General features: G+C 45.3%; 1 protein-coding gene across 1 annotated transcript; it reads right to left on the bottom strand.

Moving 5' to 3' along the window:
* Window positions 1–2,055: 2,055 nt before the first annotated feature.
* On the bottom strand, window positions 2,056–38,786 carry LOC146021207 (ectonucleotide pyrophosphatase/phosphodiesterase family member 7-like). The gene is made up of 7 exons (XM_083155003.1): window positions 38,745–38,786; window positions 37,466–37,646; window positions 29,750–29,895; window positions 27,984–28,616; window positions 23,432–23,678; window positions 8,146–8,251; window positions 2,056–2,131 (listed from the first exon to the last, which is right to left on the bottom strand). The coding sequence occupies exons 1-7, from the start codon at window positions 38,784–38,786 to the stop codon at window positions 2,056–2,058; spliced, it is 1,431 nt and encodes a 476-aa protein (XP_083011129.1).
* Between the last annotated feature and the right edge of the window lie 22,162 nt (window positions 38,787–60,948).

The following is a 60,948-nucleotide window of genomic DNA, read 5'->3' as shown; positions in this document are numbered from 1 at the left end:
AATGTATAGATACTGACAATACAGTGTTATACTAAATACTATACCTGGGAGATGATGAATTCATGTAGGTGGACATCCTCCCAGCAGATGTTCACAGAGCTTACAAGCACCTTTTGAAAAATTAATTCGACAGTGGAATTTTCATTTTTTTTAAAAAAAAATTTGATTAAGAAATACCAGTAAAAATATATTGCTTACGTCACAAGGATCCATTAAGTTAGTTCCTTTTTAAGATAATTCTAGAAAGCCTCCCCACCCACTCAGCGTGAGGCATCATTAATTGAGTGTCACACCACTAGGAAATTATGATCTGTTACTGCTCTTGTTATTTTTTTACGTTTTTTTTCACATATTGATTTACAGTGTCACATGTTGTAGTTGTTCCACACACAGTCTACAGAGTATGTTTGCATAATTGTATGCCTTAATGCCACTGTTTCTTGACCAGACAGAACGCTGCTACGTTTTGTTTATATTTTTCAGCTCACGCTCATGCATTGTATACACGTTGCCTAGCTACTGGGTACTGCCGAATGACATCACTTCCGGGCAACCCACGTCACTGGAGGGAAGCAGGAAGCTGATGGAGGCGGACACAGCACCAGCCCGGAGCTCCTATATATTTGGTAAGTTCACTTTGTATCACTTCATGCTGTTCTTGATAAAAGCGCGACAAGCGCTGAAACGTTGAACTTAACACAGCCTCCTGTTGTTATTGTTAAGAAGCCCTGAGTGCCGCCGTCACCGTGACATAGATATATATATATATATTCATGGGTGTCCCCAAGAAAACGCTGGGCATTCCCATTCCCGTGTTCCGAGGGCGCCGGCTGACAGCACATGACGTCCGTCTAAATGCTGGAAATGGATAAAAATGTTTGTTTGGATAAATCTATTAAATCAATCTACTTTATCCAATTTATCTGAGTGACTATACAGTAGATTGCTTTCTAGCTTTTATTAGCTAATGGTTGATTGCCCATTACTCCCATACTGTACATTACCAGATTTTTGTAGATTGGACAGATACAACTTTAGGTGTGTACTCAGCTTTAGAAAGATAAGGTTGATACATTGCTCATAGCAACACATCAGCTTCTACTCCTCATTTTTCTAGCATAGCCTGTAAAATGACAGAAGCTTACTCCTGGTACTTTCAACAAGATTTGATAAATTTTCCCCTAAAGCTTCTAAAACTTTGATAAACAGAATTGGTGGTTACAGCTAGGGATGCCAATCCCGGGGCATTTTTTTCAATCCCGGGCATCCTGGGATTCCTGGGATTGACATCTCTAATCAGTTTAGGCAGGTAGCATGTGAAAAAACTAGCCCTGCCCCTCCCATACTCTGGCCGCCCCACACAATCATTCACTTACAGTACATGGGCAGGTGGGCGGTTGGCTGGGTGCAGGGCAGACATCAGCGGGAGTAGGGCAGACAGAAGCGGGCGGGTGGTGGAGGCAACAGCAGCAGCAGGGCCACCCGGAGGGCGGGCAGCCGAAGCTGCAACAGGACTGGTGAGGGCTGAGGGATCACTCTGAGGCAGATATGGGCAGTGCGCCCTGCACAGCGTGACGGTCAGAGGTCACGCTGTGCAGGTTGGACTGCCTATACTCGCTTCAGACTACAGGCCGGGGATCGGGAACTCCTGGGCAGCGTCTGAGCACTCGCTCAGATGCTGCCCGGCATCAGATCTGCGCATGCGCATCTAATCCCGGAATCCCGGGACATTTTTAGGCCAAATCCCGGGATCCCACCGATCCCGGGGTTGGCCACCCTATTTACAGCCAAACATAAAGCCTTCATTAAGCCTAACATTCCAGATACATGGCTTCAGTTCTCTTTTACATTTTCTTACTGTGATTTATTTTGCAATGAAAACCTTTAAAATGAAATATAGCACTTCTTTTTGCAAGCTCTATGAATACAATTAATTGTGAAATGTACAAGCATGTAATTATGGATCACATCTGTTAAAAAATGTGTAACTCATGCAACTGATTTGAGGTATGTGTACTTCAGCTTTACATAGAAGAATGTCCAATTAATTAAACTTTAAAATGGTGTCTCTGGTTGCTTGTCTTTTATAATGGCATCTTGGTTATTTCCGTAACTTTGTTCTTTGTTCTCTCTGCAGCAAAATAAAGTATAAAAATGGTAAAAAAAATAGTATAAGACTATTGTCAGACAAGTATTTCTGCATTTTCTAACTCAAGTGAAATATTAGAATTAAGAGGGATATTCATTAAAATTCTGATAATGTTGTGACAAATAAAGCACTATCCAATCAGCTTTGATTAAGGGAAACTAATAGTTCACAAAATACACCTTTAACATGACAGCAGCATTTCCAATTATTAAATCTTGGTATTTATTTAATAACATTTACATATATAGCACCAGCATGTTCCTTTGCACTTTACAATAGAGAACAAAGCAATAATAAAACAAGACTGGTTAATAATAGATAGATTTTACCCATGGGCTGCAATACAATTACTATACAGTATATTTGGGGTACATTGTAGGCAGAGGACAAGTTAAATCTCAGCGTAGTATGGTAGAGGCAGTCCTCACTTGGTCTAAACCCAAATGTAAGTTACAACTTAGGACATTTCTTGCTCAAGTTCATACAAGATTTTCCCCAGGGCCGTCTTAACGTATGCACTGTAAGGGCAGTTGCCCAGGGGCCCCAAAATGCTAGGGCCCCAAAGCCCCTATATAATGTCCGCGCGAATGTTCTAACGCTGCCTGGCAGCCGCAACTTCCGCCCAGCCTGGCTGACTGACACCCTGCCACAGCACGCGCTTTGAGGAGGGATGTGCGTGACATAGTTACATAGTTACATAGTAGGTAAGGCTGAAAAAAGACTTGCGTCCATCTAGTTCAACCTGGTATAGATATCCATTGCTGATTTGGTAGGTTCTGGTATTTTACAGACAAATTATATTTCTTATTTGTACCCATGGATGTTTTTCTCCAGTAAATGTTTGTCCAACTTTGCCTTGAACGCATTTAATGAGCCAGCCATTACCACCTCTCTGGGAAGAGAGTTCCAGAGTTTGACTGTTCTGACCGTAAAGAAATTCTTTCTACTAGCTGAATGAAATCTTTTTTCTTCTAATCTATACTCATGCCCTCGCGTCCTAGATTCCTTTCTAGTAGAAAATAGGGTGTGTGACAGTTCCTTATATTGGCCCTTGATATACTTGTACATGTTGAGCATGTCTCCCCTTAAACGTCTCTTTTCTAATGTAAATAGTCCCAAATTGCTTAATCTCTCCCCGTAGCTTAAATTCTCCATTCCCCTAATAAGCTTTGTTGCTCGCCTTTGGACTTTTTCTAATTCAATGATGTCCTTTTTATAGTGTGGGGCCCAGAACTGTACTCCATACTCTAGGTGAGGTCTCACCAATGCTTTATATAGTGGCATAATTACCCTTGAGTCCCTAGTTTCCATTCCCCTCTTAATACATGCCAGAATTTTGTTGGCCTTTTTTGTAGCCACATTACAATGGGCACTACATCCTAGATTGCTGTCTATTTGGACTCCTAGATCCTTTTCAAGTATGGAATTACCCAGTTCCTCTCCGCTAAGGTTGTAACTTGCACACTGGTTGTGTCTCCCAAGATGCATAACCTTACATTTATCTACATTGAACCTCATCTTCCATTTTGTAGCCCACTCATCTAGAATTGCAAGATCATTTTGAAGCATGGTGACATCTTCTGGTGATTTGATGACTTTGCTAAGTTTTGTATCGTCCGCAAAGATGGATACATTGCTGAGTAACCCTATCCCAATATCGTTAATAAAAATGTTAAACAAAATGGGCCCCAAAACCGAGCCCTGGGGCACTCCACTTAGTACCGGTATCATATCTGATACGGCACCATTCACAACCACTCTTTGTTCTCTATTACATAGCCAATTCCCTACCCATCTGCAGATATTTTCACCCAATCCTAGGTTCTCCATTTTATTAATCAATCTCTTGTGTGGGACAGTATCAAATGCTTTAGCGAAATCTAGGAAAATCACATCTACAGCATTTCCATTATCGAGGTTTTTGCTAACCTCTTCATAGAACCCGATTTTTCACGAACCCATGTTGGTTAGTACTGAGTAGACGGTGATGATCTAAATATTCCTGGATACCATCCCTTAAAAATCCTTCAAATAGTTTACCCACAATTGATGTTAAACTAACGGGTCTGTAATTAGCGGGATCTTCCTTTTTTCCTTTTTTGAATATTGGCACTACCTCTGCTATTCTCCAATCTTTTGGTACTATACCTGACGATAGTGACTTGCTAAAGATATAATGTAGGGGGGTAGCTAGTTCATCCCTTAATTCCATTAATACCCTCGGATGAATCCCATCTGGCCCTGGTGATTTATTTGTTTTGAGTTTGCTTAGCCTCAGTATTATTTCCTTCGGCGTGAAATCCACAATGAGATCTGGCTTATTTGTCCCGTTTGTGGTAAATGTTCGTTCCACAGTCTGCTCTCCCTTAGTAAATACTGATGAGAAGAACTCATTTAACAGTTTTGCTTTTCCCTTGTCCTCAGTAACACTTTTTCCACTAGTATCAGTTAGTGGGCCTATGTTTTCCTTAATTAAACGTTTACTATTTATGTATTTAAAAAACTTCTTTGGGTTGGTTTTGCTTTCAGTGGCTATGCACTCTTCATATAATATTTTAGCTGCTTGATTACCCCTTTTCAAGTTTTGTTTGATTCTTTGTATTTTGCGAACGCCTCCTCATTCAAGTTATTTTTATAGAATTTAAAGGCTCTGGTTTTATTGTTGATAGCTGACCTTACTTCTTTGTCCAACCATGGTGGCTTTTTTTTGTTGAATTTACCTTTAATTACTTTAGGAATGTATTCAATAGTTAGTGAATCAAGCACCTTTTTTAGAGTATCCCACATTTCCTCTGCATTTTTTCCCTCCATAACCGTTTCCCACCCAATTCCTGTAAGGGCTTCCCTGAATAATTCAAAGTTCGCTTTTCTGAAGTTTAGTATTTTTGCAGATCCTTTTTGATGTAATTTACTGAAGTTGATTTCCAGTGAAACCATATTGTGATCACTATTCCCTAATTACAATTACTTTTGTGTTTGAAACTAAGTCTGTGTTATTTGTTAATACTAAGTCCAAGAGCGCCTCATCACGAGTTGGAGTTTCTACCGTTTGTGTAATAAACTGGTCTTTAAGTAAGCTTAAGAACCCATTGCTTCTTGCTGATTTACCTGTTTCGTTTTCCCAATCAATGTCGGGCAAATAAAAATCCCCCACAATTAATACCTGACCCTGATTTGATGCTTGTTTGATTTGGTTTAAAAGAAGAGACTCTTCCCCAGCAAGAGTGTTCCACTGACTCACTGAGATGACGGTTGAGCTACAATAAGCAGCTCTTCTCCACGGTGAAGGGCTCACAGAGCCAGGCTGCTGAGGTGACTGTCCCTCTGTGCAGGTCTGTGTTTTATTGTCGGGGCGGGAGCTGCCTGGCCGGGTGATTGTCCCGTCGTGTAAGTATATGGGTGTTGCATTGCGATTTTGTAGGTGTGGGTGTCTATAATAACTTACAGTTACTTATGTGCATGTTTGTGTCAGCAGTGCTTATGTATATGTACAGTATGTATGTGTTTAATTATGTATGCATACTGCATGCTATTTGTGTATGTATGCTGCGTGTATGCTGCATGTGTGTGCATGTATGATATGATCAATTCATGAACCAAATCTCCACTATTTATTATCAGTTAATTTAGTGTGTGCAGAGCCCCTACAATGTCTGTTTAAACAATGTGGTCACAAGCCATAGGGCACCCCAAAACTAGGAAAGGTGAGTGCCGATGTTAAGTGTATATATTGTTTATTATATTAATTTTTTAAATTAGTCTTATTGTGGTCACATTCTCTCATGCACCATGTTTTAACTAAGATTCCATAGCTTATGTTAACCATTTCGCTAGATGATTAGTGACAGGTGTGCTGGTAGCTGCTCACCTATAAAAGCAAAGTGTGCTGTGAGCTTCAGACCAGATAGCATGCCTGGAATCAAACATTGATGTGATAGCTATGTGTATTGTAGCCATTTTCAGCGATAGTGTTAGGACCTGCAGAACAGTGGGGTCCCGTGAAGGGGGCTGCAGGCTTAAATGCATTGATCAATTCATTTCTGTGCATTACTTCACAGGTATTACGTGTCCCCTCGCGGGGCTCGCTTCGCTCGCCACGCTTCAGGCTCGGTGGCTCGCTGCGTTCGCCACACTATATAAAATCAACTCCACGCCGACGTGGATAGTGGGGGTATGAAAAGGTCGGGGGATGCGTACCGCCGTTAATCGTGGGATGCCGTTAACAATGGGGGGGCATTTAACATACAAATTACCCATTACGGTGCCTATACAATCAAAAATTGGGGCCATTGGCCCATTTAACATTGTTCCCTATGTAAAATTGCGTCGGTCGCATCGCATGCCATTATAATGGCATGCGATGGACGCGATCAACGCGATTTTGTAATAGCCGGTTAATTTAACATTGATCCCTATGTAATATCGCGTTGATCGCGTCGGTCACATCGCGTGCCATTATAATGTCATGCGATGGACGCGATCAACGCGATTTTCTCAGTGCCGGCAATAAAGGCTAAAATAGCCAAATATCGCGTCCATCGCATCCATTGCATACCTTAAGTTACCTTAACTTAAGGTATGCGATCACCCACGACGGGCGCCGTGCTAGGAAACAAGTACACCCAAATTTAATTGCACATGCTACATTTGGCCCATTTGCAGTGCACCTAGTTTTTCCCATTAGAGAAAAATATTTGCTTTGCAATCAACTCTGAATCAGGCCCCAAAGCATCTATAGCAAAATTTCAGGTAGAGCCCTGTTATCCCAATCCACACTGCTTGCGATCAACTCCTAATCAGAGCCTTGGCCCAATCTCAGTCATCCCTTTTCTAGAGACAAGACTCAAGGTACCCATACATGGTGCGATTTGCGGGTGTGATGCGCGCTTCCGCGCACATCCCTTCACACAGTAGGTCCCGATCGCATCGCATGCAAATCACACTGTGATCACCATTATCCTTCACCCACAGCTTAAGGCATGGCTGTATCAAAGACTGCAATGTGACTTACTGTAGCTTCCAGTGGCGTGTCCACTAACCAGAAAATTATTGTGCCACCTTCCCAAGAAAACTTGTTGTCAAGCACCATGTCCTGCTCGTTAGGGGAACCGAGGGTCCCCCCCCCCACCCCACCCCAGCAGGCACTGACCCAGCTGCATCTATCGCTCCTGTATCCAAAAATGGCTGCTGCCTCCTCTAGCATCCATACTAATTGTCTTTTCTGAAGCAGCGCCATTTTAGGAGGATCATTTTCAGTGAAGGCAGGCAAAGCCAAGACTACAGAAAAGTATCTGCAGGTCGCAGCATGGCTGTAGCAATATCCCCCGCAGACCCCCAGTGCCCACAGCTACCCGGTGCCTCCAAGCCACCGCGGGGTCTGAAGGGGCTATTGTAAAGGCCCATACACGCTGGGCGACTTTGAGCTGAAAGCAGCTCAGTTTTGTTTGTTGAGCTCCTGCATCATCGCTGGCTCATCTGCTGATATTGCTAGCAGATGAGTGACGGGGTGGGCGGCTTTCCAAATCATCCTACTATGGAAAGTTGTCCACCCCTGGGGAAAATCTCTAAATCAGGGAAAATCACTCAGTGTGTATGCACTGAGCAATTTTCAGCCCAGTAATTTTCCCCATCATTGCTGTCCTTACACGCTGTCCAAAAACGCCCAGTGTGTATTCACCTTTACACCACTGATAGCTTCCGCAGTGATTTATCTCATCATGCAGCTAGTGTGTAGATAGAAGCTTAGGTGACTGATGTTGCACTATGCTTTCAAAGTAAGCTGACAAATGGATGAGCAACACGATGTGTGCTTAGAGTGGCCAAAAGAGGAACTAATCCCCACGAGCAGTCCCTTATATTGTAGTATGACTATGCTGTAATATGCAAACGTGAATAAATGTGTATAGTCTTACATCTAAAACATTGCTAACACTGTGGATATTACAATAGCTACATGAAACAACTGGTCAGTTTAGTAGTTATCTTCCAATACTCACCCTTTCTTTCTCTTCACAGCTGTGTATGGCACGTAGACAATGAAAGTTAGCACCAGTACTCCAGCTATAGCGGACATCACAATTACCACCACAAACACTACGTCTGCTGTAAGATGAAACAAAACAGAACCCTTACTTAGAATATATGACTATTGTGCTAGAGTTCAGTGTAAATGCAAATAAGAATGGTCTTAGATGAGAATATGCTTTAACTCTTCAACTAAACTACAGTAAACACTGGTTAAATGAAAAGGCAACAACCACACACAAAATTGGATCAAGGCACTGGGGCCCCTAAAGTGCATCATCTTGGAACATGGCGAACGTGTTCTCATGCAACAAGCCTTTTGTCATACCGGACCTCCCAACTTTTTAATACAATGAATAGGGACAAATAGGCGCACCTATTGAAATTGCATGTGTGTGGCATTGTAGTTAGGGGCATGGCCTACAATTGCATCAGTTCCGCTGCTCAGGTTGGGCATAGCCAGCACTCTATGAGCTGCTGGCCATGCCCCCTGTCCCTCTCTTCCAGTGAATAGACGCTGCATAGGAGAGAAGGTCTCCCAACTGCCCCCGCCACAGGACACTGCTGCTCGCTGGTGGGACACGGGATACTTATACATACACACATACATAGTCAGACATATACACATATACTGTACATAGTCAGACACACACATATATACATAAATACAGTCACGCACATAGGGCCTTATTTTAGTTCACTCTTTCTGACAAAATCCTTCTTAGATGGACAAAACCATGTGCACTGCAGGGGGGGCAGATGTAAAATGGGTTTTACTTCAAAATGAGATCTACATTGCAGTGTAAAAATAAAGCAGCCAGTATTTACCCTGCACAGAAACAAAATAACTCACCCAAATCTAATTCTCTGCACAAGTAACATCTGCCCCACCTGCAGTGCACATGGTTTTTTCCATTTTAGGATTATGTTAGAAAGAGTGAACTAGAATAAGGCCCATAGAGACAGACAATATAGCACTCCTTCCTTTATCTCACTTTACAGGATGCACTCACTGTTTGCAGTAGCTCCTCTTCCGAATGCTCCTGACTGACTTAGTGCTGTGTAGTTCTGCCTCCTGCTAAGACTCTACTTACCTTTCATGCCTTGCATTGAAATGCCGGGGACTGCCGCGCTGGACCCCCGTTCTCACTGCAAGGCAAATTCCCGGGTGAAGAAGTTCTACCCGGGAATTTGCCTTTAAAAGCGGGTTTTTCTGCAGTGTGAACGGGTCAACCCATGTCTGCATACCCGGATCTCAGACACGGGTAAAAAAGGGTTTTACCCGGGTATGTGACCCGTTCACACTGCCAAAATTCCCGGGTCGACATGCTAGACCTGGGAATTTGCCTGCAGTGAGAACGGGGTATCAGTCTCCATTCAGTTTCAGGCTCAGGATAGGGTGCATCATTTAGAAGAAAGCAGGTAAACCTCTGGAAATGCTGTTTTCTGAGGTATGGTCGCTTACTTCATATCCAAACCCGAATGCAATAAATTCCTGGACTTACTGCAACAGCTGTCTTGTGCTATAATCTTAATGAATATGGCGTTAACAAATGCCAATATTCAATGATTAAATTAAGCAAATTGTTTTTAATATGTCAGGTTCAAGTTCAGTTCAGTACTGAGGGACAGGATTTGCTTTTGTTTGTCCACATACAGTAGCTTATGACTGGAAGTCACAGGCACTGGTTTTGCCTCATACATTGACATTAAAAAATTAGCATCTTGACGGACGTGAGCGTGCATCCGCGATCACTCTTTTCGCCTGCTCATACACATTAGGAGAAGTTGGGCCTTAAAGCAATTATTTGTGGTGTTGTGCTGTGGGGGAAACCGCCATAAAAATGTAATTCACCCTGCTCTCCACCCCTCTGGGAACAGGAACGAATAAGGTAAGTATGCTCTAAGGACTGGAGAAAACTGTTTGATTCCCATGTTAAATGATATCACTAAATTAATATTGTGACGGTTTGAATATTTAGCACTGTGTAATACACAATGTACTGTACCACCATAAGTTAGCTGCACAAAGTGTAACAAACAATTACTGTACACTTATACAATTACAGACATCTACAGATGGTACACAATTGTGTGCCTGTATTCATGCTTGAATACAATGCTGTAATGGTAATGAACAAGGGCTTTGGAAATGCCTTTGATGAAAACTCATAATTATTATTGGTGTTGAGGAACACAGGGCACAAGGAGAAATATGCAATTAATCCGAATGAATGCAGATGTAAGCTTTTAGTAGTTGGCATTTTAATTCTTTGACTAAAGCTGGTCATTAATGCTTGACAGAGTTCATTTTGTGGTAATAATCAATAAGTTATACAGCTGGGTTTACACAGCGACAATGTGGACAGTTGGACCCATGTGGGGAGAAGGCATCAGCAAGTGCATACACACTTACCAATGCTGGCAACATTTGTGGACTGAGAGGGCTGACAGAGGATGTCTCTGACAATGCACTGGAGCATGCATAGTCAGCAACATAGTGCGCACACACTGGAGGATTTGAACACTACTGTTTCGATCCGTTGGAAATGAATCATGACAAATCATTGAAAAAGTAATTGAGGTATATTTAATGCTCTGGCGAGCATTGCACAGTGTTCTCCATTTTTTCATTAGCTGTGCATTCTCCATTTTTTCTACCCCTCGCCATGCCTCCTCACCCAATTCAATGTGTCAGCTACGCACCGCCCCTGATGGCAAGCATTGACCAATGCGATGTACGAGGAGTTAATGGCTCCATTTGGAGGCAGTGTACAAATATTGCAGATATGCCAAAAAATGCAAATTAGTCTAAAAAAAGGACTCCAAAGCAGCTGTGAAAAGCTGTGTATCTCCTCAAAGTCCAAATGAAGTCCAAATGAAGGAGTGAGGTAGAAGAGGTGAATCATGGATAATAACTGAGGTGAATCAGTGAGAAAAAAATGCATCATAGGGGGAAAAAATACCACAAAAAAACCCACAAAAATAAATAAATTCTCTTTTGCCCATCCTGGTGACGCAGCTCAACCATGGGATGTAGGAGGGTCCGCAGGAGCAAGGCACCTACTGTATGCTGACATAATTTGAGAGAAGGCTCCTCCCTCCTCCTCCATCGGAGTGGGTGCTGTGCTGACGGGCTGCAGGCTGCAGCCATTCTTGGAGTAGAGTAGCTATGGTTTTTTATTTTATTAATTCACTAGTTAGTGCAGGTTTTCCAGTGTGTTACTTCTACAAGAAGTTCACACACTCTGAGACCGCAGCAAAAGGCTGACAGAAGCGCGTCCTGTCAGCTCTCTGTGTGCAGAGTGATGCTGTCTCTTCCTCTGCACATCGCTTAACCTCCTTTACAGAGAGGTTTTCCTAGGCCCAGGGGGTGTCCTGAACCAGCTCCCTGCTTAGGGGGGATCATGGGGGACGGTTTATGGGCTGAAATCCTGAAAAGAATGTGAAGCCTTTCACGATGCTGGACGCTTACAAGTGGTCCCATAAAGGAGGGGAGGCACTGGAGGTGAGGAAAAACCCTTGTAGGAGCAGCTAAAGGGGGAAAAGGTGCCAATAGGCTTCCTTCCCCGCTGAAGCAGAGACTTGGTCTCTTCCTGCTCTCTGTTCTGGCACCATTTCTCTCCATGCTGCGGAGCTAAAGGAGGATTACATTGCAGTTCAGAGTGGAAGTTTCTCCTGGGCAGCGCTTTCCCTGGTGATCGCTGAGGATCCAATTGCTGCAGCGCAGACAGATAAGTACACTGTACATTATTCTGTGCAATCGCCTGACATTTGTGCACTGTTGGTATCATGACAGAAAGGTGTAGTGCTGCTGCTCTGGGGGATGGAGCACCTGCCATGTTAGTTAACTGCAGATTTGGTGGTGTTAAATTAACCATTGAACAGATGGATCAGGGGGACTTGTGCCCCTCATGTGAGTCTGTGCCAAGTGGCGCTCAAGCCCAGAGGTCTGAGCAGTCTGAACTTGCATGGGCAGCTGCATTGGGGAGGTCTATGAATGCTTTGGTTAAAGCTCTAAATAGGCAGAGAGATGATCTTGTGAAATCTCCTGACCCCCTGTCCCCCTCTCAACCGTCTCTGGGCTCCATTACCCCATCTTGAGTGTTCAAAAAATGAATGTGTTTTTGGAACAACTTGTTAAAACCCCTGAGGTTACTTCTCCTATACACCCCTTATCTACACCTCCCCTGTTGAATTTGGATTCTGATGAGGAGGGTGTGTGCGTGGAGGATGTTTTTTTGGGACCAGAAGGAGAAAGTTGAATCCTCTGTCCCGGGGATTGAGGATTTGATCCTGGCAGTTAAGCAGACTTTAAACCTTTCAGAGGAAGATAAATTACCTGCGCATTGTGTGTCTAAGAAAGTACGCAGAGATTCTGTGACGTTTTCCCTCGGATGAGGGCATGATTTCTTTACTAGGAGAAGCATGGAAAACTCCTGACAAGACGCTTCTTATGCCTAAAAGGTTTGCTAGCATGTACCCAATGCCAGAAGAACATGTTAAATTATGGAAGAAAATCCCTTTATGGAATCCCTTTATTTCTTTATTAAAATCCCTGTGTGGCCAGGTTGTCAAAAGCCACCGCTTTACCTGTTCAAGGGGGTGCGGCATTTAAAGACCCGGTAGACAAGAAAATTGAAGGATGCGTTAAGGCGGTATTTGAAGGGGTGGGCTTTACCCTACACTCTATAATTGCCTCTGCTTGGGTATTCAAGGCTATGATTAAATGGTCTGAAGCCTTAGGAAATTAACTCCAGCCTGAATCTGAGGCTTTTGAGTATGTATGTGAGGCTGGGGAAGAAGGTGCAAAGATGGCGTCTAAAATTTCGACCACATCTGTGTCAGCGAGGAAGAGCACTTTTCTTCCCATCACGCCAAAACATTCAGGGTCCAAGTTTGGGGCCTTTAAGCCGTCCTTTCGTTCCCCCTTTCGTGGGGGGCGTCTATCAGATGACAAGCAGGAAGAGGAAAGTTTCCAGCCAATAAGGGGAGGTCACCCCGATCCCGTTTCGGGGCCTTTGCCAAGAAACACCCATCCAAAAACGAGGACAAGTTTTCATGGGGCAGAGGCTCCCCATTCTGGGTTCAGAGTGAGGGGTCACCTCCTGAAGTTTCGTGACCAGTGGAACACCTCTATCACGGACCCTTGGGTTCTTTCCATCATTTCATAGTGTTACAGAATGAATCTCAGGGACCCCCCCACAGAGGTTTCTTCCAACACCCTTACCGAGGGAGGGTCGCCTGCGGCAAGCTCTCTTGCGGGAGGCAACGTCCCTTCTCGAGAAGGGGGTGGTGGTTCCGGTGCCTCAGGAAGAAAGAGAGGTTTTTATTCCATTCTCTTTTTGGTCCCCAAACCAGACTGTCCTTCAGACCCATTCTAAATTTGAAATCTTTAAATCTGCATCTATGGGTGGATGACTTTCGCATGGAGTCTCTTCGATCTGTGCTGTTAAGCATAGAGTCGGGGGAATGTCTAGCATCAGTTGACATCCAGGATGCTTATCTACATGTGCCTATCTTAAAGGAACATCAGTCCTTACTGAGGTTTGCGATAGGAGAGACTCATTTACAGTTCCAGGCTCTTCGGTTTGGCCTGGCCACAGCGCCATGGGTCTTCACAAAAGTGATGGCTGTCATGGCAGCGGCTCTCCCACTAAAAGGGATAGTAATTATCCCATACTTGAACGACCTCTTGTTCAAGGTGGAGTCGGTGGAGAAATTACAGGAACATCTGGTCATTGCGACATGGTTCTTCCAAGACCATGGGTGGTTGTTGAATCTCCCAAAGTCACATTTGACACGCACACAGAGACTTCAGTTTCTGGGGTGATTTTGGACACACACCTACACTGTGTGTTTCTTCCAGAATCCAAAGCAGTGGACATTCGGTGCCTTATTCTAGTTCACTCTTTCTGACAAAATCCTTCTGAGATGGAAAAAAACCATGTGCACTGCAGGGGGCAGCTGTAAAATGTGCAGAGAGAATTAGATTTGGGTGGGGTTTTACTTCAAAGTGGGATCTATATTACAGTGTAAAAATAAAGCAGACAGTATTTACCATGCACAGAAACAAAATAACTCACCCAAATCTAATTCTCTCTGCACATTTTACATCTGCCCCCTACAGTGCACATGGTTTTGTCCATCTAAGAAAGATTTTGTCAGAAAGAGTGAACTAGAATAAGGCCCTTGGTTCTGTTTATCTTACAGTCCCCAAATCCAACTGTTTGGCAGGGAGTAAAACTGCTAGGTAAGATGGTGGAAACCTTCAAGACACTGCAGTTTGCAAGGTTTCACTCCAGAACATTTCAGTGAAACATGTTGGTCAGGAAATTCAAATGCCATGAAGCAGGAACGGCTGTCACTGTCTCAAGAGACAAGGGAGTCCTTACTCTGGTGGACGGATCTGGAGTCTCTGCAACTGGGGCGTTCCCTCCGCTTCTGGGAGTGGTTGGTTGTCACGGCAGATGCCAGTCTCAGGGGCTGGGGGCGGTAGTTCTGCATCTGAGGTTGCAGGGTCTGTGGTCCAGGGAAGAATCCAGACTGCCGATCAACATCTTGGAGCTCCGGGCGGTTTGGAACACCCTTTTGCAGGCAGAGAATCTCCTGAGGGGATCACCTGTCTGCATTCAGTCAGACAATGCCATGGCTGTGGCTTACCTGAATCATCAGGGCGGGACTCACAGCAGTATGGCAATGCAGGAAGTCTCACAGATTTTCCAGTGGGCAGAGGTGAACATTTTTGCTCTGTCGGCTGTGTTCATTCTGGGGATCCGGAATGTATAAGCAGATTTCCTCAGCAGGGAAATGTTGCTGGAGGAAGAGTGGGCGCTTCATCGGGAAGTCTTTCAGGAGATAGTGGCTCTCTGGGGTCTCCCAGAGGTGGACTTGATGACGTCCAAGAACAACTTTCAGGTTCCAAGGTTCTGCTCTCAGATCAGGGGTTCGACCGCGTGGGCAGTGGATGCCATGACAGTTCCTTGGTGTTTCCACCTAGCCTACGTGTTCCCTCCGTTCCCTATGATTCCACGGGTCCTGAAGAGAGTGAGGATGCAGGAGGTACAAGTCATACTGATTGCACCAGACTGGCCCAGGAGATCATGGTATTCCAACATACTGAGGTTGTCGACGGACTCTTGGTGTCTACCTCTTCGGCCAGACTTGCTAAAACAAGGACCGTTTTTGCACCTGGACCTACAGTAGTTCATCTAAATCTGACAGCCTGGCTTTTGCAACCTCCCTACTAGGGAAGAAGGGGTTTTCGGGAGAGCGGTTATCCAGATCATGCTCAGGGCTCGCAAGCCTGTTTCAGTTGCAAATTACCATTGTGTCTGAAAAATCTATATCAGGTGTCAGGAACCAGTTTCTGTCTGTTTGGCATTTTTGCTCACTGGTGGCCTCCAGTGGCAGGTCTGTTGCCATTACAGCTTGGTGTTCTGGGAGCTTAATTTATTCACTAGGGTGTGAGACATTAAGCTAATCAAGCACTTGCTGGAATCACCTGAGGCCTTTATAAGCCATGCTCTCCTGGGGATCTGTGCCAGTGATAGCTCATTTCCTGTCAGCTTCAGTTCCTGTCAGCTTCCTGGTTAAAGTTCCTGCTGCATGTGCAGGGAACTTCTGTCTGGTCCTTTGTTTCGGTCTCCTGTCTGGATCCCAGGATATCCTCTGCAGCTCAGCTTCTTGCAGCCCTGCATTTAGCGTTCTATATGCTACCTTGGTCCCTGGAGTGTTTGGGTTTCTCCCTGTGGCTCCAGTTGTCTCCTGCGTCAGCATCTTCCGTGTCAGCGCCTCCTGTGTCTCCTGCGTCAGTGTCTTCAGTGTCAGCGCCTCCTGTATCTCCTGCGTCAGTGTCTTCAGTGTCAGCATCTTCTGTGTTCCCTGTGTCGACGTCTTCTGTGTCGGCGTCTCCTCACTCCTGCGTTCAGTGTTCCTGTCCCGGGACGAAGTCCACGTGAATTCCACCTTCTCCCTCTCTTCGTGGGTCACGTAAGTGCTCCTGTGGAGCCCCGGTTCTTCTTTCATCTCTGTTGTGGCCCGCCGTGGCCGTTCCCCTCCGCGGGACTGTTTTCTCTTGTTGTCAGGTTACGGTTTATTCTTGTCTTCTATTTTTCCCCCTATCTTGTTCCTTAGTCTCCGTCAGGTAGGGGTTTTCCCTTTCCTCTCTGCATCCGGTTTTGGGGAATATCCGTTTTCTGTTTTCTTGGTTCTGAGGATTCCCTATCTCCTGTTGGGTTTGCGACTCGGTCGAGTTGTCCCATCCTTGGCCTGGTGCCGGTTAGATAGGGGTTCTTTTTCAGTTAGGCCCGTTAGTTAGAGCTGCCTCTTGAGATACCCCCTGGCGATCGCTTACCCCTTGTCTCCACGTAACACCTGGCTGCATCGGGGTCAGAGCCGGCGTAACTGGCTCTTTCGAATGCGGCGGCTACAGGCGAAGCCTAGCACTACCGCAGGGGTATTCCATCTGCCCGGGGGACTCAACAGAGTTAGTGTAGGTTTCGCTGTGGCCGTCCTAAACAGCGGTCCCAGCTACGGGCTCACGCCTGATCTCCAGCTCCCTGCCTCCTGCAGCACCACACCAGCATCCTCACGTCCCTGTCTCCGGACTTCAACCGTGGGTAACACCCAAATCCGTAACATTATCACTGGCCATACCGATATATGCATGTGTTCACGGTAGTCATAGGGGTACATGCATATATAAAATCTTGTTTCAAGGTGATTTGGGTGTTTTTTGATTGGTTGCGGGACCTATAGAGTTGTCCATATTAAGATTTTTTTTTTCTTTTCCTTCTTTCCCTTCCAGTATTTTGCCCGGTACAGGGTTTTGCTTTATTCAGCATACTCAGGTGGTCTGGTCTGTTTGTTTCATTTCTGTACTTAATTATGCAGGCCTTGCAAGCTTCCTTGATGGCCTTAAATACGGCCTTTACAGCCTTAAAACCTGAGCGGGTTAAGGATCTGCAGCAGTCATTTCTGCGATTGCAAGATCTGTTAACCCAAATTTTCCTGGACCTGTCTGAGGTTTTTGGGGCTCAACCAGCTCCTAGGGAGACCCTGGCTAAGGGGTTAATCAGTCAAACTTCAGATCAGGAGATTCAGAAGAGACATAGAAGTTTTTTACGGCCAAGGCTCACACCAGAAGAGCGGCAACGGCGTAAAGACTTTAACCTATGTCTGTATTGTGGGGAATCAGGCCGCTTTCTCCAGTATTGCGCAGAATTGCGCAGACCTGGTGGTGGTACTGGGAAGGATTTTCCTCAATCCAAGTGGTATCAGGAGGTTCCATCTATGCCTGTCTCCTCTAAGCAGGAGGAGCCTGACCACACACCCCACATACGTAGCGCTCCGACTTACAACTGGGGTCCTAAGACTAGAGCGCCCCATTTTGAGGTACGGAATCAGACGGGAATGTGGAATTCATCCACAAAGATTCCAGACAGAAAGACGTTGGATGCTAATCTTCCAGTCAGGGAGATCAACGTTCTTTCAACATTGGAACTGTTATGTCCCGTAGAGGAGTCTCAGGTTTTTCCCTCAAAAGGGGCTTCAAGTGGCATAATCCCAGAGGGGGTCCTTGAAGCCGTCACCCCTAAGAGGGTCTTGGGGAACTTAACCCCACATGGAGTTATGGAGGTCATTGCTCCTGATGAGGCCTTGGGAGGCATAACTCCGGAGAAAGAATCCCTGACATCAGTCTCAGCCGGGATTTCTAGTGACATCTTCCCTGATCTTGGGGTTCACGGAGTTGCCTCTGAGGTTGTGGATCCAGGAGTGGCACTCAAAGTCCTGGTCTCCATAGGCGAGTCCGATGCCGTGGGCTCATCTAGCGGCAAGGGCGCTTGGGGCTCATTGAACGTTTTGGGTGCTCGAGGTCAGTCGAGCCAATTTGATGCCCAAGGCCCGCCGGGCGTGTCTGATGATACTTCTAACACGCCATACTTCGATGGCGATTTGGCCCAGCTCCGACCAATTGCTCAGCAATTCCTCGCTAAAATGGACTTCTCACATAATGTGAAGATAACTCCTACTTCTGCTGTCCGTTATCTCTTATCATGCTTTAGAGGAAGAGCTTTGGAGTGGGTTAAACCTCTCATAGAGGCTGACGATCCCATCCTAAGGGATCTTCCGGGTTTTCTAAAAACCATGCGGAAAGTGTTCAGCCCAAAGGCCGCAGCCCCGAGTGGGGGCCCAAAGGCCGCAGCCCCGAGTGGGGGCCCAAAGGCCGCAGCCCCGAGTGGGGGCCCAAAGACCGCAGCCCCGAGTGGGGGCCGAAAGGCCGCAGCCCCGAGTGGGGGCCCAAAAGTCTGTTTCGCCCCAGAAGGTGGGCAAGTCTGTTTTGCCCCAGAAGGTGGGCAAGTCTGTTTCGCCCCAGAAGGTGGGCAAGTCTGTTTCGCCCCAGAAGGTGGGCAAGTCTGTTTCGCCCCAGAAGGTGGGCAAGTCTGTTTGGTCCCAGAAGGTGGGCAAGTCTGTTTGGTCCCGGAAGGGGACTCTGCCTGTCCGGCCCCGGAAGGGGACTCTGCCTGTCCGGCCCCGGAAGGGGACTCTGCCTGTCCGGCCCCGGAAGGGGACTCTGCCTGTCCGGCCCCGGAAGGGGACTCTGCCTGTCCCATCCCAGAGGGGGGCTTAGTCCATTTTGCCCCAAGAGGTACCTTTAAGGCTGAATCCCTGGAAAGGGCGGCCATCTCCTTGGCTGAGGTCCCAAAGACCACAGCCTCAGCAAAGGACTTGAGAGCCATAAACCCAGTTGGGGTCTCGGTCATGCTAGCTTCCAAGGAGACTTCTGAAGTTTTAACTTCTAGTGGGGTCGTTCACACAGAGAATTCTAGCTCTGAGGTCCTAGAGGTGGACGTTTCCACGTCCATTGTATTTGATGGAGACCTTGCCCATTTTATTGCCCTGGTCAAACACTATACTTCCCTTTTTGAATCGGGACCATCTTCAGGGGTCACTTGGGCTAACATTGTAGACCTCATCATTTCTGCCTTTAGGGGTAGACCTCAGACATGGGCCTACAAGCTGATCAGGTGTAGTGACCCTTGCCTTAAGGATCTTTCCTCTTTTTGTGATGCCGTTATTAAAAAGTTCAGTCCCAAGAGGAAGGTTGAGGCTTCATCAGCTCCTGGAGATATGGTCTCCAACATTAGCCAGAGGTATGAGGTCCCGGCTCTGAGAAATTCACAATCTATCCATTGCACTTTCGCCTCACCTTGTATACCCACAGGCAAGAGTCCAGCAGTTGCTCCTGCCTTAATGATGGCAGACAAGAGAGTGCTGGCTGAGTTGTCCAGTCAAAAGTCTGAGATTAAAGACTTTCACAAAGATTCCATCTACGGCCAAGGCGTTCATTCTTCTTCGTTACCCATCCCGTCTGTAAAAAAGACGTTCAGGATCTCTTCAGTTCAGGATTCCAACCCTGAATCTGATTTGATACCCCATAGCTGTAGCTTGGGGGAGGGTACCATCAGATCTGATAATGTGTGGGGCCTTAAGTTATTTTTCCCTTCAAAATCCAGGAAAAAGAGAAGAAAGAAACATTAATCTTTTCTCCTGGATCATCTTTTAGTTTTGGTTGTGCCCTGTGGTCACCCTTAGGGGGGGCACTGTCACAAGCTGTGGTTGTAGCTTGTGTTTTCATTTTTGTTGCCTTTGCCCCGTCATCCAGAGTCCAGATGCATTTAATTTTTGGAGGTCTGGATTTTGGGGTCTGTTGACCCCTCCTCAAGGGGGGGGTACTGTCAGGAACCAGTTTCTGTCTGTTTGGCATTTTTGCTCACTGGTGGCCTCCAGTGGCAGGTCTGTTGCCATTACAGCTTGGTGTTCTGGGAGCTTAATTTATTCACTAGGGTGTGAGACATTAAGCTAATCAAGCACTTGCTGGAATCACCTGAGGCCTTTATAAGCCATGCTCTCCTGGGGATCTGTGCCAGTGATAGCTCATTTCCTGTCAGCTTCAGTTCCTGTCAGCTTCCTGGTTAAAGTTCCTGCTGCATGTGCAGGGAACTTCTGTCTGGTCCTTTGTTTCGGTCTCTTGTCTGGATCCCAGGATATCCTCTGCAGCTCAGCTTCTTGCAGCCCTGCATTTAGCGTTCTATATGCTACCTTGGTCCCTGGAGTGTTTGGGTTTCTCCCTGTGGCTCCAGTTGTCTCCTGCGTCAGCATCTTCCGTGTCAGCGCCTCCTGTGTCTCCTGCGTCAGTGTCTTCAGTGTCAGCGCCTCCTGTATCTCCTGCGTCAGTGTCTTCAGTGTCAGCATCTTCTGTGTTCCCTGTGTCGACGTCTTCTGTGTCGGCGTCTCCTCACTCCTGCGTTCAGTGTTCCTGTCCCGGGACGGAGTCCACGTGAATTCCACCTTCTCCCTCTCTTCGTGGGTCACGTAAGTGCTCCTGTGGAGCCCCGGTTCTTCTTTCATCTCTGTTGTGGCCCGCCGTGGCCGTTCCCCTCCGCGGGACTGTTTTCTCTTGTTGTCAGGTTACGGTTTATTCTTGTCTTCTATTTTTCCCCCTATCTTGTTCCTTAGTCTCCGTCAGGTAGGGGTTTTCCCTTTCCTCTCTGCATCCGGTTTTGGGGAATATCCGTTTTCTGTTTTCTTGGTTCTGAGGATTCCCTATCTCCTGTTGGGTTTGCGACTCGGTCGCGTTGTCCCATCCTTGGCCTGGTGCCGGTTAGATAGGGGTTCTTTTTCAGTTAGGCCCGTTAGTTAGAGCTGCCTCTTGAGATACCCCCTGGCGATCGCTCACCCCTTGTCTCCACGTAACACCTGGCTGCATCGGGGTCAGAGCCGGCAAAACTGGCTCTTTCGAACGCGGCGGCTACAGGCGAAGCCTAGCACTACCGCAGGGGTATTCCATCTGCCCGGGGGACTCAACAGAGTTAGTGTAGGTTTCGCTGTGGCCGTCCTAAACAGCGGTCCCAGCTACGGGCTCACGCCTGATCTCCAGCTCCCTACCTCCTGCAGCACCACACCAGCATCCTCACGTCCCTGTCTCCGGACTTCAACCGTGGGTAACACCCAAATCCGTAACATCAGGTGGTGTGAGTGTCAGGGGGTACCTCTAGGTTCAAGATATCTAGATTGTTAGAATTTCTCCAGGACAGATTCTCTGCAGGGGTTAGTCTGCAGTCTATAAAGGGACAGTTGTTGGCATTACCATTTTCTTTCAGAAAAGAGTAGCCCTGTTACTTGAAGTTCAGACCTTTTTACAGGGAGTCATGAGACTAAAACCCCCATATAGGCAGCCGGTGGCACCTTGGGACCTGTCTTTGGTTTTGTCAGTGTTGCAGAATCCTCCTTTTGAGCCTTTAAGGTCGGTTGATCTTAAATTTCTATCTTGGAAACTTACTTTTTTGTTGGCTATAGCTTTGGCTAGGCGAGTTTCAGAATTGGGGGCCTTGTCTTGCAAGTATCCATTTTTGATTTTTCATGAAGACAGGGCTGTGATTTGAACAGTGCCTAAGTTTCTACCTAAGATAGTGTCTTCTTTTCATTTAAACCAGGAAATTGTGCCACCTGGTCCTCTGTTCTTTACCTTTACCAAATTCTATAGGTTCCATGGGTTCACGTCGGAGGATACTTCATTTAGGCAAGCAGTGATGAGAACTGTAAGCCTGAGCGTGCTTACATGGTCGAGCTGTGTCACCAGGATGGACAAAAGAGAAAAGGGGGTACTTGTGTATTATCATGGCGCCCACTACTCCATTTGCGTAGAGGGCTATTCACGGTAGTGAAATCGCATCGCATTGCATGCCATATTGTATGGATATGCGATTTTCCTATCTAATGTATTCACTGCTCTGTGTCAGTGAATCCATTATATGGCATGCGATGCGATGAGATATCGGTTCTGATGGAACCTACAATAATGCCATTTAATGGTAAAATTACATATAATGTCATTTATTTTGCCCCCCCCACTATCCACTTCATCCCGAAGGGTGGCGAGCGGCGGCCTTTTCATACCCCCACTATACACGTAGGCGTGGAGTTGTCGTTATATAGTGTGGCGAGCGCAGAAAGCCACCGAGCCCGAAGCGTGGCGAGCACAGCAAGCCCCACGGGGAGACGCGTAATACATGTAACATAATACACGTCCGCTCGCCACACTTCGGGCTCGGTGGCTCGCCGCACTCACCACACTATATAAAATCAACTCCACGCCAACGTGGATAGTGGGGGTATGAAAATGTCAGTACCGCCGCCCATCGCGGGGCTCGCTGTGCTTGCCACACTTCGGGATCACGTCAATACTGGGGGGGGGGGGGGGCCTTAATAAATGACGTTATATGTAATTTAATGCTATAGTACATTAAATGCCATTATATACATCAAAATCGCATTGAATGCCATACCATAACAGCATGCGATGCGAATTCACTACGTTTGCGTACGTAGTAAAATCGAGCGCCATGCTAATACACAAGTACCAAAAAGGGGATTTTACCCTTCGAACTTTCGAACTTTTCAAACTTACCGTTCGAATCCCTTTCTATGAGTCCATCCTGGTGACACAGCGATCCCTCCCTTACACTCATTAAGTTATACCGTTCATGTCTTGCCATGTTATTGGTTATGTTGATTGTGCATATTAAAATGTTTAGGCGTTGTACTGAGTAATGTATCCTAGTGTGCTTTAGAAGTTGAACTGGGGAACTCTGGGATGCAGAAGGGAGGAGTCTGCTCTCAAAAGAAGTCAGCATAGGTGCCTTGCTCCTGCGGACCCTCCTACATCCCATGGTTGAGCTGTGTAACCAGGATGGACTCAGAGAAAGGGATTCGAAAGGTAAGTTCTTACAAAAATCCCTGTATATATTATATGGCGCTTCTAAAGAAAACAAAAAATATAGATCCTTCAAATAATAAAAAAAATAGACTTGTAGACACTTAAAAAACAATAAAAACATTTATTTTATAAGTACGTAAGTTCAGTTGACCTAAAAAAGATGCCAAGAGCAAAACGGAGAGCCATACCCCAAAAAAAGGTGATCAGCATTTTCAATTCTTACATTGAAAACACAACAGCGAGGTACGCAAAATTTCCCTTAAGAAAGCAACGGCGATGGCCAAGCGACAAACAGGGCAAAGCTCTCTGTTTATTTTTGGCAAACCAGGAGCGTTGAACGGGGCGAGGTACATTTTTGGAGAGAGGACTGCCCTTCTCGCCAAAAAAAAAAGCAAAATGGGAGCATTGAATACTGCCCATCATGTGAGTACTTAGCTTTCATAATGTTGTTCAATAAAATAAAATTAATTACTTACTTGTTTCATTGTCTGGTTCTTCAGAGTTAGTTTCAATCAAATCTTGAGTAAATGTGAGAGAGCCGTTGTTGGGCTCAGGATTGACATCCAGAAGTTTACACATGAGAGAGTATATATTTATACTATCAAATGGTTCAGAAATATAATTGCTTTTAAAATCTGGCCCAAAGGCTCGAAATATCATCTTCATGTCCATTTCATTATTATCAAATCCATGATCTCCCTTATTAATGTAAAAAATGAATCTCTGAAAAAAAGAGAATTGTGTAAACTGTGCAGCCACAGCAAAGTGTATATAATAAATGGGGTGAAATTTAATAGGATGAGAGATTCAGAAAGTGAGAGAAATCTCCAGTTTTTTTAAAGCAGCAATCATTTACACTGCAAAACCAGTTTGCTCTTGCAGTGTAAATGATTGCCGCATTTAAAAAAGTGGAGATTTCTTACCAAAGCTTTCACTTTCTGAATCATTCATCCTATTAAATTTCAAACTAACAAGTAATCTCAACTCAGGACAACCCAATCCTGCGCAGAAAAATGGTGGTCTAGATGGTAAAACCAGCTGCTAGTGTCAAGACGACCTGACAAACCCCTTTCGCCTCTTCCCAATGGCGACCAAAAGACGTAGCAAGGAGGTCGGTACCTAGGTACCTATTGGGGGTCGGTCCTTGTTATTAAATTTCACCCGTGAAATGAGCACAGGGAAAGGGATAAAACAGTGCACGTTCCACCACATTTACATTTTACAAAGTTTCTCAATTAAAAACTCCACCATTATACAGTAGTCCAGGTTTTACGGATATTCATGTTTTTGCACAGGTGACTTAATTAGTTAATTTGATTTAACAATCTGCACTCACACATGGATATACACTAAAATGGGTGTGGATTAACAGTTTGACAATTTCTAGGTAGACAGTCTTTAGGTCAACACCATAGGATTGGCATGCATTATGTCATCAGGTCGACCTTCTGTACCTGAGGACCTAATACATATCAACCATTTGGTGTCCACCTAATGACTGTCAAGGACATTGTTGATCTGTTTTCTGGACAACGGAACTATAATGGCGGATATTGGGAAACTCTGGCTTACAGTATTAATGACATTAGAGACATCTTGCCGGAATTGGATTGTTTTACAGAGACATGGACATGGACATTTTATGTTTAAGTGATAGTTGGCCAGATGCACTCAGCTTCCAAGGTGATAAAATGGAGATTGATAAAAAGCCAGCCAATCTGCTTCTACCTGCCATGTCACAGACTGTGTTTGAAAAATGTCAAGCAGGAGCTGATTGGTTGGTTGTTTATCACTCTCCATTTTATAATGTTTGAAGCTTGGTGCTTCTGACCCAGTCTCTCTGCCGATAAAAATGTAGCAGAGGGAAATACAATTTTTACAAAATGTAATTGTTTGCCCAGATATATTGTAGTTCATAAATGTGGAATGTGACATAAGGATACCTGCTATTAGCAACAATTCATTGGTATGAATGTGCTAGACTGGCACGATTCTTTAGCTAAACAGCGCTGGACAATAATTTATCCAAACAGAAAATAAGGAATTATGCATTACCCCCAGAGTGGAGAACTGCAAACAAAACATACGTTTTGTCATGTAAAACAGCACACCATGATGTTAACAAAATAGGACTGACTAGAGGACCGTATGCAAAAGGCATTCATGGATGACTCAAATAGGATGTGGTTTGATACTGTGTAATTTGTGCCTGTACCACAAGGGAGACCTGTGGTCAGGGCAGTATACGGCCTGGCCAGGCCCAGGTACTTTTTAGGGGGCATGGTCTAATAATCATGGGAGGCATGGCCATGCTATATTTGCTGATCCAAGTACCACCACTAAACCATTAAGGTGTAGATTCTAAATTTACTTTGTACTGGGACCACTGAGCTGGACTGGTTAGAATTGAAGTGTATGAAGCTAGGATAAATAATGCTTCGCACTTCACACTTCTTCACATTCATTACCACCCTCAGAAATCTGAGCATAACTGAGAAAAGAGTAATACAAGGCAGAGGATAAAGTATGCTATGTACCTTGCACTGGTAGCACTGCAGCAGAGGCTTAGAACACATGAGTGTCTTATATGTGTGACACACTGTGTAGAATTAGTCTATAATACACACTGTGGACGTGTGCATCTCCTATGCAGTATGAATAATTGGAAACTTTTATCCATTCAGCACACAGATAAATGCAAATAGTGTTTAGGTGCCCATACACAGTGCAATGCTATGCATAGCTCCCAACTTTTGGAGATGTGGAGGAGGGACAGGGTGCGTACCAATTTTTTTTGGGCGTGGCATATCGGAAAGGGGGCGTGGCCTATAATTGCGGCGCTGCCCCGAGGTCATGCCCCATTTTTCGCCGCTGTGGGGGCATGCCCAGCAGCTCTACGAGCTGCTGGCCAGCCCCCAGCCCCTCTGCCTGCAAGAATAGACGCTGTGCACATGCGCACAACGTCTATTCACGGACAACAGGGGTCTATTCACAGACAACTGCCCCCCCCCCACCGCGGGACACTGCCAGCGGCGGGAGGGACGCGGGAATGTCCCAAAATACCGGGACATTCCCGCGATAAGCGGGACAATTGGGAGGTATGCTATGCACGCTCCCGCGCACATCGCATCGCACAGCACAAAAAGTATGTGCTAAATGTACTATTTAAACTAAATTACATCCCATCCAGTTCAAAACACACGGTGCTTCAGCACATTGCCTGCATTTTTAACTAGTTCAAAACTCAGGGAGCACGTCACACCGTGGGTGTATGGCAACAGAGATTGATTCAGCAAGTAGATAGCAGCCTGTAGCTGGCAACACAGTTAACTTAAGTTAGTGCAGGTACAGGCAGTCAGCACACTGGCATAATGAATGGGGGATTGACTGCAGACTGCAGAAGGAACCCTCCTGCTAATATGGTAGGGCGCTGGACACTGGACTGATTGCTGGCAATATTGGAGTAGAAACTCTCTGCAGAAAACTAGAGAATTTAAACAATATAGCAGGAAGCACAGGAGTCAGAGATCTAACTTCTGAAACAAAAACTAGGAACTCCTTGATGATAAGTGGTACTGGCAATGAGCAGGTGCCCGGGAAAGGTTTAAATAGATAGCCCTGGACCGGGACTAGATACTGAAGTCATATGAGAAGTAAAACCACTGTGAATGGCTACATTGGAGTCAGCTGATCTCAGGCAACCCCTGGCGACCCTCATGCAGCATAGCACTGCATGAACACTATGGATGAAATTTACTAAGATGCGGAATACACTTCACAGGTCATGTTGCTATGGGCAACCAATCAGAAGCTACTTCTTATTTATTCACTACCCTCTAGAACAGAGCTGGGCAGTAGCGGCCCTCCAGATGTTGATGAACTACACATCCCAGCATGCCTTGCATCAGTTTAATCATGGCCACATAGCAAAACTAATGCAAAGCATCCTGGGATGTGTAGTTCATCAACAGCTGGAGGGCCACTATTGCCCAGCCCTGCTCTAGAAGATAGTAGACAGGATGTGATTGGTTGCCCATAGCAACATAACCTGTGAAGTGTATTTCACATCTTAGTGAATTTCATCCTATACCTTTTATGTTGAAACAATAGTAGCATACTGTGATGAATGGCTAGTGGAGACATGTCATCCAGTAAATGGGCTGCATCAGCAATGATAAGAGACTCAGAGTAATACAGTGAGATATTTATAGTTACTGTACACTATTATTGCTGCCAGAATATTGTTGGTGCAATTACTAAATGTACAGTATATTATCATCCATTTTTTGTCCTATATAAGTATATTATTCTGAAGTCAACATTCCAAAATGGTTTATTGTTCTATAGTAGTTATCTTTTAGATTTAGAATTCCCACACTGCTATTTCATCATTTCTATTGGGAGAAATTAGACTTTTCTTTTTTTTTCTTTAAATTGAAAAAAAAAATATTTCATCACATTTTAAGTGAATACTGATACCATTGTTGCTGCTTAATAAATGTATTTGCATAAGGATTAACATCTGGTGTAATTGTTCTCTGTGTAATTTATTTTTAAATAGATTTTTATTGTTTTATATGTTTTAATAAATTATTGTGTATCACACATAATCACAATTTTTAAAGTCTGATTTCTTTTTCATGTGATGCGTTATATCGGGTGTTAAGTGAAGTATACAAAATCGTATCTTATACACAGCCGTATCACCACAATGTACGGTCAGTAAAATAGTGCTACTGGTTTTGCCTCCCTATCCAGCAGTGACCTTTATTGAAGAGGGTGCACTGCGTTGTTGCCTGAATGAACTATCTGCATCTGTACTTCAGCTGCTTACTGTCTGCATGTTCTAGTAACTGTCATATGGTTATTGGACAGAATGGGAGCTATGGATGGTCATGAAAGTGATGGGGTGACCAATGAGCCACCCTACAGCATTCTTACTGTGCATTGAGCCTGTGCATGCATAAGAAAACAAATTGAAATGTAAAGTTCTACATGCACAATAATAATTATACTAATTATACTTACGCCATTTACACTGTAGCCAAGATCTCCATAAAGCAGAATTGGTAATATCCTGTTGTGTTTGGAATAATGGAGACGTTCAGGTAACTCTTCTTTCTTGTACACATTTAAATGAGGATGTGCACCTTTAAGTTTCTGATATAATTCCTCTTCCTTTCCCTCTTTTGGTAAAATCATTCCAAAACCCCCATAGTCCAACATTTCAAACTTAACCAACTCTGAAAAAGTAATATAATCGGACAGTCTAATCTCTTCTACAGAGTGTAACTCTTTCTTCTGAACCGTGGTCATACCATGATCAGATGTAATGATTACATTCAATTTATCTTTCAGGTTATTGTTTTTTATTGAATCCACGAGATATCCAATGGTTCTATCTATTTGCTTGATTATAGTTTTTCTCGCTTCAGTTTCTGGACCTTGAAGGTGTCCTGTACTATCAGGCTCTCCATAATAAAGGGTTACAAAGTCCAAATTGTCTTCGGTGAACCAGTTCATGACTTTATCTATCTTATCTCTCCACTCCTGCTCATCACTTTTAGGGTGGTCATCTGTCTCTGCAAGAGCTCTATACACTATTTTCCCACTGTAGTTCGCATTTCCTCCCGGGAAGTGTAAAGAACCAGCCTTTAAACCCTGGAAGTACAAAGATGTCAGTAAAATACAATGGGTCCAAATCTCTCTTTTTCTCTAAAGTAGGTATTGAAAATAATAGCCAACATTATTATGAGTTGGCAGCAAATTCTGCTAAAATAGTGCAAATATCCCATATTGCAATACAAGGATCATACTATCGGTGGTATTCAGGCATTGCCATTTTTTTGCCAGGCGATTCGCCAATTAGTATTCAATCAAGGGCGTTTTCGCTGGTTTTCGTCCCTGCTGTTTCACTTTTTGTGTGTAATCTTCATGGGCGAAGATGGATGGAGATGAATTAGGGTGAAGATGGCAGAATTTTTACCTGCCCACAAATCCTAAAAGGATTGAATACCCCCTACTGTACTGTATATGATGTTTTTTTTCTGTGTTGTACAAAATACTTTTACATTACTATTTACAGTAGAGGTAGGATGTGCCCATCCAAACTGTCAATTGAAAGGCACTCAGTTTGGAGGATCCACTTGGTGCTAAAAAAAAATGTGCCTCTTAGGGGGGTATTCAATCCCAGGTCACGACTGTCGGGACATCCCAGCAGTCATTACCCTGGCCTGTTCTCGGCTCGTTCGACTGTTTATCGGCAGGCGGGATTCAATGTCCTGCCTTCCGATTTGCGAAATGCCCTGCAATTATTTCACAATTGGGGTATGCTAAAACTTTTACAGGGCATGCTGGGATGTGTAGTTTTACAACAGCTGGAGGGCCACAGGTTTGCCAGGCCTGTTCTAGAAGATAATAGCTAGTATGGAATTGATTGCTCATTGCAACATCCCATGTTATATAGAACTTCTTGACTTCTCTACAGTTAGAATTTAAATTTAAGTGTGTAAATACCATTTTACTTTTATTTTACTTATTCCACTTAATAAGACTGTGCATAAGCAACACTAATGCACTTTACTGTACGTGTTATATATTTAAATCATTATGCCAGAAAAAAGTGCCGGGAGTTTTACTTTTCAGAAACCCATTGTACAAATCCTGTTTGTCCCATCCTGGTAGCTGAAGAAGTTTAGAGTTTCTCATACAGCGAGCACAGTTTCTGATTTAGGTACTGTATATTTAAATTTTTGTATTTGAGGGTATATTTAATAGTATTGAGTTTATTTCACCTGATTTTGAGCAGTGATCCACAAGGGTAATGGCCCATTGTCCCACCACTCTGACATATTTTGTGTTCTCTTAAACGAAAGCTTCATCTGAGTTTCTGTATCAAACATGAGATTATGGATGACACCATGATCTTCAACCCAGCGACCTATAATTCACAAACAAAACTCATATGAAGATGCAGAGGGCAACTTTTGAAAGTAATAAAAAATCCAGCTAAGCAAGTTGGTTGCTAAACAGATTTACAGCCATAGAATATAATTAAATAGTATTATATTTTTAAGGCTTGGAAATTACATTGCAATAGAATTTAATGTAATGGAAATGTGTAATTTGCTTTGAGGGAATTACCAATTATGAATCTCTTGAATAACAAATTCAACAAAAGAAATTATCTACAGTCTGATCTACAGATTTAATGTGGAAAAGAAACTGTATGCCTCTGCCTGAAGTTATTTGGTAGCAGCAGGAAACTGAAATGAAATGCAAAGAGACAGATATGGGTATGAAATGTGCTCTGATTTGTTTTGATAGGGAAGCAATGTTTTTTCAGATGTTCTTCATCTATGCTCGGCACACTATTTTATTCTCCCACCATGTCGACCGTCGACCTTCCCCATGTCAACCCAATGCATGTCGACATAATGACCCTGTTGACCTAACCCATGTTGACCTTCAGTCATGTCAACCTTCCTGCATGTCGACCTACAGCCATGTCTACCTTCATGCATTTCGACCTAATGCTTGTCGACCCAATGCTTGTAGACTTAGTGACCATATCCCTACAGAAGCATTTGCTGTAAATTTGACCAAATATGCAAAATTGACCAAAGTGCAGTTGTCGTCTGGATTTGTATCGAGATGCCCACTGCTGCTGCATACAAAGTTCTGTGTAGCACGCATGGCTGCAGGAAGCCTGGCTATGGTTGCATAGTATGGCTGCAGGAAGCCTGGCTATGGTTGCATAGTATGGCTGCAGGAAGCCTGGCTATGGTTGCATAGTATGGCTGCAGGAAGCCTGGCTATGGTTGCATAGTATGGCTGCAGGAAGCCTGGCTATGGTTGCATAGTATGGTTGCAGGAAGCATAGCTATTGTAGCACAGCATGGCTACAGGAAGCATGGTTATGGTCACACAAATTTTCAGCAGGAAGCTTGGCTATGGTAGTGCAGCACAACTGCAGGAATCATGGCTATATTACTGAAGCACAACTGCAGGAAGCATGTCTATGCTAGCTCAGCATAGCTGCAGGAAGCATGGCTATGGTAGCGCAGCATGGCTCCAGTTGTACAAAATGGCTGCAGGAAGCATGGCTATGCTAGCACAGCACAACTGCAGTATGCATGGCTATTATAGCACAGCACAACTGCAGTATGCATGGCTATGGTAGAGCAGCAAAACTGCAGGAAGAATGACTATGGTAGCAGAGCACAACTACAGGAAGCATGGCTATGGTTGCGCAGTATGGCTGCAGGAAGAATGGCTATAGTCCCGCAGCATAACTGCAGGAAGTATGGTTATGGCTGCAAGATGCATTGTAGCTGCCTACGGGATCACAGTTGCAGCCATAAACACATCCTGAAAATGATCGTGGCATGCCCACATTTTTGCCACTAATCCCCCTTACCTCTGCCAAATGGCCTATGACTGTCAATCTCTTTTTGAAAAAGTCCTCTCTGCGACAGCTGTCACTACAATCACAGCACATGCGCATTGCAACATAAACCATGGCTTCCAGTGTGTAAAGATCTCTTCTGTGTCCAGCTTCTGTGAGTACCAGTAGCTTCCCCACATACGTATTTTCACAGTACAAGCTGCAGCCATAGCTATTGTTCTGAGACAGAGTTATGGATGCGGTTGGGGTACAGGTTGGGGTGCAGGTTAGGGTGCAAGGTTGTAAACTCTTTGAATGAATGTATATGGGCAAGAGCCTAGTTATCTTTTGTTATTTAGACAGTTTATCCTCTTACTAGCTCCCTGACTCAATTGGGACTTTGTGTCACTGCAAAAGACCAGGTGGCATCTGAGTAGAGGGAGGCTATTAGTGGCGAAGTCTAAGACCAGTGCAGGTGCCAGCCGACTCAGGGTATTGTGAGAGAGGCAGGGTCAGGCTCATGTACTGCTGTGGCTTCACCACTTTGGCTACAGAAGTACAAATCAGGCTGTAATCAATATCTTGCAGACCTGCCAGCAGGGCTGCCACTAGAAATTGTTGGGCCCGGGACTGATTTCTAGTGTCTCCCCCCCCCCCCCCCATGTATTGCCCCTGCTGGCTCTAAATATACAGACTATATATAAAACACACTCTGAATACAGAAATACAGTATTCACTCTCACACACACAGAACCTACATAGACACAAACACTACATACATAATAGATACATACACAGCATACATAACACACACACAAAGCACACTGCATAGATATATACAAAACACACACAGCATACATTCACACACACACACACACACACACACACACACACACACACTACACACAGCATAAAGCATCCAAACACAGACTTACAGAACATGTAGATACACACACCACACTTACTGGCCACCTCCTCCTCTTGGTCCCAATGCCGGGTCTCCTCCCTGACGGGCACCCTCCTCCCGGTCCCTCAGCTGGGTCTCCCATCGGCAATTTATCGCAGGGGCACACTCCCATCACTGGCAATATGGTCGCCAGCGACCATAATCCCAGCGATTTCAGCCCCTATCGCCCCCGTGTGTACACAGCTTTACACATTGGACAGACATACCTCCCAACATTGCCCTCTCCAGGAGGGACACATCGCTCTACTCCTGGATTTCCCTCTCTTGAATGATTACCATCACCTGTGTTGAACAGGTTAATTGATGAGCTAGGTGCTTCAACACAGGTGATGGCAACCATACATTAAGAGGGAAGTGCAGGAGCAGAGCATTGTGTCCCTCCTGGAGAGGGTCATGTTGGGAGGTTTGTACAGATACACACAACACAAACACACATAACACACCACTCAAAGTACAACACACACCCACATTCACTACAACACACACCCCAAAACAGTACAACACATACTCCAAAACAGTACAACACACAGAACACACACACACTTAAACATTGCACAGATACACAAATACACAACACACACATACTGTATATATGTAGCGCACCTCACACACTTACGCATTGGACATATGCACACATCACAAAACACACACCCACATACACTACAACACACACACAAAAACAGTACAACACACACAAACACACACAGAACACATCAAAAATAATTGCATCATAGCATACCCTCCAACTGTACAGAATTTTCTGTTTTTTAAATGTCTGTACTGGCAAATAACTGTACCGAATGTACCATTCCCCCCCCACCCCCCCACCCCCCCATATCCGTCTCTCCAGTCCTCCAGGCTGTCACTGTGCTCCCTGGACGGTGGCACTAAGAAATCTTTGTCTTGGCCAATGCACCCATTGATCAATACAAAGTGAGTACACCTTTTGTTTCATAGATAATGTTTGGTCGATGGGCTTTGAATGTTATGAGTGTAAGAAGTTGAATAATGGTGTGTACACACAGTAAGATTCCCTTGCTATTCAACTTAAGATTCGAGTGCTATGCAATCTTTGCTATCTCTGTACTTTTTACATACAATTCATACAATCTGCATTAGATTTGCACTATATAGTCATTCCTGCCCTGTTTATCTGGGTTTTTGTATGTTTATGTAGGGTGATTCCCAATTGGGGTTCAGGTGGTCTTTTAGGACCCTTTTACAATCCCGTAGTCTCTTCTCCTGGAGCCTATGGTCTCCCTCAGTGATTGACTATCACTGAGGGAGACCGTAGGCTCCAGGAGAAGAGACCTACAGATGGAGCTGGCATTGTTTTTGCAGGGGATGGCGGCAGAATCGCCAGCCGCCATCCCCCGCCAGCCGCCATCCCCCGCCAGCCGCCATCTGCTCTGCGAAAGGGGACACGCGACCACTAGATGCGCGCGCTTCCCCTTCCGATGGTGCTTCCCCCGGGTCCCCGCCGGCTTGCCGGTGGTCACCCAGGGTCCTCACCGCCTCCCCGCTCCCCCCCACCACCTGCCCTAACCCTGTCCGTCTCCCTGAAGCGGAGACGGACAGGGTTCCCGCCGCCCCGCCGCCCGGAAACTGAGACGCGCGTGCGCGTGAGACGCAAACGCGTCTCAGTCATATGGACGCCGGGCTGCTGGCGGATCGCCAGCGGAGACAGTCTGGCGATTCGCCAGCAAGAGGGAGCCCGGCTCCATCTGTATGGGATTGTAAAAGGGTCCCTAAAAGACCACCTGGACCCCAATTGGGAATCCCCCTATGGTGAAACTGTAGTGAAAATTTCCCATCAATTGGGGACCCCCTGTAGGTGTACCAAACACCAATTAAGCCCATAATATTCACACACCCCCATCTAGAGATTTGTTTCACAACCCACCCCATCCAAACAATTATCAATTTGAATCTGAATTTATTTTTTAATCCTAATTTCATTTTTTTATTGTATTTCTATGCACACCTATATTTTTTTCACGATTTATTGAGGAAATTGTACACTTTAACGTGACAAATCTTCATCTCTTCAACTTCTTACACTCATAACATTCAAACAAATACAGGCAGCGCTCATGCCCACTGAGCAAACATTATCAATGCACCCATTGATGCTTGCAATGCCTGGATCGGTGGATTGGCCCAGTAGGTGTAGGGAAGAATTTGGCCCATTGCACCCGTTCCCAGTGGTGCATTGTGGTCCGGGTAGCAGGTGTCACGTCATAACGTCACGTGGCCGGGCCCGCGAACCTGCTCCCGCACTCAGGGGATGCCCCAGTGTTTGGTAGAGACGCCCGGTACATGCACTTTACAGATCTCCAGGAGCAGCAGTGGCAGGGAGCTGTGAATTTTTAATTAGTTATGGCGTGGTAAGTAACGTCCACCCCGTTCTCCATGCACACCGCGCCTTTAATTACATACCCTAGAAATGGTACCATTGAAAGTATAGAAATGGAGGTGTGGCCACGACCCCCCCGTGGTCACGTCCCTTTCTGATTTTGTAGCGATTTCTGACCCTCAGATGTTGGAGGGTATGTCATACACAACAACACCACACCTGATTTCATTGCTGTCATTGAGTATCAATGCAAACACATTATGGTGGAGGCTTTAATAAATTACAATCTTAGGTCTTTGGCACAGCATAAGATGAAATTTTACAGCATTTTTAGAAATAAAAAACCCCAAGGTTTTCCTGTGCAATGTCGAGCGGTTCAGTATCAAATAAATACCCTATAGGTTTATTTCAGTACAACTGTTCTGTATTTGAGTTACTGAAGTTTTGGCACTAGTAATTTGTCAAAGAGCAATGGATCAAGTGTTACTGGATATTCTTGGTACTCATTCACATTATTATTATTACAACAGAAATGAATTTGAAATATTATATATACAATCCTAAAAGCATACTGAGATTTAGAATTTGAGCTCAGAGCCAATCAAAATAAGAAATTTGTTACTTCAGATATGTACTGTACGGTAATAAACAAAATACTATTCACAAGGCTGAGGACACAAGGACACGTACTGTGCTCCCCCCCAACTGTAATTTCTGTATTTATTCATCAATGGAGACCAGCAGTGCTGCTGTCTCCTGCACTATTACTAGAGGCCACTAGCATACGCTCCAACATGACCCATTCCATTGGGTACAAAACTCTGTTCCTGGACTTCCTTCTTAATGTATAATTGCCGTCTCCTGTGGCATTGCTCAGCCACAGGTGATGTCACAGCAATGCCGTCACAGAGGCATTGCTCAGCCTCACATTGACAGGAAATTAATTTACTTTCACTCTCTACCTAATAGGGCTTAGCACTTTAAGAAGCTCAGCAGAGGAAGCCAGGCAGAGCCTGCAGAGCTACAGGACCCTGCCCCAGCAACCACACAGGATAACGGTAAGATACAGTATGGATGGGGGGAAAGGGTCCTAATGTCACTGCTATTGGGGATGAGGAGACCTATGAGTAATTGGCAGAATGGGGCCAATGACAGTGCTCTTGGGGGGGGTAATGACTGCTAAGGGGGAGGGGGATAAAGACGTTGCTATGGGGGAAAGGGGTATACCTTTGGAGAATGGGGGGGGGGATAGATAATGACACTGCTATGGGGAAAACCTTCGGAAAGTGGTGTTCCAGGGGGATATGACACTTATTGGGGGAGACATGGGGGTGCAGGAGCTGATAATTCTGCTATTAGGAGAGGAGGGCAGGAGGCTGTAAATATGTTAGTAGGCTGGAAAGACAGGGAGGAGAGCAAAAGGCAGATGGGGGAAGGATGCAGCAGAGAGAAGGGGGGCATGAGACTGGAAAGATGGGGGGCAGGAAGCAGCAAAGAGAAGGTGGCTGGAAAGATAGGGGGAAATGATTTAGCAAAGAGAAGGGGATGGGAGGCTGGAAAGATGAGGGAGGGGAAGGAGGCTGCATAGACTGTTGGTTGAGGCTGCAATGACTCCAGGCAGAAAGCTGCATAGACTGAGGGCAGAAGGATACAAAAAAGGGAGTGGCATGAGGGTACAATGACAACAGGAACATAAGGTTACAATGAGAAGGGTGGCAGGAGGCAGCAAAGAGAAGGGGGCAGGATCCTAGAAAGATGGCGACCGGAATCAGCAAAAGAGAAGGGGCAGGATTCTGGAGTGAGGCAGTAAGCTCAAGTGACATGGGGCAACAGGTGACACAGGGAGCAGGAGGCTGGATTGATACAGGAATTTGAGTTGGTCTTGGACCACCAACCCAGGGAACCCCTGCATGTGTCCCGAGGCCCCCCAGGGAGCCACGGCACACAGTTTGGGAACCACTGGTTTAAGCACATAACATTTATTTATAATTCTGTCTGTCTGTCTGTCTCTCTAATTCTTGTTTCTTTAAGAGTTGCATGTCATTGTGGGGACAGAACATGAGATTTTTATCACTGCACACATGCTCCTTAGCCAAACTGGCGTTTTAGAATTTTGTGCATCCCAGTTGTACCCAGAAGGTGTGAATGTATCTATGATAGATTGGCTTAAGTTGAATGAGGGAATGATGAATTGCAGGATATTTTTCTTATACTAAGTATATGCTGGTCCAAATGTAAGCTGATAATTATAAAAGCTATGTCCACAAGCAGATAAATGATGGAAGTGGTGTGGTTACAAGGTTAAATTTGGAGTGAATGGGATGGGACCGAGTTCAACCACCTGTAATGGTGAGGTGGAACTAATTCAAGCTCCACTTCGGCCCTGTACAGAAAAGCACTTGCGTGGGGGTGGTTGCAACTTATAATATTTGCAAATCCGCATTGAGTGTACTTGTAGTCGAGGTGTAAGCAACTATGTGATTCTATAAGGTGTATTCAATGTGTGCCTATATTTCCGACCGTCGTAAATATCGGCACACATCTATTCAATGCAGCTGTTTTGGACCGCATTGAAGCCTGTGCAGATTCTACTTTTTTTTTATTAAGTCAAAGCTGCTTTTTCGAAACAGCCTCTGTAATTTTTTGTTCACATATAAAAAAAAAAAATCATATTTCAAATAATAATTTACCATTTCTGTTATATAATTGTTTGGATTGTAGCAATTACATTGTTACCTGTTTGCAGCCTTTTTGTCAAAACAATCAAAGTGTAATTCCCTTGTTTTGCTGATGAGACTTACCAGTGATGGTAGTGAAGTGAGAAGGGGATGTCATTGTTATGAATGGTGGAGTAACATACTTTGCTTTCACCCCAATCTCTGACAGGTAGTCCAGTTGTGGAGTATCAACATCTTGGTCATAATTCCAACGAAATCCATCAAAGGAGATAAGAAGCAGTTTATTAGCTGGTTCTTTTCCATTCTTAAGAAGTGGTTTGCAGAAAATAATTGTGAAAAAAAAGAAAAATAATATGACAGAACTATTGGTTTTCATGATGATGTGTGGAAGGTGAGCAAATGTTCCGATCTGGTGACTGTGTCACGGAAAAATCTGTATGTCTGTGTCTTATCAATTACTTATCAGGCCAAAGCTCACTCCAGATAGCAATTTCCATGGTACTATATTTTATTGTGTTGCTTATCTTATTGGGACTGAAGCAAGAAGAGAACATAATTATTTGAAACATTATAAATTATTTGGATTTGTGAATAAACATATATTGTAGAAGAGAGATGCTAAGTGAAATTAGAATCACTAAATAAAAGTCCATATTCTCTGATACACTATCAGAGAATATGGACTTTTATTGAATCCACCAGTATAGCATATATTTCTCTATACACCTTGCTTTGGATTCCTCTCCCTCACACCACCCTACTCCCTCTAAGCTTCTCCCCCCCCCCACACCCTACGTGTTTGGGATCTCAGCGTCAAAACCTACAACTTACAATCATCTCACTCCTTACTGACTCCTTTGTGGAATAACCCCGCTTTTACACCTGGGATGGATCACAAATCCTTTAGACTCTGGACCCGACACAATATCCAATTACCATTAGGCATTCCTCCCTTGTTTGCAAGAAAAATGGGGGAGGGGAAAGCAGCGCTTTGTGAAATAGCGTTTAAAAATGATGAGAATTGGATGATCTGTACAATAAATTTAATAAAGGGTAAGACATGCATAAACACATCCGTTCCTAGTATGCCCAAATGGACTATGCACTGCGAATAGTTACCACTCCTGATTGGTTGAATGGGAGTATTCAAAGACACCGTCCGTGAGTCTAAGTGGCCGGGCCAGAATTGGCACAAATAACCGGAGTCCACTGGCTGGCTTTATAGCTTAGTGGGTCTTATAAGGCCAAACACAACAGAGCTGGTCATCACTACGTCAGTCACACACGGGGAGGATGCTCTTGTCACTGACTGTGCACAGACAATAGCAACGCATTGCAGCGGTCACACTGCAGTGTCCCCACACATCCACCCGTTACATCACACACCCCACTTCACGCTCACCACTTGGTATCGGTTGGCAGCCTGAAGGTACTGTTGATCCATGACCCACGTGGAAGCACCCAGAACCTGTGCCTCGCTCCCTAAACACAGTGTAAGGCTGGAGCTGGCGGGCTGTGTTTGGTGCCCGTTGCTGTCTCCCTGCTGCCTCCCGCCCCGATCTCACTTCTGCCTGTCGCTGCCGTTACCTTCCCTGGCCCCCTGATTGGGCAGCAAAAATACAAAGAATCTACAAAATAAATCTTATTTTTATTATTCTAATAATTTTTATAGTCAAAACTCTGGAGTAAAAAGTCTATGGCAGGTGAGGCAGTGCCTCACCTGGCTACCTTTTTTGCACCTCTCCCAAAACCGAGGGAATCTCCAGCAGTATATACTGCTGCACATGTGTATAATGCTGGCATGTACCCCAGGGCTCATATATTGTGTGCAAATCTGGCTCTGGTACTTGCCAGGGACACCTCATCCATTTACCTCACCGCACGTCCCTGCTCCGGCCTCTACCCAGGTCCTGCCCGTATTCCACCCTGGTCAGGACTTGGGTAGGAGTCCTTTGTAAATGGACACGGGTTGACCCCTTTTACACCACCGATGACCTGGGTTCAAAAAGGGTATTAGTTATGACTAAAGTCTAAACAGAAATGCATTAATGTTTCATATACACCTTATACATATAAGGGGTTATTCAGACCTGACCACTACTGGGGTATAGCACATAACTGCCGCCCCACTACAGTGAAATACCACCCTGTTCAAGGCTGCTATAGACTTGTATAAATCACGCTATAAATCTAATGATTTTTCCAGTGTGTGATTTAGGTGCATGATCCAGAACCTACACAGCCTGTGTGATAGAAACAGTCTGATCGAGGCCGGAGCTGATGTCACATGTTCTCCCTGAAAATGACACTCCCAGATAATGACTGGTTACCACTCCCAAATGCCATCTTCTCATCAATTCTCTTTTTCACTGACTGGCCTTGCGAATGTGCGCAATGATCTGTACACATACGAGGTCGATCCATAGTCAGCCACCCAGTGAAATCGCAGGGCTATGATCATTTGGGGCACTCGGATCACAGGAAGCTACCGCTCCCCAGGCAATACCATAATTGGGAGATCAAGGATACAATATTCCATCATCCTGCTGACATTCTTCAAACACCTCATCCAGTGGGACCGGTGATTTTTGCCAACATTTGGACCGACCACTTGGACTCTGTTTGGATCTATTTCATAGCCTGCACAACCAGAGGCGGTAACTATTACTCTCACAAATATCTACTGTTGGACATTAATAGGAACGGACTCTCCTACATTGCTGCTAAAATGTGGAAGTAGGCTTCGTTATTATCATTGTTTTTATCATTATTCTATATTTTTTATTTTCCTTACCCTGGTCTTTTACCCAATTGTGTAATTTTTAATTATTGTCTGTAACTCTATGGGCCTTATTCTGGTCTGTGCGGCCGGAGCCGAATATGCGGCCAGGACCGTGCGTCCTAAACCCCGCCTTACGTACGGATCGCTCACTCCGTCCGAATGCGGTAAGCCGCTGACCGCACGGAGCACGAGTGGATTTCTCATGTATACACCTCCTCCATCTCTGGGAACCTCCCCCATCATTCAATGGTCGCATACCATCGAATGCAGGACCGTGTGGTCAGGCAGCTCCCGCGAGCTCAGACCACTCGGGCATTTCTCTGTGCAAAAGCAGGGATCTGGGCGGGCAGCTGACATCCGGCAATGTCATATGTCCGCCCCTACACGTGTGTCACGGCCGCATTACCATACGTACGCCAAGCATTTTCATGGGAACGCCCATGAAACGCGGGGCGTATGCATATGTTAATGTGGCCAAACAGCCCTTCACGCCCCTCTCTTCTCCCTGTTCGTAGTGTAAACAATTCATGCGGAATTTGGACCTATGTCCCTTTCGCACATGCGCAGATATGCCTCTGCACATGCGCAGACACAAAACATCGGTGGAATGAACGCACGCGGACATATCCGCACCAACCAGAATAAGGGCCTATATGTAAAGATCATTAAATTTACTTAGGAAATAGTTTTTCTTTATCCATGAGCCCTGCATTTCTGTTTTTTTTTCTACCATCAGGTATGAATAACCCCCATAGTCTGAAGGTCATTTTATGCAAACTTTTAATAATTTTTTGCATGAAAGAAAGTTTGTGTACATGTAACCATCAGTAAGCAAATATGTCACTTTCTCAGTTACACAAAAACATTTTTTTTTTTTATATTTTGAATATCAGATATGGAAAGCTCAACCTGTGACTTTGGGGGTTATTCTGATTCACTCGGAAAGGCACAATCGCCTCTAATGGACAAAACCATGTGCACTTCAGGTGGGGCTGATGTAACATGTGCAGAGGGAGTTAGATTTGGGTATTTTATTGTTTCTATAGAGGGTAAATACTGGCTGCTTTATTTTTACACTGCAATATAGATATCCATTTGAAGTACACCCCCCATCAAATCTAACTCTCTCTGCACATGTTAAATCAGCCCCACCTGCAGTGCACATTGTTTTGTCCATTAGAGAGTGATTGTGCCTTTCCGAGTGAATCAGAATAACCCCCTTTGTACTTGGCACAAATCATGTTGCTGTGCAATGGATGTAAATAAAAGTCCATTAAATATTTTTTGCTTGGACCAATGCATTCATATAGCTTGAGATAGCTTTACTGAGATAGATTTTGTAAATTGTATTTGTTATTTTATTATTACCGGTAGCAGTTTATTATATAGCGCAGCAAGATCTGTTTTACAATTGGAAACAAGGATAAAATAAAACTGTGTAATAACCGACAGACATAGAGGCAGGAAGGCCCTGCTCACAAGCTTACAATCCACAGGGAACTAGGCATTGATACGCAAGGATATATCTGTTGGATAATAGTCAATGAGATTGCAAAATTTCTTGGTGGGCTGCATGATATGGTCACACAGCAATGTTGGCGTATTGTCATGAGGATAGGGAAGTGAAGGAAGAGAAAATGTGTGAGGATACAGTATGTGTGGACTGTATAGTGGGGATATAATTGGGTAGGAAAGATTTATGACAGTTATGTAGACAGATCCGGAATAAGCTTACCTGTAGAGGTGAGTTTTCAGGGAATGCTTGAAGGTGCAGACTATAGGAGAGAACAATTGTGCGTGGTAGGGCATTCACAGAGTGGGTGCAGCCCAAAGAAGTCCTGCAATCGTGAATGGGAGCAAATAATGCACGTGGATGAGAGACGTCAATGTTTTGAAGAGCAATAGATATTTGGGAGATAAGCAGAGATATAAATGTTGGCATTTGGTTAATGACCTTGTGTGTGAGTAAAAGTATTTTAGATTTAATACAGTAAAATACAGGTAACCAATGGGGGGACAAACAGAGCTGATCAACAGACAATGAACATCTAGTAAGGAAGATTAGCCTAACAGCCAGAGGCATAGGGAGGGCAGAGCCAGTGGAGCACACGCTCCGACCGCCGAATGGGCACAGGGTGCCACCCCCCCCTCCACAAATGAGCCGTGAGTCCGGCACTCGCTAAGTGGTCACTCTCAGCCCAGCCGCTGTGCGCCTGCATGCTCACCCAGTCCCTGGTGCCTCCGCCACGAAACCAATGACATCACGCACGTCACGTTCCTCTTCCCCACTCAACTGCAGCCTGGTGGAGGAGGCTGACTGCTTTCTGCTGCCGCCTTGCTGTGCTGTCTCTCTCAAGGTGGATTTTAAGGTGGCCATCCATCAGAAAGATATTGTACCCAATCATACAATCTCAATTGATTGTAAGATGTATTGTATGCAGATTGTGTGTACATCTTGTGTACACAATCATACAATCAATCAGCAGATGGATTGTATGACTGATTGTATGATGGATTGTATGCAGATTGTGTGCACATCTTGTGTACACAATCATGCAGCAGATGGATTGTATGACTGATTGTACGATGGATTGTGAGTAGATTGTTTGTCCAAAAACCACCAAGGACTGCCGGGGATTTCAAGGGAAATTGTACACAATCATGAGCGCGATTGATCTTAAGATCGATCTTTCTGATGTATGGCCAGCTTTAGTTTTTAAATTAAGGGGGAAATTTACTAAGATGTTTATTCTTCTTCACATGTGATGTTGCTATGGGCAACCAATCAGAATCTACTTATTATTTATTTAGCACCCTCTAGAAGATAGTAGACAGGATCTGATTGGTTGCCCATAGCAACATCACATGTGAAGTGAAATACACATCTTTGTAAATTTCCCCCATATAATCATGGGTATAATCATGGATCATGGGGTTTGGGGGAATGTTGGGGGGGGGGGGGGGGGAGGGGTGTGTGTGTGTGGGGGGTAATAAATATGTAATAATGGGAAACTGGGTGTGGGGAGAGGGTGTTGAGGGCTTATTTATTATATTAATAATATTATTAATATTGTAATATGCGATCCTATCTCGGGGATCATGCGGATGCATCATCCTGGACCTGCACATGCAGGACAGGGTGCTCCAAAAGGACCCCATCCATGTGATGCGCTCAGCCATATGCTGGGGGGTTTGCGCATGTATGGTCAGTGCTGATCCCCCCTGACCGACTGCCCCGGTGCTGTCCAATGTTGATACATCGGACAGCTTTGCATACCCCATAGTAACCTATGGGGGAGGCGGTGCAGGAGGAATTGCAGCAGGGATCTTCGATTCCTGCTGCGGTCCCTACTGATATATTCCGGCTTTACTTCATATTTGCGACTATCACCCGAAATTTTGTGTTTTGGGGGATTTAGCCCCAGATATTGAAAGATAAATGGGCCCCTGAAGGTCATGTGTGTGTGTATATATATATAATGTTTAAACTGACAGGTGTTGCCACATTCATCATGACTCTTGTGTGTATATACAGTTGTTGAACTGCACATCTCAGCATGTCCTGCTATAGTTTTGCTATTGGGTCATGCTTAAACTGTTGCAGGGCATGCTGAGATGTATAGTTCAACAACAGCTGGAGGCCCAGAGGTTCCCCATCCCTGATCTCTCTCTGATCTCTCTCTCTCTCTCTCTCTATATCAGGGCTGGGCAACATCGGCCCTCCAGATGTTGATGAACTACACATCCCAGCATGCCTTGCATCAGTTTCAGCATGGCCACATAGCAAAACTAATGCAAAGCATCCTGGGATGTGTAGTTCACTAACATCTGGAGGGCCGGTGTTGCCCAGCCCTGCTCTCTCTCTCTCTCTCTCTATATATAGTGTACACAGCTTTTCATGGGGGCACCTGTGCAAGTTATTCTCAAGGTTGTTTGAAAACCGGATATATGGGGTATATGGGGTGACATTCTATGGGATGAGATAATCTGACTTTGGCGAATTTTATCGCAAAAACGTCCGTTTTCGCACTTTTTCCCGAATTCGCATATTTAATGAGATGCGAAAATCGGCAAAAAGTGCGGTTTTGCCGCGAAATCGCACTTTTTAGAAGTGCGATTTTTAGTTTTCGCCAGAACTCGCATCCAGATGTTTTCACATTAAAAAGTATACAATTCGCATATTTAATGAGATGCGAATTTGAAAAATATGTCTAAAAATCTCAAAAAAATCAGACCAGGTTCTGATATGCGATTTGGCCAGAACCCTGCACAGATCATAGAGATCTGTGCATGGCCCTGTGTTAAAAAATGTGGAAAAGTGTTTTTTGACAAAAAAAATTGCGTGGGGTCCCCCCTCCTGAGCATAACCAGCCCCGGGCGCATTGAGCCGGGGCTGGTTCCAAAAATATGGGGGACAAAAAGCATAGGGGTCCCCCGTATTTCTGAAACCAGCCCCGGACTCTTGGACCGGTCCTGGTTCCAAAAATACGGGGGACAAAAAATCTGGGGGTCCCCCGTATTTTGAAACCAGCACCGGGCTCCAACAGCCCTCTGTGTCATGCCACAGCCGGGGGACACTTTTTATATAAGGTCCCCCGTCCGAAACATGAGCACCGTGGCTGGTCAGCCTTGGACGGGGTACCTGGAGGAGTGGGGACCCCCCCATAAAGGGATCCCCCCCCCTCCAGGCTTCACCCGTCCAGGGCTGAAGCCCGGGGCTATCACCGGGGTCCGTGGCCAGTGGACGCCGGCCTGATAGTGTTAAATCTTCCATACATAACATTGCTTGATACAGAAGAACTACAAGTGCCAGCAGACCTCCCCCGCATGCTGGGACTTGGAGAACCACAAGTCCCAGCATGCGGGGCATTAATGGGCCCGCTGGGACTTGTAGTCCACCTGTAAAAAGAATGTTAAAAAAAACACACACACACAGAGCAGTAAAACTTTATTACATACACACACACACCTCACTTTTACACCGCTATACATACCGATCCAGGATCCAGCGCTGGTCTCTCTGCAGCAGAGCCGGACAGCCCGCACTGACAGCGGGCTGAACCGGCTTCCTCCGATGCAGCTAACAGCTTCTGTCGCGCTGTCCCAGCGCTACAGAGGCTGAGAGCGTGATTGGCCGATGCGTCTCCATGGAGACGCATAGCTCAGCCCTGATTGGCTGAGCTATGCGTCTCCATGGAGAAGCATAAGCCAAAGACGCTCTCCGCCTCTGTAGCGCTGGGACAGCGCTACAGAGGCTGTTAGTGGCATCGGAGAGAGCCGGTTGTCCCCGCTGTCAGTGCGGGGGTAGCCGGCTCTGCAGCAGAAGGGAGACCAGCGCTGGATCCTGGATCGGTGAGTATGTGGGTGTAAAAGTGAGGTGTGTGTTTGTGTAATAAAGTTTTACTTCTCTGTGTGTGTGTTTTTTTTAACATTCTTTTTACAGGTGGACTACAAGTCCCAGCGGGCCCATTAATGCCCCGCATGCTGGGACTTGTGGTTCTCCAAGTCCCAGCATGCGGGGGAGGTCTGCTGGCACTTGTAGTTCTTCTGTATCAAGCAATGTTATGTATGGAAGATTTAACACTATCAGGCCGGCGTCCACTGGCTACGGACGCCGGTGACAGCCCCGGGCTTCAGCCCTGGACGGGTGAAGCCTGGGGGGGGGGACCCCTTTATGGGGGGGTCCCCACTCCTCCAGGTACCCCGTCCAAGGCTGACCAGCCACGGTGCTCATGTTTCGGCCGGGGGACCTTATATAAAAAGTGTCCCCCGGCTGTGGCATGACACCGAGTGCTGTTGGAGCCCGGTGCTGGTTTCAAAATACGGGGGACCCCCAGATTTTTTGTCCCCCGTATTTTTGGAACCAGGACCGGTCCAAGAGTCCGGTGCTGGTTTCAGAAATACGGGGGACCCCTATGCTTTTTGTCCCCCCGTATTTTTGGAACCAGCCCCACGCCATTTTTTATTTTGATGAACAAAAAATCGCACATTTCCTTAAATTCGCACATTTTCATGCCTAAAATTCGCACATTTTCATGCCTAAAATTCGCACATTGTCGCACCTAATCGCACTTTTCATTCCAGAATTCGCACCTCATTAAATATGCGAATTTGCGGCAAAAATGTGATATTAAAAAAGTGCGATAATGGGCGATTTTGAAAGTGCGAAAAAATCTCATCCCATAGAATGTCACCCAAAGTGTTTCTAGATACAGTAGATAGATAGATAGATAGATAGATAGACAGGTAGGCAATACTTATTTTGCACTAGGCAAAAAAGAGACGGCGCGCCACGTTTAGTAATTCTTTTTCTAAGTGATACATTACATGAGACTAAGGGCCTTATGCTAGTTCACCCTTTCTGACAAATTCCTTCTTAGATGGACAAAACCATGTGCACTGCAGGTGGGGCAGATATAAAATGTGCAGAGAGAATTAGATTTGGGTGAGTTATTTTGTTTCTGTGCAGGGTAAATACTGGCTGCATTATTTTTACACTGCAATATAGAGCTCACTTTGAAGTAAAACCCCACCCAAATCTAATTCTCTCTGCACAAGTTACATCTGCTCCACCTGCAGTGCACATGGTTTTGTCCATCTAAGAAGGATTTGGTCAGAAAGAGTGAACTAGAATAAGGCTCTAAGTTTCCATAAACGTTTCATGGCCCAGCGGCCATTTCATCAGGATGAGGTCCGTCAAAGGGATATGTGCAAGTGCAGGGAGAGTATTAAATTTTTTTAAGTTTGCCACGCCCCCAATTCATTACCGGTGTGTGTGCGTGTGTGTGTCAAGGAAACATGCCCTTGCTCCGGGCACCATGGCACCTAGCTACACCACTGCTAACAGCTGAATTCAGAATTTATTTTACGGGTGAAAGTATATTTTTGGTAAGACCAATAAGAAGACTATTGCAAAAAATGAATGTGGGAGAAAACGTGAGAATGAATTATAGTTTTTGCAATGTCTTGTCATATTTTGGATATATTTTTTAGATGCATGTAACATGATTTTGAGATAGACTGAGTATGGACACCAAAGGACAGTTCAGAGTGGATGACACCTAGGCAGCAAGCTTGTGAGGTTTATTGATTGTCAAGTTCTTTACATCGGGTAGATGTAAAATGTGCAGATAATTAGATTAGGGTGAGTTATTTTGTTTCTGTGCAGGGAATATACGGACTGCTTTATTTATACATATAGATCTCACTTTGAAGTCAAACCCCACCCAAATCTAACTCTCTCTGCACAAGTAACATCTACCCCACCTGCAGTGCACATGGTTTTGTCCATCTAAGAAGGAATTTGCCAGAAGAGTGAACCAAAATAACCCCCACTGCAGTACAGAGAGTACAGCTCTTATCAGAAGAACTGTCCTTTGTGCTTATATTTACTATTATTTACTATTATTCATGTCTATGGAGTTAATAAGTGCTGCTATGTGGAGGGCAGTAAGTGGAGGGCTGTATTGTACACATTATGCAATGTATAATATATCCCGCCCAGAATTGCTGGTAAACAGGTGGGCAATAGGTATCAACAGTGCTATTTTTGTAGGAAAATAGGTTCAGGAACTGTGGGCGGGAACATAATTCCTCACTCCGTCACGCTTATTATACATATGCCACACACAGAGATTCCCATTATACATATGCCCCACACGTGATGCTCCATTATACATATGCCACACACCGTGATGCCCATTATACATATGCCACACACCGTGATGGCCATTATACATATGCCACACACAGATGCCCATTATACATATGGCCCACACCGAGATGCCCATTATACATATGCCACACACCGTGATGACCATTATACATATGCCACACACCGTGATGGCCATTATACATATGCCACACACCGTGATGGCCATTATACATATGCCACACACCGTGATGGCCATTATACATATGCCACACACTGTGATGGCCATTATACATATGCCACACACAGAGATGCCCGTTATACATATGTCACACACAGAGATGCCCATTATACATATGCCACACACAGAGATGCCCGTTATACATATGCCACACACAGAGATGCCCATTATACATATGCCACACTGTGATGGCCATTATACATATGCCACACACCGTGATGGCCATTATACATATGCCACACACCGTGATGGCCATTATACATATGCATGGAGGGAGTAGAGAGGTTCAGGGTGGCACAGGGGGTAGAGAGACGCAGGGCAGAACAGAGGGGGTAGAGAAATGGGTAATGGCATGGAGGGGGTAGAGAGGTGCAGGGTGGCACAGAGGAGTTAGAGAGATGGGTAATGGCACAGAGGGGGTAGAGAGGCGCAGGGTGGCACAGAGGGGGTAGAGAGCTGTGGAATGGCACGGAGGGGGTAGAGACACACAGGGTGGTAGGGAGGGGACACAGACTTAGGGAGGGGGTAGAGAGATGCAGGGCGGCACAGAGGGGGTAGAGAGATGGGGGTGGCACAGAGGGGGTATAGAGAGATGGGTAATGGCATGGAGGGGGTAGAGAGATGCAGGGCGGAACAGAGGGGTTAGAGAGATGGGTAATGGCACAGATAGGGTAGAGAGGCGCAGGGTGGCACAGAGGGGGTAGAGAGCAGTGGAATGGCATAGAGGGGGTAGAGAGACACACAGGGTAGTAGGGAGGGGACACAGACGTAGGGAGGGGGCACAGAGGGAGTAGAGAGCTGTGGAATGGCACGGAGGGGGTAGAGAGACACAGGGTGGTAGGGAGGGGACAAAGTCTTAGGGAGGGGGTAGAGAGATGCAAACGCAGGGTCTGACAAAGCAGACATCACCCTCTGCAGCCAATACTCCCACCAAAAGAATAAAAAATAAAGAAGAGCTCACCAGTGGCCCACTTGGCGCTCCTGCTCCCTCCTGGGCTGCTGATGCTGGGCTGAAGGCTGTAATAGACAGGCATCATTGTTCATTGGTTGCCGGGCGCTGTCTGCGGCGGCGCTCAGTGCTCCATCTGACCCTTCGTCTCCCGGAAGCTCAAGCTTCTCCGCCAGAGCCACTCTCCCTGTCTCTGCCGCCTGACAGGCGCTGCACTGCCTGTCACATCTGCAGCAGTGCCGAGAGAGCTGAGCAGCGCCTACAAGGGGGGTGGAGCGGATCAAGGGGTCTGCTCTTAGATCAGATGGGGGGGGGAGCGGCGTTTGCAGGGTGGAGGGGGGTCACGGACCTGCTCCGAGGACAGCCGGGCTCTGTGCCCGGCTGTCACTTCTCCCTGGCTGGCGGCGAATAGGCGGGGGAGAGATCGGGGGAGCGGGCTTCACGGCACCACCCTCCCTACGCCTCTGGCCACAGAGAGGGGTGCGGGACCCGGCCCAGCTACCCGCACCCCGACCAGGACTCCAGGAGAGAGACGTGCTGCTAAAATTCATATCTCCCGCTGGACCGCTAGCCAATAGGCGCTCGCGGTCCAGCAGCCACCAGTTGATTGGTTGCTGGACCACAAGCGCCCATTGGCTAGCGGTCCAGCGTGAGACGTGAATGTTACTGCTGCACGTCTCTCTCCTGGACTCCATAAACAGCGGGCATGGGAGCGGGGAGAGGGGTGCGGGGAGCGGGCAGGCGATGCGGGTGCTGGGCGGCCTGGAGCAGGTTCCGGAATGCCGTTGCTGATGACGTCATTTTTAATTTGAGCTTCAGGAACGGCGTTCCGGACCGTTCCAGCTGAAAAATAGCCCTGGGTATCAGTAATAAGTTGATAACCATGAGATGCCACCTGTAACCACACCTTTTGTTTCTCATCATGGTTCCACTGCTTGAAAGATTGCGTCCCTTTTTCTAAAGAAGGCTAGAGTATTAGAGTGGCTACACCTTGTCAATGACTAGGTCAGCTGTTGTGTAATGTTTCTGATATTACCTACAAACATGCATCCTCTTTACGGTATTGCTGCTTCCATTTTAATAGCCGGATTTTGGGTTCAGTAACTTATAAAAGTACTTCTTTATTTCTGATCCACTCAGAAGTACAATAAGTGGATCAGTGTGAATTGTGGTGGATGTAATTTATGTAATGGTTTATGTTGTAGAGCAGTGGTTCTCAAACTCGGTCCTCAGGACCCCGCACAGTTCACGTTTTCCAGGTCACCCGGCAGGTGCACAGGTGCATTCAATACTCATCAACACATTTTAAAAGATCCACAAGTGGAGCTTGCGATTCTGTGAGGAGACCTGCAAAACATGCACTGTGTGAGGTCCTGAGGACTGAGTTTGAGAACCTGTGTTGTAGAGCATACTACACAGAGTGTGTATTCATCTGGGATCCTAATAGGTTTTTGAACTGAATGACCTTATCAAGCCTTTGGAGCCAATCACAAGAGACCTGCATAGAAAGCTCATTTATGATTGACTTCCAGTATCAGCAAAGGTTTTCTGGCCTTATTATGTTCAATGGCATCTTGCTATAAGATACAGTAGGTACGAAGAATGCATCAATAATAAAATTACATGTAGGTAGATAACATGCTGTAATACTTCTTTGTAATATAGGCAGTGCTATTTTTCAGCAGGAACCAGCAGGAACTCCGTTCCTGAACCTCTAATTAAATATGACATCATCAGGAACTGAAAATTTACTTTTCATAAGATAAGTTTTATTTTAAAGTCACCTGTGAGTGCCTTTGTTTCTAAATACAATATATACATCTATCTCTCCCTCCCTCTCTCTATTATATATACCGTATATACTCGAGTATAAGTCGACCCGAATATAAGCCGAGGCACCTAATTTTACAACAAAAAAATGGGAAAACGTATTGACTCAAGTGGGAACCTCACTCGAGTATAAGCCGAGGGGGGCTTTTTCAGCATAAAAAATGTTCTGAAAAAGTAGGCTTATACTCGAGTATATATGGTATTTTTTTATTTAATTGATCCACCCCCAGACCTGGAGTTCCTGAACCTATTTTTCCAGAAAAATAGTACTGAATATAGGTGACGTTTTATTGATATGTCTAAAGCAAAGGTGTGTCTTTTGTTAAACATAAACCTTTAGATAACATAATCTATAAATGTATGTGGGCTCACAGTATGTGCCCTGTACTGCAAATCAATATAACAGAAGTCACACAAACCAGGATAAGAATTAACCAGTGTATCTTACAGTATATTACACCATTTAAGAAAAACAATGACTCTAACTAAATCATATTAATACTGTATACTCTAATTTGTTAATATAAATGAACAACTAAATAAAGAAATGCTTCTATTAGCTGGTGGCATTTATCTTAATCCAGGCCCCAGCTGCTTGCCCCACTCGCAGACATCTAACTCTCAGGAATATATTAACCCAGCTAACCTCATAAACATCAAATCCCTCCCTTCACCCCCCAAATCACTCAAATGTGCATTATGGAATGCACGCTCTGTTGGCAACAAATTAAGATTCATCCATGACCTTTTCATTTCAAACAACTTAACCTGCTGGCTCACACAGTCAGACACAGCCTAACCTGTAGCCCTGTCACACGGTGGTCTCCACTTCACATACACCTCCAGGCTTGGTGACAGTAGAGAAGGTGGGGTTGTATTGGGGCAGATGTATCATAGCAGCGCTTATCGCGCCGCTATGATACTTCCTGCTTCGCCTCAATAGCGAGGCGAAGCAGGAAGGGACATCGACAAGATGTATTAACATCTTGTCTGCCGAAGCGGGGGAGCGTTAACTCCCCCCTTCGGCGATGTCCCTTTCTGGAGATAGCGCATCAGTTAATACTGATGCGCTATCTCCTGTCCCCCGGCCGGCCGCACTGGGCATGCGCGAGATCTCGCAAAAACCGCGAGATCTCCAGCGCAGCCCAAGCCAGACGCAGGGCTAGCGTTGTCCCCATAGTGGGGGATAGGACAACGCTAGCCCTGAGCTGGCGAAGCGGCCGGGGCGAATTAACGCCTTGAAGGCTGTTAATACATCGCCCTGGCCGTTAATCCCTGGGGGGGATTGCAGGGACAGCCCCGCCGAGCGTAACTCGGCGGGCTGTCACTAGCGCACGTTAGGTGCGCTAGTAATACATTAGGGACAGACGTAATCCCCCCCAGTTAACCAGCGTTAAGTGCATTTTTGCACTTAACGCTGGTTAATACATCTGCCCCAATATTACTATCCCAGTCCTTCACATACACAGCTCTTCCAAAGGTTCCATCCCTCACATTCCCATCATTTGGAGTACATCCTATCAGAACTTACACTCCTCTCTCGCTGCGTGTTGCATCTATTTATCGCCCACCTGGGCAATCCACATGATTTCTGGAAGATTTTTCTGCCTGGCTCCCTCGCTTCCTTTCCTCTGACATCTCAACCATCATCATGGGTGACTTCAACATTGCTATTGATAGCCCAAAATCTGCTGCTCATGCCGGCAAACTACTCTCTCTGACCTCCACTCTTGGCCTCTCCCAATGGACTGACTCCTCTAGTCATTGGGAGGGCCACTGCCTTGATCTTGGATTCACTAAGCTGTGCTCATTGTGCACCAAAAATCCTTTCTCTCTCTCAAATCACAACCTTATCACCTGCATGCTCTCCTCTATTACTTCAAACTCTAAGACACTGAAATCCCTCAATCCACCTCAAGCCCGCAGAAATATTTAATTATATACTTTTTCAAGAACTCTCCAACAACAACTTGCACCTATTTCTGCATTCACTAATCCTGAGATGACGTTATCACACCTGAACCTAACGCTCAAAACAGCCCTTGATGAAGAGGCTCCAGTACCCACCACACTCCACATAGGCCTAGATGCCAACCATGGCACTCGCGGTTACGCGTCCTCCCGACCTTTTCATACCCCCACTAAAGTGTGGTGAGTGCAGCGAGCCACCGAGCCCAAAGCGTGGCGAGGACATGCGGAATACATGTAAAGTAATCCGCACCCCCTTGCGCGTTCACCACGCTTCAGGCTCGGTGGCTCGCTGAGCTTGCCACACTTTATAAAATCAACTCCACGCCGATGTGGATAGTGGGGGTATGAAAAGGACGGGAGGACGCGTAACCGTCACGCCACGCTTCGGGGTGACGTGGATAGTGGGGGTGTGCATGGGTGCTTTTAAAATGAAGTACCATCACATCTCAGCACATGGGCGCTTATACAATGAAAAATGCCATCGCATCGCACCGCAAATGGCATGCGATGCAATGCGATCCGCAGGCAGGGGTGCACTAAAAATTAACTAAGGAAAATCGGATCGCATAGCACCGTAAAATTGCATGCAATGCGATTTCACTACGCAGACTAGCCCACTAAGCAAATAGCTTAGTGGGCGCCCTGCAAATACACAAGTACGTACATTTCCATATGACTATTTGTGACTAGGAACAAGCAATATGAAAAAAAATTATTATTTATTGAACTCTGTGCCATCTTTTTTTTTATATAGAGTATGATGTTAAGATGAGCAAATGATTATGCAACGTTTGACTTTTACTTTTGATATTTAGCCAATTAAGGGCCATCAAAGTGAAATTGATCAGATGCCTACAATGCAGTCTATTGACAGGAAAACATTGCTCTGCATTATTAGGTTATTAGCAGTGAAAGGTTGGAGTCCCTGAATCTTTATTAAAGCCCCAAGGGTCATGGTGGAGAAAGATTTGCTGGTGGCAGGAGAGAAGTAGTACTAGCAGTAATCGGGACCTGTACTAAAGCGTGCTATATTTGCAGCATCATTGTTATCACTATAATTACTAACATCTCTGAAATGCCATTGTAATACTAGTAACAATTAGTTATATATTTAGGATTACAATAATGAGTTAAAATATCAAGACTATCCAACTGAAAATGTATACTCATTGCACATTATTAACTATATACTTAATAACGCGAAGAGTAATATCAAGTCATTGACAATTGCCTTAATGTTATTTCAAATAAAAATGAACTTTGTGTTCATAATCATTGGCTAATCAGGAGGAATGTATGGTTTAGGGCTGTTATCAGAAAATAAATAAAACATCCAGATAAATTATTTGTGAAAAGATTATTATCTAGAAATTTGGCAGCATAGTTTGTGTTGCACTCAATATTCCCACATGGCACATGGCTTGCAAAATGACAGTACTATCTCAAAAGATCAAAAGTCACTGATTCTCAGTCATACAATACGTGATTCAGCACTACAGGCTGTATGTATACTGTATCGCTGGACTACTTGATAGTCTTACTGTATATTACATGGTTCACTCTTTGGGAGTGTAGCACTTAAGCTGTGTACACACGGGGGCGATAGGGGCTGAAATCGCTGGAAATATGGTCGCAGGCGACCATATTGCCAGTGATGGGAGTGTGCCCCAGCGATAAATCGCCGGGTGCGCTCCCGTTTTCAGCCCCGTTCTAATGGCTGATCGCAGGAGCTTGCTCCTGTGACCAGCTGATTACCTCTGCGGCACCGCCGGCAGAGGTTCCCCTTCATCAGCGACCATCTCTGGTCGCTGATGAAAAGGAGAAACTGAGCAATATATTGCTCAGCCATATATTGCTAGCAATATATGGCTGAGCAATATATCTCCCCCGTGTGTACGGGGCTTTAGAGCAGGCATTCCCAACCATGGTCCTCAAGGCTCACCAACAGTGCAGGTTTAAGTGATATCCAGGCTTCAGCACAGATGGTTTAATCAGAATTCCTTGGCTACTAATTAAGTCACCTGTGCTCAAGCCTGGATATCACTAAAACCTGCACTGTTGGTGTGCCTTGAGGACCGTGGTTGGGAATGCCTGACTTAGATTCATGTTTCTATATCATTGAAAATTCGACATTTTTTTGCTATAATTTAGTAATGATTTTATTTACGCACTGTCGATTTTTTAACGCTAGTAAGGTGAGGAAATTACATTTATTTTAACTGTGATAATGTAGCAAATGCCATGTGTATTATATTTCCTTACTAGTAATTGCCAGCTCAGGAAAGTTGAGTATGGGCTCACACTGCAACTAAAACACCAGCTACAATCATTTCCAAAGTCCTAGAGATGGTCGCTGATGAGAAGGAACCTCTGCCGGCGATGAGAAGGAACCTCTGCCGGCGGTGCCGCAGATGTAATCGCGATTAGAATGGGGCTGAAAACGGGAGCACGCACCCGGCGATTCATCGACGGGGCACACTCCTAATACTGGCAATATGGTCGCCAGCGACCATATACCCAGCCATTTCAGCCCCTATCGCCCCCATGTGTACACAGCTTTGAAGTTGAAGCTGGAGGAGAGGGAGGGTCAAATTCTACTTATGTCCCGAAGTAGAAGCAATAGTAGTTGGACTGTATATATAGGGGAAAAGGAGAATAATGTACTGAGGGGAACATGTAAGCTGCAGATTTTTTAAACTAAACAGATTGGACTTGAAGTAGTGTAGTGGGTAAAAGAGAGGCACCAGTTGAACTGTGTAAAAATAGAAGAACCATGGATGAAATTTAATAGGATGAGTGATTCAGAAAGTGAGAGATTTGGTAAGAAATCTCCAGTTTGTTTAAACCGGCATTCATTTACACTGCAATATCAAACTGGTTTTGCAGTGTAAATGATTGCCGCTTTAAAAAAACTGGAGATTTCTTACCAAATTTCTCACTTTCTGAATCTCTCATCCTATTAAATTTACCTCAAAATGTCTCTGATGGTAAGGTGGTTATAGGGTTTGTAGCCAACTAGATCTTGAATGGAGGCCAGAAAATGAATCTAGGACTTCTTAGGTCATAGGGCATTGTGTGATTTGGAATAGGATTAGATTAGATTGCCAGTATCAGAAGTGTGTCTGGTGATAGGATAGAGAGTTCAATCACACACATATCTCTAGGGAATATTTTTATACAGCAATGTACTACGACTATGTAGAAGCAAGGGCTAGCACTTTTCGAGACATTCAGCTTCCAACCATGAGCCTAATTCACTACAGATGTATCCTCTTACATCCAGCCTCAGTACACCATTGTGAGGTGCCTGGTTTGTGTGAGCCGCCAGCTCCTGTGCAACTCAGCTAATATGGGGTGCTGTTTGGTGTGAGTGCAGCAAAGGACATATCTGTAAAGGCCCATACACACTGGGCGACTTTGAGCTAAAAGTCGCTCAAAACAGCAGGTTTGAGCGGCTTTCAGTGCTCTCGCAACATCGCCGGGAAAGCCGTTCATCTGCTGGTTATACCAGCTTTGCATAGCCTCCACTATGCAATGCCGTCGCCCCTCCCCTCTGTCGGCGCCGAGCTGGGGGAAAGCCGCTCAGTGTGTATGCAATGAGCGGCTTTCCCCGCAGCGATGAATGCAATCATCACTGTCCATACACGCTGGGCATAGTCTCCCAGTGTGTATGGACCTTAAGTCTCCATCACACAGTGACCTTAGACTCTTTAATAGTTTTTTTTTAATTATAATTTTATAGTTATTTGTTTCTTTTATTTTTTTATATTTTTTTGTATTCTTTACAGTTTTGGTTTGAACATCCTATCATGCAGATACAGATGGAGCGGGTCTCGCTCTGGCAGGGGATGGTGGAAGATTCGCCATCTGCCATCCCCCGGGTCCCCTCCGCTTCGCCGACGGTCGCCCCGGGTCCCCGCCGCCTCGCCGCACCCCCCTTACCCTGTCCGTCTCCGTGAAGCAGAAACGGACAGGGTTCCCGTCCCCCCACCGACGCATGCTCGTCTCAGTCAGATGGGGCGCCTCTCCGCCAGATTCTGCCTCTGGCGCAGCGCCAGCAAAAATGAGAGGCCAGCTCCATCTGTACCATGAATTCAGGTAAGTGGTATTTTCTGGCAGTTTCCATTACACTATTATATTTTACCAGTAGTTACCAACCTGATATTTCTATCACTGTTGAGAATATGACAATCAGTCCTTACACTCAAGCTCGCTGCCTAGATGTCATCCTTGACTCTAAACTTTCCTTCGTTGCCCACATTCAATCTGTCTCAAAATCATGCTACTGTACAGGGGCGGATCCAGGATAAAATGACAGGGGGGGGCACCATGATAAAAAAGGGTTTGGGTGGGGGAGGGGCGGTGTTAGTGGTGCCAGTGTACATGCTAAGAGAGCGGCAGGAGAGGGTGGGAATGGAATTAAAAATAGGCCCTGGCATTTAAAGTACGCAGGGCCACCATGGCGACAAAAGTGAAGGATGTAGTTGTGCGCGCGCCGGAAAAGGTTGTGTGGCCACTCAACAGGGTGCGTGTCAACACCATATGCAACTTCTACACATTATGCAACAAAATACTAGACCCCATTATACTTGCCCCTTACACATGATGCCAAATGGAAGGAGCCAAAATTCAAATAATGCCACATGGATTGTGTCAAAATTCACATAATGCCACATGGATTGAGCCAAAATTTACATAATAACACACACAGAAATGAGCCAAAATTCACATAATGCCAAATGGATTGTGTCAAAATTCACATAATGACACACGGATTGAGCCAAATGCATAAAATGCCATACGGATTGAGCCAAAATTCACATAATGCCACACGGATTGAGCCAAAATTCACATAATGCCACACGGATTGAGCCAAAATTCACATAATGCCACACGGATTAGGAAAAAATTCACATAATGCCACACGGATTGAGCCAAAATTCCCATAATGCCACATGGATTGAGCCAAAATTCACATAATGCCACATGGATTGAGCCAAAATTCACATAATGCCACATGGATTGAGACAAAATTCACATAATGCCACATGGATTGAGCCAGAATTCACATAATGCCACACAGATTAAGCCAAAATTCACAATACACTTCATAAACAGGGACATTGTCCACCAAAGGCTAGCATTAAACATTTACACCATAATATCCATTACACGTTAAGTTACACGCCATTATGTCCATTATGTGTTATGCCAAACACCATAATGCCTATTAAAAATTATGCTACAGAAGTGCTGCTTCTCTACATGCTCATTGCCAAGGGTTCTATGCTCATTGCTAAAGGTTCCATGCTCGTTGCCATGTGGGATTACATGCTCATTGCCAAGGGGGAATACATGCTCGTGGTAAATGGGGGACAGCCGCCGCCAGGCAGAAGTGATAGCCACTGACAGTGGCAGAGCCTGGTTGTATTCAGAGCACTGCAGGTCCCGGCTATTTCAAATAATACCCTTGAAATTACATTTCAAAAATAAAAAAATCAGTTTACACGCAATATCTCTGGAACTGATTGACCGATTTGGACAAGCCTGGTATCATATTGAAGGATCAGCGATTTGGAATTGAATGAAATCAACCACAAGCTTCTGTGATGCCAGTGCAGGAACTGGCAGCCATCGGAACCGGGTGGGGGTCGGAATTGACGGGTCCCATATTATCCTATGGGGAAAAAACGTTACAGGTTTGCCAGGCGATATCTCCGGTTCCCGGGGGGCTAGAGACATGGGGCTGGGCTCGTTGGAAAGCCCTAGTCCTCAGCTACAAAATAAATGACAGGGGTGCACGTGCCCGTGTGCCCCCCCCTGAATCCGCCACTGCTGTACATGTTTATAAAAAGCATATTCAAAATACGCCCTTAGCTTACACAAGACACTGCAAAAACTCTAGTCCATGCACTCATCTCTTGCATTGATTATTGCAATAGTCTCCTTACTGGTCTTCCCCAATATATATTCTAACCACAATAATCCATCATGAATGCAGCTACAAGGCTAACCAACTTAATCTTGTTCTGAATATACAAGTTGTACATGCTATTAAAAATACAATTATGCACCTGATAACATGTACAGTATCAATACATTCCATTATCTATACATTAGCCCATCTTTGGCATATCTTAACTTTAAGCCATTACTAGTCATTCCGGCTGTTCCAGTTTCTTAATAAAGGCCCTTATTCAGTATGGGTTGCATTGCCATTATGCGAGCGCTTTGGTACACAGCAATTTGCTCACATGTTATGTCACACAGCTCCCGCAGCCACCCTGCAAGCGATCTGGACAATGCAGGCACCTGCATTGGCAGCAATTGATTGGAGCACGTGATTAATGATCAAACAGTGGACCAGTGCTTAAAGTGGTCCAAGGGAGGTGGTGGAACTCACCCCTCTAGACCCACCCTTGTGGGCCACACCCCTAGCACCTCCCACCTGGCAGAAGCCACGCCCATATCCACGCCCCTTTGTCCTGGCCTAGGACAAAAATATATAGTCTTAGTAACACTGTACATGAAAATTACCAAAATAACCCCCCATGTGCACTGCAGGTGGGGCAGATGTAACATGTGCAGAGAGAGTTCTTTTAGTGGCTTGTGCTGGTCTGTAAACAGATCTATTACAGATTTAATATTTTATTTATAAGGCTCCACAAGTGTATCGTAGCGCAGTACAAAGGAACAGTACAGGGAGACAAGCTTAACATTACAGTCAGGGCAGGCGACAGGGTGTTGGGGGGGGGGGTCAAGGGGGACACTTGTACAGGGCCCGACCACATTGATCAATGTACTGTACTACTAGGGGCTGGTGTCCAATGAAGGACACTGGGTCTTTTAGTATAGGAGAGCTGTGAGTGAAATGTGTAGAGAAGAAGGCTTAGACAACAGGAGGGAAGAGGGCCCTGCTCTGAAGAGCTTACAATCTAGTAGGGGCAACAGACAGATTACATGAGGTGCTAGCAGGTGGCAGGATGTAAGCAGGCCAACGTGTGTGGCAGGGGTCAGGTCAGAGTTTGGTGGCAGTGTGGACTTTGTCTTGCAAATTATTTTCTCTTAAAAAAATCTGATATCACCCAGTATCCCACACTGCCACAAAACTCGGACTTCAATACAGCTTGCCCTTTGTCTGGGTGTGCATAGGCATTACACACCCAATATAGCTTTTAAAACACTAGCAGTTACCCACAAATAAATAAAATACACATCACCCATTTAAAAACACAATAAGGGCCTAAGGTTCACTCAGAATGAATCCCCATGAAAACGCTAGGCATTCCCATGTGTACGCAGGCCCTGACTTCTATATGCAAAGGCAGGAGAAATCATTTAATCGTCAATGATCATTAAATAATTTCCCCTGCTAGTGGATGCATGTGAGGGTATGTGTTCAGGGCAGTTTATAAGGCGCTCAGTAAGCTGTGGTGTTTGCAGCTCACAGAGACAACAGAGAGAGAGATAGGGTAGCCATCGACTATCGATGTTCCCAAGACGTGTGCGCATCCCATGCAGCCAGGTCGCCCGCAGCGGACCGTCCCATTGCTCTGCGCATGCGTGGGGAAGCACCCCTTGAATGATTTGGCACACTTAACAGCACCCTTGCAGTAAGAAAAAATATATATATATATTTTTCTTTCAATTAAAAAATAAAAGAAAAGCCAGCTCCCCTGGACTGATACGGCACACATGGAGCATCCCTGGAATTATATAGCACACCTAGCAGCACCCCTGAAATTATATAGCACACATTGCAGCACCCATGAAATTGTACAACACACATGGCAGCACCCCTTAAATGATATGTAGTGTTTATTCTAGCACCCGCCATATTTGAAAACCCATGCATTTCCTCTTCCCTGTCTGGGGTGTCGCTGTCTGCTGTGGTGTTTCTAGCACAGGACAGGTTTGCATATCAGTGCTGATATACAGACCACACTGTGCTAGAAGCACTACAGCAAACAGCAACATCCCAGGCAGGTAAGAGGAACTGCATGGGTTTTCAAATATGGCGGGTGCTAGATTGAACACTAGATATGGCACACTTAACAGCAAACTTGCAGTAAGAAAAAAATACAATGATTTTAATAAAAAAAAAAAAAAAAAAAGCCAGCTGCCCTGGACTGAGAAGACACATATGGCGGCACTCCTGGACTGATAAGGCACACATGGCGGA

The sequence above is a fragment of the Crinia signifera genome, chromosome 7, assembly GCF_055691185.1.
Source record: "Crinia signifera chromosome 7, ASM5569118v1, whole genome shotgun sequence".
Lineage (NCBI taxonomy): Eukaryota > Metazoa > Chordata > Amphibia > Anura > Myobatrachidae > Crinia > Crinia signifera.
The sequence above is the reverse complement of the archived record's forward strand: the minus strand, read 5'-3'. Positions and strand labels throughout refer to the sequence as shown.

Bases quoted from the DNA above. Each gene is read 5' to 3' on its own strand.
- LOC146021207 (XM_083155003.1), bottom strand. From the start codon at position 38,786: ATGGATCAACAGTACCTTCAGGCTGCCAACCGATACCAAGTG. The intron at 28,617-29,749 runs GTGAAATAAACT...TTGTACTTCCAG, and splicing joins GGATCACTGCTCAAAATCAG to GGTTTAAAGGCTGGTTCTTT. The intron at 8,252-23,431 runs GTAAGTAATTAA...TTCATCTTACAG, and splicing joins AGAACCAGACAATGAAACAA to CAGACGTAGTGTTTGTGGTG.